At 47.4% G+C, this 60,948-nt stretch overlaps 1 protein-coding gene across 1 annotated transcript; it reads right to left on the reverse strand.

The window, feature by feature from the left end:
- Positions 1-33,422: 33,422 nt before the first annotated feature.
- LOC147124165 (uncharacterized) lies at positions 33,423-57,282 on the reverse strand. Its single transcript, XM_086002899.1, has 4 exons — positions 57,114-57,282; positions 44,060-44,085; positions 43,850-43,971; positions 33,423-33,803 (listed from the first exon to the last, which is right to left on the reverse strand). The coding sequence occupies exons 1-4, from the start codon at positions 57,280-57,282 to the stop codon at positions 33,758-33,760; spliced, it is 363 nt and encodes a 120-aa protein (XP_085859025.1). The 3' UTR covers positions 33,423-33,757.
- Positions 57,283-60,948: the final 3,666 nt, after the last annotated feature.

The following is a 60,948-nucleotide window of genomic DNA, read 5'->3' on the forward strand; positions in this document are numbered from 1 at the left end:
CAGCTGCAAATGCAGGTCAATACCTTACGGGATCAGCTAAAGAGGATACTGGGGGAGGGTAATGAGATTGAGGGACAGGAATTACGAGAAGATTATACATTTTGGATATGATATCCTGCCATTACCTGAGCATTTGACAAAACTGGTAAAGGAAGTGGAGTTTTTCCAAAAACATTACTACACTCTCCAGCAGGAAAACAGAGAAATGCAAGAGGAAATCAGGGAAATGACCACCCCCACCTTGGTGGGACATTGGGTTTAATATTGAAATTCCTTCCTGAATCCGAATTGCCTCACATGTATTGATAATTGCATAATGAATTATGGTGTTATATCTGTTCAAGTTATCGTGTAAAACGAAACGACGGGTAAAAAGGGAAAAACGGGAAAGACTGTATAAAGGGGATTTGGGATTATTATAGAATCAAATGTATAGAATGTGTAAAAAAAACGTGAGATTTGGCTGGGACTGACAATGCACCCTCCACGGCAGAAGAATGGAAGGAAGTAATATCTCTAATGTAAGAGATATTAAAGGGGGGAGATGTAGGATCTGTTCCTCCCCCACAATGGTAAAAATTGACTATGAAATATAAAAACCCAGAACTGTACAGCTCGCAAAAAGAGATGGGCAATAAAGGGTTAATTCAAACATTGCAGACGAACCATCAAGAGACTGGATATCAATGATCACAGACAATCTAAAATACGAATGCTTCTGAACAAGAACATTCGCACATACATTTACCTTAAGGGGTTATATTGTTAAAGAAGACCATGGCTCCAGAATAACTAGTATTGGTGCAGGCCTAGACAATGGGCCGGGCCTTGAACCATTTGAACATGAATGCTAACGGAAACCAACAACTAGCATATGCAGTCACCTTGGGAAGGTTGCATTGTCAGAAAGGTATCTCTAATCAATGGACAATATAAGGGACAATTAGCCATCAAGAGTTCTCTGCTAGAGACATTCACACATTTTGAAAAGGCCATCGTATGCTCAGGAGGGGGCTAGGATATGTGTTTCAAGATACTGCAGGTTGGTTTTGGTTTAAAGTAAGAGGCACTTTGAAGAGAGTGGTGTGCGAAGCCAATGGAAGAACAGCGAACAGAAAGATTCGGGCCTACAATCAACTCCAAGAGACAGCCGATCGGGAGTAGTGATTGTATGTTTCAGTCAAATCATAGAGGGGGCTTTTGTGATTGAGTCTGAGTAAGTTTGTAAGTTTCAGTCAGATCACAATAAGGGTTTTGTGATTGAGTCTGAGTAAGTTTGTAAGTTTCAGTCAGATCACAATAAGGGTTTTGTGATTGAGTCTGGGTAACTTTATATGTAACAGTCAAATAACGGACGGGTTTAACTGTGTCATATTGTGTCAATGCAAATGACCCTTGCGTAGGGGTTTGTATTTCGGGGTTGTTAGCGTGATATAAATAGTAGGGATTTATACTGGGAAGGTAATTGTGTGTGTGTGTTCAATAAACGAACGAATCAAAGGTTGAGACAAAGCCCTGTGCCGTGTGTATTTTGTTCTTATAAATCCTGACGTCCAAGTACTGTGTGCAATGGGGGACCAGTATCGGAGAAAACCCCCTTACAGGTGTGAGAAATGAGGAAGGCACAAGGGTGGAATTGCGGTGATGGGAGGGCGGGAAAGCATGAGGTGCATGCCAGAAGGGGTATAACGTATGAGGATGCCAGCATCTTGTATCCTTTCAGCCCCGACGCTGGCCAAGAGCTCAGCCATGCTCCTACCAAGAATGGCCAGCGTCGTCTCCTCCAAGGATGTGAGGTCATAGAGTTATACAGCACAGAAAGAGGCCCTTCAGCCCATCATGTCCGTGCCGGCCATCAATCCCTGTTTATTCTAATCCCATTTTCCAGCACTTGGTCCGTAGCCTTGTATGCTATGGTGTTTCAAGTGCTCAACTAAATGCTTCTTGAATGTTGTGAGGGTTCCTGCCTCTACCACCCTTTCAGGCAGTGAGTTCCAGATTCCAACCACTCTGGATGAAAAACTTTTTCCTCAAATCCCCTCTAAACCTCCTGCTCCTTATCTTGAAACTATGCCCCCTGGTTATTGAACGCTATACTAAGGGGAAAAGTTCCTTTATACCTACCCTATCTATGCGCCTCATAATTTTGTACACCTCAATCAGGTCTCCCCTCAGCCTTCTCTGCTCCAAGGAAAACAACCCCAGCCTGTCCAGTCTCTCCTCATAGCTGAAGCGCTCCAGTCCAGGTAACATCCTGGTGAATCTCCTCTGCACCCTCTCCAATGCAATCACATCCTTCCTATAGTATGGCGACCAGAACTGCACACAGTATTCCAGCTGTGGCCTAACTAGCATTTTGTACAGCTCCATCATAACCTCCCTGCTCTTATATTCTATGCCTCGGCTAATGAAGGCAAGTATCCCATATGCCTTTTTAACCACCTTATCTACCTGTCCTATTGACTTTAGGGATCTATGTACATGCACACCAAGGTCCCTCTGATCCTCTGTCCTTCCTAGGGTCCAACCATTCATAGTGTATTCCCTTGCCTTGTTAGTCCTCCTAAAATGCATCACCTCACACTTTTCAGGGTTAAATTCCATTTGCCACTGTTCTGCCCATCTGATGAACCCGTCTATATCGTCCTATAGCCTGAGGCTACCCTCCTCCCTATTTACCACTCCACCAATTTTCGTGTCATCTGCGAACTTACTGATCATACCTCCTACATTCATATCTAAATCATTAATGTACACCACAAACAGCAAGGGACCCAGCACCTATCCCTGCGGTACACCACTGGACACAGGCTTCCAGTCACAAAAACAACCTTCGACCATCACCCTCTGCTTCCTGCCACTAAGCCAATTTTGGATTCCATGTGTAAATTGCCCTGGATCCCATGGGCTCTTACCTTCTTGCCCAGTCTCCCATGCGGGACTTTGTCAAAAGCCTTACTGAAGTCCATTTGGACTACATCAACTGCACTACCCTCATCCACACACCTAGTCAACCCCTCGAAAAATTCAATCAAATTGGTTAGACATGATCTCCCCCTGACAAAGCCATGCTGACTATCCCTGATTAATCCTTGCCTCTCCAAGTGGAGACTATTTCTGTCCCTCAGAATTTTTTCCAATAATTTCCCTACCACTGATGGCCTGTAATTCCTTGGTTTATCCCTACTACCCTTCTTGAATAATGGTACTACATTAGCTGTCCTCCAGTCCTCTGGCATCTCCCCTGTGGCCAAAGAGGTTCCGAAAATTTGTGTCAGAGCCCCTGCAATCTCCTCCCTTGCCTCGCACATCTCGTCTGGGCCTGGGAATTTATCCACTATTAAGCCCGCTAAAACTACCAATACCTCCTCCCGCTCAGTACTAATTTGTTCAAGTGTATCACAATCCCCTTGCCTGATTTCTATGCCTACATCGTCCTTCTCCATAGTGAAAACAGATGCAAAATATTCATTTAAAACCTCACCTATATCTTCCGGCTCTACACAAAGATTGCCACTTTGGTCCCTAATGGGCCCTACTCTTTCCCTGGTTATCCTCTTGCCCTTAATATACTTATAAAATACCTTGGGATTTTCCTTTATTTTGCCCGCCAGTGTTTTTTCATGCCCCCTCTTCGCTCTCCTAATTTCTTTTTTAAGTACCCCCTGCACTTTCTATACTCCTCTAGGGCTTCCACTGTTTTAAGTCCTTTGTATCTGCCAAAAGCCTCCCTTTTTTTCCTAATCTATTCTTGTATATCCCTTGACATCCAGGGTTCCCTGGACTTGTTGGCCCCACCCTTGACCTTTACGGGAACATGTTGGTGCTGTACTCTCTCTAGTTGCTTTCTGAATGACTCCCACTGCTCTGATGCGGATTTTCCTACAAGTGTCTGATCCCAGTCCACTTTGGCCAGATACTGCCTTATCATATTAAAATCGGCCTTCCCCCAATTTAGAACCTTTATTTCTGATCCATCTATGTCCTTTTCCATGACTACATTAAATCTCACCGAATTATGGTCACTGTCTCCAAAATGCTCTCCTATTGACACTTCTACCACTTGCCCGGCTACATTCCCTAGAATTAGGTCCAGTACCGCCCCCTCTCTTGTAGGACTTTCTACATGCTGGCTCAAAAAGCTCTCCCGAATGCACTTGAAGAATTCCGCACCCTCTAAGCCTTTCACACTCTGACTATCCCAGTTAATATTGGGGCAGTTGAAATCCCCTACTATTATTACCCTATTATTTCTACACTTCTCTGAGATTTGCCTACGTATCTGTTCCTCTATCTCCCCCTGACTGTTTGGGGGCCTATAGTACACTCCCAGCAAAGTGCTTGCCACCTTTTTGTTTTTAAGTTCTACCCATATGGCCTCATTAGAGGAACCTGCTAAGATATCATCCCTCCTTACTGCCGTAATTGACTCCTTGATTAACATTAATGTGGAGATGCCGGTGTTGGACTGGGGTAGACAAATGTAGGTTATAGTCCAACAACTTTATTTGAAATCACAAGCTTTTGGAGCGCTGCTTCTTCGTCGGGTGAAGTGAAGAGAAGCATACAGGCACAGCATATATAGTCAGAGAAAACTGCCAGATGATTACAGGTAATCTTTCTAACTGCCCTTTATCACACCTCGGCAGAGAGATACAGACACAGACATCAAGTTTCTACAGAGATGCAAGAAAGCAGACAAGATCCCGAAAGGACTACAGATCACGAACCCACTCAAGTCGACCTACAACACAAACTACGCTGAGAGACTCTGCCGTCGTACCTCTCGCACACTCCTCAACCATCTCGTACACCAGCTCTACAGCAGACACCGCAACCTTGAAACCAAGATAGAGTCCATGTTCTCAGCTTGTGCTCAGGACACAGCAGACCAGCTATGAGACACCGCCAAGCAGAAAAGGCAACGGAACTACACTGCCTACATGCACACCAAGAACAGGAAACTTGAGAAACTCGGCATCACCACCAGCAGCAACCAAGCCTCCCCCAGTACCATGGTTGGAACCACAGGGAAGTCCATCATCAACTGGTCCAACCACACCCTTCAACCAGATGAATTCAAAGTTCTCAGCCGAGGGCTCAATTTCTGCCCCACCACCAAAATGGACCCCATCGGCCTCGCGGCAGACACAGAGGAATTCATCAGGAGAATGAGGCTCTGGGAATTCTTCCACAAATCCCAAGATGTCAGCAGCAAACCCAATGAGACAATCAATGATCTGGAACAGCAGACAGAGGGATCCGCGGTGCAGCAACCGAAGAAGAAGGAGTCAAATTGGACCCCTCCGGAGGGCTGCTGCCCTAAGCTTGACATGTATGCTCAAGCTGTCAGGAGATGCATCAACGCCAGATTCATCAGCCGCACTCACAAGACAGTCCAGAATGTCACCCGAGCACAACGCAACGCCATTCACGCTCTCAAGACCAACCGCAACATTATTATCAAACCAGCAGACAAAGGAGGAGCCATCGTCATACAGAACAGAATGGACAATTGCAAAGAAGCATACCGACAACTGGACAACCAGGAACACTACAGACAGTTACCCGCAGATCCGACCAAAGAACACACCCGCCAACTCAACAGACTGATCAAGACCTTAGATCCAGACCTTCAGGGCATCCTACGCGCCCTCATTCCACGTACTCCCCGCATGGGAGTCTTCTACTGCCTCCCAAAGATACACAAAGCCAACACACCCAGACGTCCTATCGTATCAGGCAATGGAACCTTGTGTGAGAACCTCTCTGGATACATCGAGGGCATCCTGAAACCCATCGTACAGGGAACCCCCAGCTTCTGTTGCGACACTACAGACTTCTTACAGAAACTCAGCACCCACGGACCAGTTGAATCAGGAACACTCCTCGCCACGATGGCCGTCTTGGCACTCTACACCAGTATCCCCCACGATGACGGCATCGCTGCGACAGCCTCAGTACTCAACACCAACAACAGCCAATCTCCAGACGCCATCCTACAACTCATCCGCTTCATCCTTGACCACAATGTCTTCACCTTCGACAACCAGTTCTTTACCCAAACACACGGAACAGCCATGGGGACCAAATTTGCACCCCAATACGCCAACATCTTCATGCACAAGTTCGAGCAAGACTTCTTCGCTGCACAGGACCTCCAACCAACGCCATACACCAGATACATTGACGACATTTTCTTCCTATGGACCCACGGCGAAGAATCACTGAAAAGACTACACCATGACATCAACAACTTCCATTCCACCATCAAACTCACCATGGACTACTCCTCAGAATCAGTTTCATTCTTGGACATACGAATCTCCATCAAAGACGGACACCTCAGCACTTCACTCTACCGCAAGCCCACGGACAACCTCATGATGCTCCACTTCTCCAGCTTCCACCCTAACCACGTTAAAGAAGCCAACCCCTATGGACAAGCCCTGCGAATACAGAGGATCTGCTCAGACGAGGAGGAACGCGATGGACACCTACAGACGGTGAAAGACGCCCTCGTAAGAACAGGATGTTGTGTATGTACCTTTAAGGGAATAACTGGTCTCAGACTGCAGTACCGGCAGTGACCAACCCTGTATAAAAGGCCCTAGCAGGCTTCTGTAGTTTCAGTTTCCAGGTTGTCTCCATTCAGTAAAGACTTGTTATAATCAACTCCTGCAGTCCGTGTCTCAATTATACACGGACATAATACTGGCGACGAGTAATAAACGAACTTACCTGCAACTCGGCAGCACCTCAGACGACGTTATTGAAGGTCAAAGCCAGAAAAAAATTAAAAAAAATAAATAATCCAAAGAAACTCGAGAAACGGGCGTCGACCGTGGGCAACCGCCCTCCAAATCATCGAATTGAAAAGTGCAGGAGAGACTGTCGAGAGCCAGGCTTGGTCTCCAGTCTGTGGTTTTCCAGCTAGTCGGGCTGGTGGCAGGTAGTGCACTGATCCTTCCTGGGCTGTGGCAGGCTAGAGCTCAATCGGGTGGCTCTGCAACGGGGCCGGGCAGCGAGTCGGGAAGCAAAGAGAGAGAGAGAGGGTGGAGCACACAGGGCGCAGCCGGGCAGCGTGCGGACCTAAGAAGAGAGGGAAGTGTCCCAGAGGGTCCGCTCCACGGCGGGAACGGTTCTTCAATTAACGGAGCAAATATTGAAGCGCGATAGAAAAATAAAAATACCGCGGAGAGCGGCGTTGGCAGCAGCGATCGGGGAGGCGCGAAGACCATAGGGCGTCGCCATTACAGGATAGTAAAATAAATATAATCGCCAGCAACAGCGTTGGCAGCAGCGGCAGCGGCAGGAAAGCGCGGGAGGCGCCATCTTAACTCGGCGGGGAAGAAGGAAAAGCGCGGGAGGCGCCATTTTGATCCATCGGGGATGAAAGCAAAGCGCGGGAGGCGCCATCTTAGATTTTCAAGATGCCAAAGACTGGCGATATCACTGCCTTCGATAATGCAACAGAAGACTGGACCACGTATGTGGAATGAGTCGAGGTATATTGCGAGGCAAACGAAATAGCCGATGAGAAAAAGGCATTGGTATTGCTAAATTTAATGGGCGCAAGAACGTACGGCCTATTGCGGGACCTGATTACTCCAGCCAAACCGAAGGCGAAGAGTTTTAATGAAATTGTTGCTATCCTACAGGAACACCTAAATCCTACACCGCTGCTGATAGCAGAAAGATTTAAAATCCACAGGAGAAATCAGCATAAAAAGGAGAGCAATGCTGATTACCTTACGGAACTACGCAAGCTATCAAAGCACTGCCAGTTCGGAGCAGGACTGACAGATACCTTACGGGACAAATTTGTCTGTGGACTCCTGAGTGAAGGAACCCAGAAGAGGTTACTCTCAGAGAAAGAGCTGACGCTAGATAAGGCTTTCAGCGTGGCAGTATCGTACGAAGCAGCAGCAAGGGGAGCTGCGGAAATACAACAAAAGCCACAGGAATACGGCACCCACGAAATGACACGGGGATTTGCAAAATGTTATCACTGCGGCAGAACAAACCATGACCAGAAGGACTGCTGGTCCAAGGACAAAATATGCAGGCAATGCGGAAAGGTGGGACACATTGCACGAGTTTGCAGGTCTGGGAAGAAGACCAATGACAACAAAAAGGCTACTAAGGAACCATACAGGAAAGTACAAAAGATGACGGACAGTAGTTCCGAAGACCAGATGAGCGATAGTGAATCCCGGAACAAGAGACTAAGCTGTCTCAAACTTCACAACGTAATCGCAAAGAGGATCACCGAACCAGTTGGGTCACCCACACGATAGCAGGGTCCCAAGTCAAAAATGGAATTGGATACAGGATCAGCTCTAACCGTCATGAATCGACGAGACTATGAGCGGCTATTCTCACACATACCCTTGAGAGAGACATCCATTGTCTTGAGGACGTATACAGGGCAAAAAGTATACCCCAGAGGAAAAATAAGGGTGCCTGTCGAATACAACGGCAAGAAAATACGGAAATTGTATCTCTACATTCTGCAAGATGGCGGACCACTGTTATTGGGATGTGAATGGATCAGAAAGATAAGTTTAGACTGGCACTCCATTCAGGCACTGACGGTGGCTGGTAAAAAGGATGACGACGTCACTCCTGGACGATTGTCGACAATCTTAGCTGACGCCAAAGAGGTATTTCAACAAGAACTGGGCACTCTTAAAGGCATAACCGCCTCGATAAAAATAGAGGAGAATGCAATTCCCAAGTTTTTCAAAGCAAGACCGGTACCATATGCAATTCCCCCAGCCGTCGAGGCAGAGCTGGAGAATCTGGAGAATGCAGGCGTGTTATCTAAGGTAGACTGGAGCGAGTGGGCGACACCCATCGTTCCTGTCATGAAGAAAATGTTAAACAATAAGTCTGAGGAGCCAAGGAATGTTCGCATCTGTGGGGACTTCAAGGTGACGGTGAACCCAATCCTTCACCCAGTACAATATCCTCTTCCAAGGATAGATGATATCTTCGCCTCACTATCTGGAGGGATGCGTTTTACAAAAATTGACCTAGCACAAGCATATTTGCAGATGGAGGTTGAAGAATCCTCTAGGAAGTATCTCCCGATAAACACTCAAAAAGGTCTTTACCAGTATAATCGACTGGTATTCGGAGTAGCATCAGCTCCGGCGATATGGCAAAGAGCGATGGAACAAGTCCTGCAAGGGATTCCGGGGACTCAGTGTTACTTGGACGACATCCTAGTGACAGTTGAAGATGACAGTGAACACCTTGCCAACCTAGAGCAGGTGCTCACTAGACTACGTGAACATGGGCTACGAGCCAGTCGCCCTAAGTGGAAGTTTTTTAAGAAACAGATATCATATTGTGGCCACGTGATTGATGAAGAGGGGTTGCATAAGTCCCTTGACAAAATTGAAGCGGTAGTTAAGGCTCCAGCGCCTGAAAATGTGTCGCAACTGAGGTCATTCCTCGGATTGATGAATTACTACCATAAGTTTTTGCCGAATTTGTCCACAATTCTGCATCCACTGAACGCCCTACTCCGAACGGGAGTAGCATGGAAATGGAGCGATGAATGTAAGCGGGCCTTTCAGAAGAGTAAGGACCTAATCACTTCAAGAGAAGTATTGGCTCACTACAACCCATCACTACCGATAAGACTGGCGTGTGATGCGTCTCCCTACGGTGTTGGGGCGGTACTGTCACATAAATTCCTTGATGGTTCAGAGAGGCCGATAGCTTTTGTGTCACGCTCGTCAACTTCAGCCGAGCGTAACTACGCCCAGATTGACACAGAGGCCCTCAGCCTGGTGTGGGGGGTGAAGAAGTTCAATCACTACCTGCACGGTCAGAAATTTACTCTACTAACTGATCATCAACCTCTCGTCTCCATTTTCAACCCTCAGAAGGGCGTACCGATAATGACGGCACAACGGCTACAGAGGTGGTCCCTTTTCCTAGGGGCACACCAATATGACATCGAGTACAAAGGAACTAAACAGCATGGGAATGCTGATGGATTGTCGCACCTACCGTTGCCGATGGTGGAAGAAGAACTGGCAGTGGATCCAGTGGAGTTATTCCACTCGACTATAGTCGAATGTCTCCCTGTGACGAATGCAAACATAGAAAAGGAAACACGAAATGACCCGACACTCTCCTGGATCTATGATTTAACGGCGAAGGGATGGCCAGCACATGGCGAACCACTGCTGCCAGCATTCTCGCTGAGAAGAGAACAGCTGTCAGTGTGCAGAGGAACCTTGATGTGTGGATCCAGAGTAGTAATTCCACCCAAATTGAAGGATAGAGTGCTCAATGAGCTTCATGAGGGTCATCTGGGAGGGGTAAAAATGAAGAACTTAGCCAGAGCGTTTGTGTGGTGGCTGGGAATCGATAGAGAAATCGAAGAGATGACCAAGAGCTGTACAGGATGCCAGAAGGTCCAAAACACCCCACCACAAGCCCCGCTATATCCATGGGAGTGGCCCTCATCTTCATGGCAAAGGGTGCACATTGATTTTGCTGGTCCCTTTATGGACTCGATGTTTTTAATTGCGGTGGGTGCACATTCAAAGTGGCCAGAGGTAATAAAAATGTCCTCAACCACCACAGAAAAAACTATCAGTCTTACGAACCATATTCGCCAGGAATGGGCTGCCTGAACAGATTTGCTCTGACAATGGACCACAGTTTGTGTCTGAAGAGTTCCGGAGGTTCTTAAAGAACAATGGTGTTAAGCATTACACATCCGCCCCATATCATCCAGCCACTAATGGATTGGCCGAGAGGTTTGTTCAAACATTCAAGAAGGCTATCAAGGCAATGTGTAATGAAGATATACCCCTACAACACAAGGTGGATAACTTCTTGTTTGCCTATCGGAATGCGACACATGCGGTAACCAACCAAACTCCAGCCATGATGTTCTTCAATCGAAGACTACGATGCCACTTGGATTTGGTTAAGCCAAGCGTCAGAAGAGATGTGGAGAACAGGCAGTTTCAGAATATGAATGAAAGGCCGACCAGGAGTTTTAAGATAGGTCAACCAGTTTTGGCCCGGGACTACCGCACAGAGAAATGGCAGCCAGGAACGATCTGTACACGGCAAGGACCTCTAATGTATACCGTGGACGTTGGAGAGAGCATTGTAAGACGCCATGCTGACCAGATTCTAGAGTCACTGGAAAACGTCAACTCCACACCACGATCTGATATACCTGGCAATGAAACCGAAGTACCAATTGCATCTACCGCGGAATCGGTGATATTGGAAGCAGACGAACCAAACAACGACATTGATCCCGACGCAACCTTGCCAGAAGAACCTGATATCCCAAAGAGGCATTATCCAGACAGAATCAGGAAGCCTCCTCAAAGACTGAACTTATAATTGCTTAACTTCAACCAATGTATCTAGCAACCGTAATTGTAATTGTAATTAATTATTATTTAGTTGTTAAATGAATGTTATGTACTGTTTATCTGAAAGGGGAGGAATTGTTGTGTATGTACCTTTAAGGGAATAACTGGTCTCAGGCTGCAGTACCGGCAGTGACCACCCCTGTATAAAAGGCCCTAGCAGGCTTCTGTAGTTTCAGTTTCCAGGTTGTCTCCATTCAGTAAAGACTTGTTATAATCAACTCCTGCAGTCCGTGTCTCAATTATACACGGACATAATACAGGATATGACGCGCGACTCGACGCTCCACTCGTTGATTGACAGTTCCGACGGGCCACAGCGAAAAATCGCATAGACCTCCTCAGAAGACAAACACGGGATGCAACCAACAGAGTACCTTTCATCGTCCAGTACTTCCCCGGAGCGGAGTAACGACGCCATGTTCTCCGCAGCCTTCAACATGTCATCGACGACGACGAACACCTCGCTAAGGCCATCCCCACGCCTCCACTACTCACCTTCAAACAGCTGCCTAACCTCAAACAGACCATCGTTCGGAGCAAATTACACAGCTTTCAGGAGAACAGCGACCACGCCACCACACAACCCTGCCACAGCAACCTCTGCAAGACATGCCAGATCATCAACACAGATACCATCGTCACACGTGAGGACACCACCCACCAGGTACATGGTACATACTCATGTGACTCGGCCAACGTTGTCTACCTCATACGTTGCAGGAAAGAATGCCCCGGAGCATGGTACATCGGCGAGACCATGCAGACACTGCGACAACGGATGAACGGACACCGCGCAACAATCGCCAGGCAGGAGTGTTCCCTCCCAGTCGGGGAACACTTCAGCAGTCAAGGACATTCAGCCTCCGATCTTCGGGTAAGCATTCTCGAAGGCGGCCTTCGAGACACACGACAACGCAAAATCGTCGAGCAGAAACTGATAGCCAAGTTCCACACTCATGAGGATGGCCTCAACCGGGATCTTAGGTTCATGTCACGCTACATGTAACCCCACCTGATGTAGAGTCATCCAGACTCGAGTCGTCGTTGGCTTGTTCTCTCTGCACAGATGCGGCCGGACCTGCTGTGATTTCCAGCAAAGTTTTTTGTTTTTTCTCTGTTTTTCATACAGACCCCAGCATCTGCAACATTTGACCCCTTGTGACCCCACCTCATTGTTCTTTGATGTAATGTTTTCCTGACTGACCTGTTTGGACACCATTCACACCTTTGATTGCTGTGATTATCTCTCTGCCGAGGTGTGCTAAAGGGCAGTTAGAAAGATTACCTGTAATCATCTGGCAGTTTTCTCTGACTATATATGCTGTGCCTGTATGCTTCTCTTCACTTCACCTGACGAAGGAGCAGCGCTCCGAAAGCTTGTGATTTCAAATAAAGCTGTTGGACTATAACCTGGTGTTGTGTGACTTCCCACATTTGATTAATATTGCGACACCTCCTCCTCCTTTGCACCCCCCTCTGTCTCGCCTGAAGATTCTATACCCCAGAATATTGAGCTGCCAGTCCTGCCCCTCCCTCAACCATGTCTCTGTGATAGCAACAATATCATACTCCCATGTGTTCATCAACACCTTCAATTCATCTGCCTTACTCGCAAGACTCCTTGCATTAAAATAAATGCCATCCAGCCATGCCATACTCCCTTGTGCCATTACATATTTGCTCTGCCTTCTAGACTGACTTGTTTTTTCCTCTATATTTGGCTGTGCATCACCCCCTACTATAGCTCCACTCCATATCCCATCCCCCTGCCGAGTTAGTTTAAACCCCCCCCCCGCCGTCACCCCAACAGCACCAGCAAACCTCCCCGCAAGGATATTGGTCCCGTTCCGGTTCAGGTGCAACCCGTCCGACTTGTACAGGTCCCACCTTCCCCAGATGCAGACCCAGTGATCCAGGAAACTAAAGCCCTCCCTCCTGCACCAACTCTTTAGCCACGCATTCATCTGCTCTATCATCAGCACGGTGGCATAGTGGTTAGCACTGTTGCCTCACAGCGCCAGGGACCCGGGTTCGAATCCAGCCTCGGGTGACTGTCTGTGTGGAGTTTGCACATTCTCCCCGTGTTTGCGTGGGTTTCCACCGGGTGCTCCGGTTTCCTCCCACAGTCCAAAGATGTGTGGGTTAGGTTGATTGGCTATGATAAATTCACCATTAGTGTTAGGGGGATTAAATACGTGGGGTTACGGGGATCGGGTGGGATATGTGTTGGTGTAGGGGTTACGGGGATCAGGTGGGATATGTGTCGGTGCAGGCTCGATGGGCCGAAATGGCCTCTATCTGCATTGTGGGGTTTCTGTGATTCTGTGATCCTCCTATTCCTATACTCACTAGCACATGGCACCGGGAGTAATCCAGAGATTACAACCTTTGAGGTCCTGCTTTTTAATCTGCTACCTAGCTCCTTAAATTCTTATTGCAGGACCTCATCCCTCTTTCTACCCATGTCATTGGTACCAATGTGAACCACGACCTCAGATTATTCGCCCTCCCCCTTCAGAATACCCTGCAGCCGTTCAATGACATCCTTGACCCTGGCACCAGGGAGGCAATATACCGTCCTGGAGTCACATCTGCGGCCACAGAAATGCCTGTCTGCGCCCCTCACTATTAAGTCTCCTATCACTGTTGCCATAGAGTCATAGGGCAGGATTTTCATTGGGCCGTGGAGGCGGGATTGGAGGCGTGTGGGGGGTTAAAATTGCAAAAACTGGCGGGCGGGCCCAACTCCGCCTCCATCCCACCTCCAAGCAATTTTCATTCATTCGTGTCTAATTGTCCCGTTTCCGTCCCGCCTCCAAGAGGCGGGATAGGCCATTAAGGCACTTAACAAGCACTAAATTGCCTCTATAATGCCATTTTGAAAGGCCTTTGCGATTTTAACCCTTTTCCCACATGAAACACGCCTGTTCTGAAACACGACGGTGAAACCTGGTGGGAGCACAATTGGATTGCTGACTATCAGCTGCAGCTCAACCATTAAAGAGGAGATTTGATCAGCCATCATTTGCAGGTGGCAGGACTTTGTCGTCTCAGGTCTGGGGGATCTTTTAGAAGGCATAACCACAGCTGTGGAAGTTTGGAGCCTGACACCCATCTCCAGTGTGACCTCCTGGGAAACCCATCTCGCCACCTTAACTGAGTGCTTCCTCAACTGAGGCATATACCAGAAGCATGGGAGCCATTTATTTCCTTCCCTTCTGGACATTAGATGAAGACAAAGACTAGCCGCGGCACCAGCAGAACCATGAACAGCAGCAGCACCAACAGCAGCAGCACCAACAGCAGCAGCAACAACAGGAGCGCCAAGCTGCTGCTCACCCACCTGAAGCTGCACAGGCCAGAAGGTGCCAGCGCATGGGAGCCCGTTGGTGCAGGAGATACCTCCCAAACAGGGTCTACAGACATAGGGTCAGCTACCTCAACATGTCTGAGCAGCAGTGCCAAAGGCGGCTCCGACTTTCGCGAGAGGTAGTGGGTGACATCTGAGCACTGCTGCAACAAGACCTGCAGGCCAGAGGACCAGGTGGACACCCCTTACCATTGGCCGTCAAAGTCACCACCGCACTCAACTATTTTGCCTCAGGCTCATTCCAGTGATCAGCAGCAGACATCAGCAGCATCTCCCAGGTGGCCGCACACACTTGTATCACGCAGATAACCAATGCCATCTTTGCCATTGCGCACAATCACATCCATTTCACCAAGGATCAAGCAAGTGTCACGGCGCGTGCGGTTGGATTAGCTAATCTGGCAGGCTTTCCAAGGGTGCAGGATGTCGTTGACTGCACACATGTGGCCCTTAAGGCACCCCATCGCAATCCAGGTACTTTTGTCAGCCGCAAGGGCTTCCACTCCCTTAACGTTCAGCTGGTGTGTGACCACAAGAAGGAAATTTTGCAGGTTTGTGCCAAGTACCCTGGCAGTTGCCATGACTCCTTCATACTGCGCCAGTCGAGTGTGCCTCCGCTCTTCAGTCTGCCAGACCAACGTAACGGATGGCTACTTGGAGACAAGGGCTATCCCCTGAAGACATGGCTAATGATGCCGTTGAGGAGCCCATCCAATGAAGCTGAGGAGAGCTACAACTCCAGCCACATGCCCACCAGAGCTATAATCGAGCAAACCATCGGTTTGCTGAAGATGCGCTTCAGATGCCTGGATAGATCAGGTGGAGCCCTGCAGTACTCAGAAGCCAGGGTCTCCAGAATTGTCGTGGTTTGCTGTGCACTTCACAACATGGCACAGCGTTGTGGCTTGCAGATTCCTGAGGACCAAGTGGCTCATCACATATCCTCCTCAGATGAGGAGGAGGAGGAGGAGGAGGAGAGCGAAAATGAACATCTTACAGAGACCCATCAACCAGCGGCACCAGTACGTGAGAACATTGCTGCCCGGGATGCAAGGAACGCATTCATCTTGGCCAGATTTGCTTAGCCTAGCCAATCAAGCACTTTTGCCTCGCAGCTTCTTACCTGAGCATCGACAATGGCCAAGAACCAACGGATTCCTAGCAATTTGACCACCATACTGACAATTGCAAGTAATCCTAAGCCCTCAATGTGAAAGTCCCATTCGCGAAATGACACATGCCACAACTACAGCAGTAGCCATCAGATATTTTATTTACATTATTCATCTGATGGCTTTTTCACAGAAAACATCAAATTTCACCCAAGTGACTACCCTTGTGACTATTTGTGCAGTATCTTCCGCTTATGCATGCTCCTACGTGGTGCTTCCCCTGTGGCCTCAGCAGATGTGGAGTCCCTTTGCTCACTTTCCTGCTGCTCCTGTCTCGCCACCTTTGGCGGGCGTCCTCTGGGGTTGCGAACCTGTGAGGGCTCGGCAACAGTCTGCTGCTCCTGCGGCTGTGCAGGGGTGGAGACACTGATCTCAGTTAGGTGTGGACTCTGGTGGGGCTCTGACCAAGGGCTCTGCAGTGGCATGGAAGTGTGAGTACTTGGAGAGGAGCCCCCACTTCCTTGATGTCTGCCACCAACTTCCCTCTCATGGGTCAGGTCCCCCTCAGCGCTTGCAATTGCCTTGAGAGCTCCTTGCTGCACATCAGGGGGGCCATGGGGACCCGTATCTGCACTGGCAGTCCTACTCAGAAGGACTTCCATGAAGGTCTGGTTTCTCTGTTCAATAGATGACCATCGCTCCTCCAGAGATGTCATTCTATTCTGAACACTCACCATGTTTTCTGCACTCTGGCGACTTATCACCTCCATGGAGGTTGCCATCCTTTCCATGGTGATGCGTTCATGCGCCAATGACTCCACAAAGGCTCTGCTCATGTTTGCTATGGACTCCTCCATTTGCTCCACACTCGCAGCAACAAATGAAGACAAAACCTGCCAGAGACTTCTGCATCTGTTCCTGGAGTTCCTGCACCACTGATCTTATGCATGGACCCAGAGGCAGAGGGTCGACATGCAGCTGAGCCGAGCTGGCAGAGTCCTGTGCCCTCCGACTAGGACTCTCCACTGCTGTCCCTGTCTCCACAATCTGCTGATGCTCACTTGTGAGCTGTGATACACCAGGTGACAGCACTACTGTATGTCCCGAAGGTCCCACTGAGGTGTGAGTGTCTATGCTGGTGCTGGGTGTCCTGAATTCTGCTGACGCTGCGCCCTCAGAGGTTGCAGCTTCCTCTGAGGAGTCTTGAGGCTCATGCTGTTCCTCCTGGCTAGTGGGGATGGTGTTAGATCCATGTGTTAATGGAGACACGGAATGCAGGAGTTGATTTAACAAGTGTTTACTGAACAAAGTCTGGAGGTGAACTAACAACACAAGACGCTACACAGGCTTATATACCCGAGTGGTCACTACTGGTACTACAGTATACAGGGGCTTCAAAAACATAGTTCCTCTTAAAGGTACATACACTACAATTCCTCCCCTTTTAGATAAATAGTACATAACATTTTAAGTAATCATTAAATAACATTTTTACAAGAACAATAATATAAACATTTGCTGAAGTTAATCAATTACAAATTCAGTCTCTCTGGAGGCTTCCTGACTCGGTCCGGATAACGCCTCGGTGGTGTAGTAGGTTCTTTTGGCAAGGTCGATTCGGCTTCAATGCCAGTGTCGGGTTCATCTGGTTCCAGTATCACCGGATCGGAGGTAGATACTATGGGTATCTCTGCTTCATCACTAGGCGTATAGAGTTGTGGTGTAGGTTGTCCTTTTTCGGATGACTCTATGATCTGGTCAGCATGGCGCCTTATTATGCTTTCTCCAATGTCCACGGTATACATCAGCGGTCCTAGTCGTGTGCAAATAGTTCCAGGCTGTCATTTCTCGGTACAGTAGTCCCGGGCCAAAACTGGTTGACCTATCTGGAAGGTTCTAGTTGGCCTTTCATTCATGCTTTGAAATTGCCGGTTCTCTACGTCCCTTCTGACATTTGGCTTGACCAAATCCAGCTGGCATCTTAGGCTTCTATTGAAAAACATCATGGCGGGGGTTTGGTTTGTAACCACATGTGTTGCATTCCTGTATGCAAACAAGAAGTTATCTACCTTATGTTGTAGATTTATGTCTTCATTACCCATGGCCTTTATGGCCTTCTTGAAGGTCTGGACAAACCTTTCAGCCAATCCATTGGTGGCGGGATGGTATGGGGCGGACGTGTAGTGCTTAACCCCATTGTTTTTTAAGAACTTCCTGAATTCTTCGGATACAAATTGCGGTCTATTATCAGAACAGATCTATTCAGGCAGCCCATTCCTGGCGAATATGGTCCTTAATACTGTGATGGTTTTTCCCGTGGTGGTGGAGGACATCTTTATTACCTCCGGCCACTTGGTGTGTGCATCCAACGCGATTAAGAACATTGAGTCCATAAATGGACCAGCAAAGTCGATATGTACCCTTTGCCATGGAGATGGGGGCCACTCCCATGGATGTAGAGGAGCCTGTGGTGGGGCGTTTTGGACCTTCTGGCATCCTAGACAGCTCTTGGTCATTTCTTCGATGTCTCCATCGATACCTGGCCACCACACAAACGCTCTGGCTAAGTTCTTCATTTTCACTCCACCCAGATGCCCCTCGTGAAGCTCCTTTAGCACTCTATCCTTGAGTTTGGGTGGAATCGCCACTCTGGATCCACACATCCAGGTTCCTCGGCACACTGACAGCTGTTCTCTTCTTTGCGAGAAGGCTGGCAACAGTGGTTTGCCATGTGCTGGCCATCCCTTCACCGTTAAATCGTAGACTCGTGAGAGAGTCGGGTCATTTCGCGTTTCCTTTTCAATGGTAGAATTTGTCACCGGTAGACATTCCACTATGGTCGCGTGAAACATCTCCACTGGGTTCACTGTAGGCGCCTCTTCCACCGTTGGCAACGGTAGGTGCGATAACCCGTCAGCATTCCCATGCTGTTTTGTTCCTTTGTATTCTATGTCATATTGGTGTGCCCCTAGGGAAAGGGACCACCTCTGTAGCCTTTGCGCTGTCATAATGGGAACGCCCTTTTTAGAGTTGAATATGGAGACGAGGGGTTGATGGTCAGTCAACAAGGTAAATTTTTGTCCATGTAGGTAATGGTTGAATTTCTTCACCCCCCACACCAGGCTGAGTGCCTCCCTGTCGATCTGGGCATAGTTACGCTCAGCTGAGTTCAATGAGCGTGACGCAAAAGCTATCGGCCACTCCGAGCCATCAGGGAATCTATGCGATAATACCGCTCCCACGCTGTAAGGGGATGCATCACACGCCAGTCTGATTGGCAGTGATGGGTTGTAATGAGCCAACACTTCCCTGGACGTGATCAAGCCTTTGCATTTATGGAAGGCACGTTTACAGTCTTCGCTCCATTTCCAAACGACTCCCGTTTGTAGCAGTGCTTTAAGCGGGTGCAGAACCGTCGACAAGTTTGGTAAAAATTTATGATAGTAATTTACTAATCCCAGGAACGACCTTAATTGTGAGACATTTTCAGGTGCTGGGGCCTTTACGACCGCTTCAATTTTTTGAGCTGACTTATGCAACCCTTCTTCGTTAATGACATGGCCACAATATGATATTTGTTTCTGGAAAAATTCGCACTTGGGGCGATTTGCTCGTAGGCCCCGTTCTCTCAGCCTCGTGAGCACCTGCTCCAAGTTGGCAAGGTGCTCGTTGTCGTTTTCTCCTGTTACAAGGGTGTCGTCTAGGTAGTATTGAGTCCCCGGAATCCCTTGCAGGACTTGCTCCATAGCTCTTTGCCAGATAGCCGGAGCTGATGCCACTCCGAAAACCAGTCGATTGTACTGGTACAGGCCTTTGTGTGTGTTTATCGTGAGATACTTTTTAGAGGCCTCCTCAACCTCCATCTGTAGATATGCCTGTGCTAAGTCAATTTTGGTGAAACGTTTCCCTCCGGATAATGAGGCAAAAATATCTTCTATCCTCGGAAGAGGATACTGTACCGTGTGAACAACCGGGTTTACAGTCACCTTGAAGTCCCCACAGATGCGAACTTTTCTCTGTTCTTCAGATTCATCGTTATTCAACGTTTTCTTCATGACCGGGACGATGGGTGTTGCCCACTCGCTCCAATCTACCTTGGATAACATGCCTGCTTTTTCCAAATTCTCCAGCTCTGCCTCGACGGCTGGACGAATTGCGTATGGCACCGGCCTTGCCTTAAAAAACTTGGGAATTGCCGCATCTTCCACTTTTATTGAGGCGGTGGCGCCTTTCAGGGTTCCTAGTTCCTGTTGAAACACTTCTTTGGCTTTAGCCAAGATTTCTTTTAATCGTCCAGGTATGACGTCATCATCGTTTTTTTTCTTACTGGTCACCGTCAGTGCCTGAATGGAGTGCCAGTCTAAACGTATCTTTCTGATCCATTCACGTCCCAACAACGGTGGACCACCATCTTGCAGAACGTATAAATACAACTTCTGTATTTCCTTGCCGTTGTATACAACAGGCACCCTTATTTTCCCTCTGGGGTATACTTTCTGCCCCGTATATGTCTTCAAGACAATGGATGCGTCTTTCATAGGTATATGCGGAAATAGCCGCTCGTAATCCCATCGACTCATGACGGTCAGAGCTGATCCTGTATCTAGCTCCATTTTGACTGGGGACCCCGCTATCGTGAGGGTAACCCAAATGGTCTGGTAATCTTCTTTGGCAATTACATTATGTAATTTGAGACAGCTTAATCTCTTGTTTCCGGAGTCGCTATCGCTCTTCTGGTCTTCGGAGCTACTGTCTGTCATCATTTGTACCTTACTGTACTTTTCCTTATTGACCTTTTTACTGTCAGCGGATTTCTTTCCAGATCTGCATACACGTGCAATGTGTCCCATCTTTCCGCATTGCCTGCATGCTTTGTCCTTGAACCAGCAGTCCCTCTGGTCATGGGTGGATCTGCCGCAGCGATAACATCTCTCGAAACCCCGTGTCATTTCATGGGTGCCGAAGTCCTGTGGCTTTTGCTGTATCTCTGCAGCTCCTCTTGCTGCTGCTTCGTATGATACAGCCACACTGAAAGCCTTGTCCAGTGTTAAATCTTTCTCAGAAAGTAGTCTTTTCTGTGTTCCTTCGCTTAGGAGACCGCAGACGAATTTGTCTCATAGAGAATCTGCCAGTCCTGCCCCGAATTGGCAGTGCTTTGACAGCTTTCGTAATTTGGTGAGGTAATCAGCGTTACTTTCATTCTTGCGCTGATTCCTCCTGAAGAATTTGAATTGTTCCGCTATCAGCAGCGGTGTTGGGTTTAAGTGCTCCTGTAAGGTATCAACAATCTCATTAAACTTCTTGTCCATCGGTTTGGCTGGAGTGATCAAGTTTTGTAACAGCCCGTATGTCCTTGCGCCCATCAGATTTAGAAGTACCGATGCCTTTTTATCATCCGCTACTTCATTCGCCTTGCAATATACCTGCACTCTTTCCACATATGTGGTCCAATCTTCGATATCACTATCGAAAGCAGTAATATTGCCAGTCTTCGGCATCTTGAAAATCTAAAATGGTGCTTCCCGCGCTTTTCCTCCGTCCCCGATGGATCAAAATGGCACCTCCCGTGCTTTTCTTTCTTCCCCGCCGAGTTAAGATGGCGCCTCCCGCGCTTTCCCGCTGCTGCCGCTGCTGCCAACGCTGTTCTCCACGGTTCCCGTTGCGACCTGCAGCTTTTCGCGGTATTTCTATTTTTTTTTTATATATCGCTTCAATAGTTTCTCCGTTACTTGGAGAACTGTTCCCGTCGTGGAGCGGACCCTCTGGGACTTTCTCCTCCCTCTGCTCGGTCCGAACGCCGACCTGCTTTGCAGCACCGGACGCGCCCTGAGTGCTCCACCCTCTCTCTCTCTTTGCTTCTGCTTCCCGACTCGCTGCCCGGCCCCGTTGCAGAGCCACCCGATCGAGCTATAGCCCGCCGCAGCCCAGGAAGGATCAGTGCACTACCTGCCACCAGCCCGTTTAGCTGGTGAAACCACAGTTTTTTTTTTCTTGCTTCTGGCTTCGACCTTCGTCTGAGGAATCGATCCCCTTGAGGTGCTGCCGAATTGCAGGTAAGTTCGTTTCTAACTCGTCGCCATTGTTAGATCCGTGTGTTAATGGAGACACAGAATGCAGGAGTTGATTTAACAAGTGTTTACTGAACAGAGTCTGGAGGTGAACTAAAAACACAAGACGCTACACAGGCTTATATACCCGAGTGGTCACTACTGGTACTACAGTATACAGGGGCTTCAAAAACATAGTTCCTCTTAAAGGTACATACACTACAGACGGGTGCTTGCGATGGTCCTGTGGGGGAGTAAAGGAAAGAGTCAGAGATGTGATGCCAAGGTTACATGCACATTGCATATTGCAGATGATCATAAGTCCATTGGTTAGAGCTTCAGAATCATTATCAGCGACTCATGCAATGTCAATGAGAGAGATGGAAAACTATTCTGTCACCAGCTTGCTGTGATGCACCCTCTGTCCGTCCACCACTTGCGCATCTTCCTCCACTCCTACGATTTCCAGGACCGCCTCCTCCCAGGGGGTGAGGTGGGCTACTGAGGGTGGCCCTCCTCCTGTCCTCACTCTTTCTCGCTTATTGTGAGCTCTCTTTTCCTGCAATTAGGGAGACAAGTGGAGGTTGAGTGAGAATGAAGGAGTGAGTGTAGAGATTCCATAGCATAGATACTTAGAAGGAGACAAAGATGGAGTGAGGTGGCAAGACCAAGGGCCCTCCCTGTGTGCTGTCAGTTGTGTTAAAAGCATCACAGTGATAGGGAGTGTGAGGGCTGCATAGTCGAATAGTTAGGTGAATGTGACCATTGAGAGAGAGGGAATGGGTAAGGGTGCATGGATGTCAGTGTCAAGTGGGATGTGGAGGAAGAGATTGCTAAAGCTGAGTGCTGGTGAGGAAAGGCAATGGGGATCAGATTGAGGGTGATGGGAAATTCATACTCACTTTTCCAGTGCGCAGAAACTCATGAAATCTTTTCCTGCACTGAATCCAGGTTCTGCAGGTTACTGATAATGAGTTGACCTCCTCTGCCACCTGGACCCACACAGCCTTGGTTTGCTGGGGAGGCTTCTTCCTCCCTGAAGAAGGGAAGAGCACCTCTTTATGAGCTCTTGTTCCCTCAACTAAAGCCTGCAGGGCAACGTCATCAAACCTGGGAGCAGATCTAGGTCTCTCGCTGGTCATTCTGCCTCCAGGTCCCTGTAACATGAAAGGCCAAAAGACTGGCAGTCTGCAGAAGAAGCAAGGCTTGTTGCAGACCTTAAATGCAGCAGCAGTGATGATGTCATTGGAGGCGACTTTCAGACTGGAAAAACTCATTTGCCATGGGTTCCCATACGTTGGAACTCAATTGGCCAATTAAGTTAAAATCGCATCAATCTCCCACATCGATTTAGATTCAGGTGGATAACACGAAATGCGGATTACACAACTCCAGCCCACCCCTGAATTAAAATCCAGCCCATAGTCATAGGGGGGGATTTTAACTCAGGAGCGGGATGGTGTCGTGTTATCCAAATTCCGTGTTTCCCACATGAATCTAAATGGATGTGGGAGATTGATGCAATTTTAACTTGAGTGGCCAATTGATTTCCAACGTGTGGGAAGCCTTTGCAAATGGGTTTTTCATGACTGAAAGTTCCCTCCAATGATGTCATCATTGCTGCTGCATTTAAGGTTCACAGCAAGCCTTGCTTCTTCTGCAGACTGCCAAGCTTCTTGACTGTGCAGTGTGAGGGAGCTGCAGCAAAAATGATCAGCGGGAGGGCCAGATCAGCTCCTCGCTTTGACGAGGTGGCACTGCAGTCATTAGTCGATGGGGCTAGGGCCAACAGGGAGGTGCTCTTCCCTTCATCAGGGAGGAAGAACCCTCCCACTCAGACCAAAGCAGTGTGCAATCAGGTGGCTGAGGAGGTCAACTCCTTGGGAGTCATCCGCAGAACCTGGATACAGTGCAGGAAAAGATTTCATGAGCTTCTGCGCACTGGAAAAGTGAGTATGAATTTCCCATCACCCTCAGTCTGATCCCCATTGCCTTTCCTCACCAGCACTCAGCTTTAGCAATCTCTTCCTCCACCTCCCACTTGACACTGACATCCATGCACGTTTACGCATTCCCTCTCTCTCTATGCTCACATTCACATAACTATTCGACTATGCAGCCCTCACACTCCCTATCACTCTGATGCTATGAACACAACTGACAACACGCGGGGAGGGCCCTTGGTCTTGCAACCTCACTCCATCTTTGTCTCCTTCTAAGTATGTATGCTATGCAATCTCTACACTCACTCCTTCATTCTCACTCAACCTCCACTTGTCTCCCTCATTGCAGGAAAAGAGAGCTCACAACAGAAGAGAGCGAGCCAGGACAGGAGGAGGGACAGCCTCAATAGCCCACCTGACCCCCTGGGAGGAGGCCGTCCTGGAAATTATAGGCATTGAGGATGATTCGCGCGTGGGGGACGGACAGACGTGTGTAACACAGCAAGCTGGTGACAGAAAAGTTTCCCATCTCTCTCTTTAACATTGCATGAGTCATTGATAATGATTGTGAAGCTGTAACAGATGGACTTATGAGTATCTGCAAAAAGCTATGTGCATGTAGCCTGTGCATCACATCTCTGACTCTTTCCTTTACTCCCCCACAGGACCATCACAAGCATCCGTCCCCCCTAGCCAGGAAGAAGAGGCTGAGTAGCCAGACTCCTCAGAGGAAGCTGCAACCTCTAAGGGAGCAGCGTCACCAGAAATCTACACACATAGAAACATAGAAACATAGAAGATAGGAGCAGGAGTAGGCCATTCGGCCCCTTGAGCCTGCTCCGCCATTCAATGAGATCATGGCTGATCATCCAAATTCAGTACCCGGTCCCTGATTTCTCCCCATACCCCTTGATCCCTTTAGCCTTAAGAAATATATCCAACTCCTTCTTGAATATATTTAATGAATTGGCCTCTACTGCCTTCTGTGGTAGAGAATTCCACAGGTTCACCACTCTCTGGGTGAAGAAATTCCTCCTCATTTCTGTCCTAAATGGCTTACCCCTTATCCGTAGACTGTGACCCCTGATTCTGGACTCCCCGACCATCGGGAACATCCTTCCTGCATCTAGTCTGTCCAGTCCTGTCAGAATTTTATAAGTTTCAATGAGATCCTCTCTCATTCTTCTAAACTCCAGCGAGTATAAGCCCAATCGACCAAATCTCTCTTCATACGTCATTCCTGCCATCCCAGGTATCAGCCTGGTGAATCTTCGCTGAACTCCTTCCATGGCAAGAACATCCTTCCTCAGATAAGGTGACCAAAACTGCACAGAATACTCAAGATGTGGTCTCACCAAGGCCCTGTACAACTGCAGCAAGACATCCTTGTTCCTGTACTCAAACCCAGCACCAGCGCAGACACTCACACCTCGGTGGGACCTTCGGGACATAGAGTAACATAGAAACATAGAAGATAGGAGCAGGAGTAGGCCATTCGGCCCCTCGAGCCTGCTCCGCCATTCAATGCGATCATGGCTGATCATCTAAATTCAGTATCCGGTCCCTGCTTTCTCCCCAATACCTCTTGATCCCTTTAGCCTTAAGAACTATATCCAACTCCTTCTTGAATATATTTAATGAATATTGTAGTGTTGTCACCTGATGTATCACAGCTCACAAGTGAGCATCAGCAGATTGTGGAGACAGGGACAGCAATGGAGAGTCCTAGACGGAGGGTGCAGGGCTCTGCCAGCTTGGCTCAGCAGCATGTCGACCCCCAGCCTCTGGGTCCATCCATGAGATCAGCGGTGATGGAACTCCATGAACAGACGCAGGAGTCTCTGAGAGGTTTTGTCTCTAGGGTCGCTGTGAGTGTGGAGCGAATGGAGGAGTCCATAGAGACCATGACCAGAGCCTTTGTGGAGTCATTGGTGCATGAACGCATCACCACGGAAAGGATAACAACCTCCGTGGAAAAGATGGCTACCTCCGTGGTAAGGATGGCTACCGTAGAGGAGAGGATGGCTACCGTAGAGGAGAGGATGGCTACGGCCATGGAGGAGCTAAGTCGCCAGGGTCTTGAAAACATGGTCATTGTTCAGAATAGACTGACATCTCTGGAGGAGCGATGGTCAGCTATTGAGCAGAGAAATCAGACCTTCATGGAAGTCCTCTGGATTAGGACTGCCAGTGCAGAAATGGGTCCTCAGGGCCCCCCTGAAGAGCTGCAAGGTGCTGTCAAGCCACTTGCTAGCTCTGAAGTGGGGCTGACCCATAAGAGGGATGTTGGTGGCAGAGAAGAAGGAATGGGGGCTCCTCTCCAAGCGCTCACACGACCATGCCACTGCAGAGCCCTCGGTCAGAGCCCCACCAGAGTCCTCACCCAACTGAGATCAGCGTCTCAGCCCCTGCACAGCCGCAGGAGCAGCAGACTATTGGCGAGCCCTCACAGGCTCGCAACCCCAGAGGACACCCGCCAAAGGTGTCGAAGCAGGATCAGCATGAAAGTGAGCAAGGGGCCTCCACATCTGCTGAAGCCACAGGGGAAGCACCACGTAGGAGCACGTGTAAGAGAAAGAGAAAGCACAAGTAGTCACAAGGGTAGACCCTTGGGTGTTCTGTTGTGTTTACTTGTGAAATGTCATCCTTGACTGAATGTTATAAAATGACTTGATGGCAAACTGTTGAAGTTGTATGCTGTGTCATTTCGCAAATGGATTTCCATATTGAGGGCTCAGGGCGACTTGGACTTGTCAGTATGGTGGTCAGATTGATAGGAAGCCGTAGGTTCTTGTCCATTGTCGATGGTGTGGTAAGAAGTTGCGAGCTAAATGTGTTTGATTGGGCAGCTTAAGCAAATCTGGCCAAGATCAGTGTGTCCCTTGCATCCCGGGCAGCAATGTGCTCGCATGCTGCTGCCGCTGGTTGATGCACCTCCGCAAGCTCTTCGTTCTCACTCTCCTCCTCCTCCTCCTCATCCTCATCCTCATCTGAGGAGGCTATGCGATGAGCCACTTGTACCTCAGGCAACTGCAAACCACGATGCTGTGCCATGTTATGAAGTGCACAGCAGACGACGGCAATTCTGGAGACCCTGGCTGCTGAGTACTGCAGGACTCCACCTGATCTATCCAGGCATCTGAATCACATCTTCAGCAAGCCGATGGTTTGCTCGATAATGGATCTAGTGAAAATGTGGCTGGAGTTGTAGCGCTCTTCAGCTTTGTTGGATGGCCTCCTCAATGGTGTCATTAGCCACATCTTCAGGGGATAGCCCCTGTCTCCAAGTAGCCGTCCGCAAAGTTGTTCTGACTGACTGAAGAGCGGAGGAACACTAGACTGCCGCAGGATGAAGGAGTCATGGCAACTGCCAGGGTACTTGGCGCAAACATGCAAAATTTCCTTCTTGTGGTCACACACCAGCTGCACGTTGAGGGAGTGGAAGTCCTTGCGGTTGACAAAAATACCTGGATTGTGATGGGGTGCCTTAAGGGCTACATGTGTGCAGTCTACGACGCCCTGCACACTTGGAATGCCTGCCAGATTAGCAAATCCAACCACACGCGCAGTTACACTTGCTTGATCCTTGGAGAAGTTGATGTAATTGAGCACATTGGCAAAGAGGGCATCGGTTACATGCGTCCAGGGCCCCAAGCACCCCTTTCAGGTGAAACAGCGATTTACTTGTACTTCTTGCAATTTAGTATACTGTATTCGCTGCTCACGATGCGGTCTCCTCTACATTGGGGAGGACCAAACGCAGATTGGGTGACCGCTTTGTAGAACACCTCTGTTCAGTTCGTATGGGGGACCCCGAGCTTCCGGTTGCCTGTCACTTTAATTCACTGCTCCACTCCCAATCAGACCTCACCATCCTCAGCCTCTTGCATTGTTCCATGGAAGCTCAGTGTAAGCTCGAGGAACAGCACCTCATCTTTCGATTAGGCACTTTACAGCCCTCCGGACTCAACATAGAATTCAACAATTTCAAATCATAACATATATATATATTTTTTATGCACACTTTTGTACTGTTCTCTCCCACAGGGCATCTGTCTTCCATTCTGCCAGCACAATTTACACTTCATCTAGAGCCATCCTTTGTTTCTTAACCTGTACCATTACCATCCCCTTTTGCCTTGAATATCTCTTAATGTCTCTCAATGTCTCTTAATCTCTCCTGCCTTCTGGCCTATCACAGGCCTTCCCTTTTGTTCTTTCATCCCCTCCCCCATTTCCCAGCCACTACACTTGCTTAAAAATCTGTTCCATTTCCTGCTTTTTTCCAGCAGATGCTGCCTGACCTGCTGAGTATTTCCAGCATTTTCTGTTTTTATTTCAGATTTTCAGCATCTGCAGTATTTTCTTTTTGTATTTGAGTTCGCGAGTTTGATACAGAAGTATTATGTGAGACAATTCTAAAAATATATAGATTTATTAAAGAACTGACATATAATTTACAGTTGGTGAGTCAATTGCAACGTTAACAGTTCGAAAAAGAGAATGCTTTACAATTCTATTAGCAGAGAACCTACTCTCAAATCTTAACTTCGCTACAGTTCTACAGTTCGTAGTTTATTCAGGATATCCACCAAAATCAAATACAGTACCTTGATCGCCGAGGTGCAAAGAGTTGGAGACTTACAGAGCTAGCCCTGAAGCCAAGAATCGCTTTGCCCCTTCAAGCGAGTCTATTAACCCATTTGAGAGTTCAATATTTATACCCTTTTTCCAGTGGTATTGCCTTTAAGGTTTTCTGCTGATGTAAGATAATTATCTCTAGTCATTTTTCTGCTGACCCCTGCAGTTCTTAGTCACCTCAGCTGGTAGCAGTACAGAACTATGGCCTAGAAATTGGGTATAGCCCCGCTTGAGGCGTTAGAACTGGCGATGCGCAAAGTTTATAGCCAGACGAAACTTATCGCCGCCTGGCGCGATATTGGGTTGCATCGCCCCCAAAGGGGATTGAGGCGCTAAATCAGCCATTGCACGGTGCTCTTAAGGCGCAAAAGGTCAGGCGCTACTCAATATCGATGCGGACGAGCGCAGCGCAGGTGAACTCAATTACGGGAAAGCACGAGACCTACAGGCGCCGGCCGGCTCTTAAAGGGGCGGGTCAGTCAGACTGAGCTTAAACACCCAACGCCCTGTAGGCCTCAGATTCGGCACATGCCCTTGTCTGGCGTTAGAAACTTGTGCATTATGGAGAAGGTTAGGCAGAGAGCAGAGCGCTTCAGCACTAAGGCTCTGGACCACTTGGTGGCTGCAGTTGAACACCGTCGAGAGGTCCTGTATCCGGACAATGGCAAGAGGCCAAATCAGAAGGCTTATCGACGATCTTGGAGGGAGGTTGCTGTGAGGGTGAATTCCAGCAGCATGGCGACCAGGACCCCTGTTCAGTGCAGGAAGAAATTCAACGACCTCACACGGATCGTTAGGGTGAGTGATGGTTTACCAAACTTGTGCTTCCCTCCATCTGCAGCTGACTTTGGGCACCCTGCTGCAATGATGCGCCAATGGCCATCTGTCAGTATGCACCCATGGCCCTTTCTGGCCATACACATGGACAGATGTCTCAAGGCCTCATGTAAGGGCTCTTGCACCATGGGGGGCATGCGATGAGGTCTCAAGGCCTGATGTAAGGGCTCTTGCACCATGGGGGGCATGCGATGAGGTCTCAAGGCCTCATGTAACAGAACCTCCCCTTCTTTCCCCTGCAGTCCAAGATGGCACAGATTAGAAAGGAGCAGCGTCGAACCGGTGGCGGACCTGCACAAGTGGTCACTCTCACAGATCTGGAGGAGAGAGTGCACCAGATACTTAGAGGACGTCTGTCTGGTCCAGTGACCACTGCATCTGCCGACCCCATTACCGACAGCGAGGGTAAGACTCTCACCTTTTCCACCTGTTGCCTTCCACTTGGTCCCCCCGCCAGCAAGCATCCTCAGTGTGCAGCCATGTCAGAGCCTTGCCGCAATCTGGCATGCCTTTCAGCAAACCTGTCCTTTTGCTAAAGCCACTCTTCCACCTCCCACTTTCAGATGAAGCAGCACCAACTCGGGCTCAACGCGCTGAAGCTGCCAGTGCCAGTGCCACCGGAGGCAAGGACCAGGAGGAATCCGGACCAGCCATTGCAGAATCCGGGGAGCGGAGACATCTGCAGACTGGGGATAGTAGTCCCCTGGAGGGGAGGGGGGGTGGCTCTGAGGATGAACCAGTTGCCGGACCAAGCGGCATGGAGCAACGCAGGGGGGATAGGCAAGTTCGGCCACCGTCTCCCCGCAGGGCAAGGCAGGTCGTCATGACTGCTGCACAGAGTGCAGATGAGGTCCGTCACCCTCCAAACAAGCTCCCATTCCGATGCCAGTTGGTCAAAAGGCTTTTAGGTGTAGTGGTGCAAGTGCTTCGGACAGGGTTGAAGGTACCAAGTACTGTAAAGCTCAAATCCCAGAACTCCGCTCCACATTAGCTCGCCAACTCTCTCTAGCAGCGAGCGCAATGAGCAGGCCAAGTGGCAGAAGATTCTGCAGTAGAGCTGTCCCCTTTAAATAGCGCCCCCCTACTCCGAGAAGGGCCTATTAGCCCTCCCTCGAACTGTCACTAATAGCGCTGGGCGCTAAGGCTCCGGGCGCAACCCAATATGCGCTCAGGCGCTCCTAAAAGGCGTTGCACACTGAAATGACGTCATCAGCTGCTTGCGCGCGCGGGCGCGCGCAAACACTTAGCGCAGGCGCTAAATGTATAGTCAATATCTGAGTTGGTGCTATCTTCATAGCGTCCGCCCCAACATAGCGCTTCGCCCCAATTCTTGGTCTCTTTAGGCGCTCAGCGCCGGCGCTACCAACCCAATTTCTAGGCCTTTGTACCGGGTAACTATTGTCTTGTTCCCAAAGATTGAGACTTTCACGAGCCTTTAACCTTCTGTTTCAATAGGGTTATTGATTCAGTGTCAACAACTTATCCTATCTCAACAGCCAGAATGCTATCACAGCTTTTTCATCATTAGGTTTCTAGATTTCCAGACCCAGTTTGTCATGCTTTAATAAGCCCAGAATTCTTTCATAGAATGGTGTATTTTTCTGAATAGGTTGTGTTGCTTATTCCTTCACACTCCCATAGAAGGTCACTGGGTTGTGACCTTTCAGCTTTTCAGTAGGCATTGCAGCTATGAATGCCTTGTCTATGCTATGGAGCATCTTATTATTCCCGTTTCTATTAGCTCATACTGTCTCATAGAAACATAGAAACATAGAAGATAGGAGCAGGAGTAGGCCATTCGGCCCCTCGAGCCTGCTCCGCCATTCAATGTGATCATGGCTGATCATCCAAATTCAGTACCCTGCCCCTGCTTTCTCCCCATATCCTTTGATCCCCCTTAGCCTTAAGAAATATATCTAACTCCTTCTTTAATATATTTAATGAATTGGCCTCAACTGTCTTCTGTGGTAGAGAATTCCACAGGTTCACCACTCTCTGGGTGAAAAAATTCCTCCTCATCTCAGTCCTAATTGGCTTACTCCTTATCCTTAGACTGTGATCCCTGGTTCTGGAGTCCCCCGCCATCAGGAACAGCTTTCCTGCATCTAGTCTGTCTAATCCTGTTAGAATTTTCTAAGTTTCAATGAGATCCCCTCTTATTCTTCTAAACTCTGGCGAATATAAGCCCAATCGACTCAATCTCTCTTCATACATCATTCCTGCCATCCCAGGTATCAGTCTGGTGAATCTTCGCTGCACTCCCTCCATGGCAAGAACATCCTTCCTCAGCTAAGGTGACCAAAATTGCACACAATACTCAAGGTGTGGTCTCACCAAGGCCCTGTACAACTGCAGCAAGACATCCTTGCTCCTGTACTCAAAACCTCTCGCTATGTAGGCCAACATACCATTTGCCTTCTTAACTGCCTGCTGCACCTGCATGCTTACCTTCAGCGACTGGTGCACAAGGACACCCAGGTCTCATTGCACTTCCCCTTTTCCCAATCTATTGCCGTTCTGATAATAATCTGCCTTCCTGTTTTTGCCACCAAAGTGGATAACCTCGCATTTATCCACATTATACTGCATCTGCCATACATCTGCCCAATCACCCAACCTGTCCAAATCATACTGGAGTTTCTCTGCATCCTCCTCACAGCAAACATGCCCAGCCAGCTTTGTGTCATCTGCAAACTTGGAGATATTACATCTAGTTCCCTCGTCTAGATCATTAATATATATTGTGAATAACTGGGGTCCTAGCACCGATCCCTGCAGTACCCCACTAGTCACTGCCTGCCACTCGGAAAAAGACCCATTTATTCCAACTCTTTGCTTCCTGTCTGCCGACCAGTTTTCTATCCAAGTCAGTACCTTACCCCCAATCCCATGTGCTTTAACTTTGCACGCTAGTCTCTTATGCGGGGCCTTATCGAAAGCCTTCTGAAAGTCCAAATACACCACATCCACTGGTTTTCCCTTATCTATTCTACCAGTTACATCCTCAAAAAATTCCAGTAGATTAGTCAAGCATGATTTACCTTTTGTAAATCCATGCTGACTTTGTCCGATCCTGTCACTGTTTTCCAAGTGCTCTGCTATTACATCTTTTATAATGGACTCTAGCATTTCCCCCACTACCGATGTCAGGCGTATTACTGGTCTATAATTCCCCATTTTCTCTCTACCACCTTTTTTAAATAGTGGGGTTACATTAGCTATCCTCCAATCCATGGGAACTGTTCCAGAGGCTATAGAATTTTGGAAGATGACCAGCAATGCATCTATTATTTCTAGGGCCACTTCCTTAAGTACCCTAGGATGTAGATTATCAGGCCCTGGGGATTTATCGGCCTTCAATCCCGTCAATTTCCCCAACACCATTTCCCTACAAATACTGATTTCATTCAGTTCCTCCCTCTCATTAGATCCTATGTTCCCCGACATCTCTGGGAGTTTCTTTGTGTCCTCCTTTGTGAAGACAGAACCAAAATATGTATTTAATTGGTCTACCATTTCTTTGTTCCCCATAATAAAAATTCCCCTGATTCTGACTGCAAGTGACCTACGCTTGACTTCTCCAATCTTTTTCTCTTCACATATCTATAGAAGCTTTTACAGTCAGTTTTTTATGTTCCCTGCAAGCTTTCTCTCAGCACATAATCTAGAAATCAGTGCAGTACCTAGGGAGTGCTGCACTGTTGGAGGTGCCGTCTTTTGGAGTTGTTTCGGTAGATGTTAAGAAACCCCCAGCACTATTTGAAGAAGAGCTGGGAGTGCTGCCAGTGTCCTGACCAACATTTCGTCCTCAACACCACCAAAACCAGATAAACTAGTCACTCCGCTCATTTCCTGTTTGTGTGACCTTGCTGTGCATAAACGGTTGTTATCTTTGCCTACATAACAAAGGCTGTACTTCATTGTATATGAAACATTTTTTGAAGTTTCTGAAACAAATGGTAAGGCACTATACAAATGCAAATCTGTTCCTTCTCTTGCTCTTCCCGAGGAATCACAGACTGATAAGAAACAGCAAATTTTTGGATGTTTTATTTTGTAAAAACTGACATTGCATTCAAAGAGACTACAGGTCGAAGCAGGAAAAGTATCAATCACTTAACAATTAATGGTCCAAATATATATATATAAAAAATATTATGCAAAACTTTTTTTTAACAAAAGATTACAAAGGTTTTCATAGAACTGTTTGTACAAGATTTTTGGTTGAGCAACTTCACTGTTAGTAGCAGCAACAATTGGATAGTGTTATTAATTCTATGTTGAAGAGTAAATGGTTATCAATTGGATTGATCAAATGATCACGTCAGTTTGATTGACAGTAGTGATGTTTAGCTGGGAGCTTTTGCTAGTTGCCGTGAAGATGAATTCAACAATTTCCAAACTTCTGAATCATGATTTTCACCCTGGTGGCCCTAAAATGCAAAAAAGCATCGGGTATTCTGAGATCAAAGGCATTGGTGACAGAGCAGGTGGCTGCTTAGTTTTTAAGTTGTCACTAATCTACCTCGATCTAATCAGACAAACAACTCCAAAGATTAATTTTTACAACAGATGTCAAAATTTCATACAGTTATCACTTAAGGAATGTTGAGCACCATGGAGGCAGCCTAGGGTCCTATCTGTGAGGAGGATGCATGACTCACCATTCTTTAGAAGCAAGATAAATTACGTTACAGAGAGAGAAATAGTTACAATTAACATTGACAATGTAACAGATGGAATAGCTGGCTTGGCTGAAGGAGCTGAGAGCAAATTGGCAGCCCGAGCTCTTCATCCAGTCCCTCTTTCTGGTGACCTATGGACCATTATCTGGAGGATATAGATGAGAGGTTCAGGGGTATGTACAGAATGAATCGCAGTACATAGGTGAAAACGAACAAGTGGTGTTGGCTGCTCCAGACCAACTATCTGCTGGGCAGAGGTCCAGCCCATGACGTATTTATGCATGACAAGCACTAAGAAAATGTTTCACACTCCAGCACTGTCATAATAGAATCAGGCAAAAAATACTTAGCAAAGAATGTGAAGATTGTGGATGTTTAGTTAGTTATTTAGTTAGATTCTTCTGTGTCTAGTGGCACATGTGGCAACCCATTTCTTCAACAAGCTCTCTGTCCAGAATAAAATATTTGACTCCAATTGGATAATCATCTTGCCGTACATCTCCACAGTTGACGTTTATATTTGCCAGTCTGCAATAGACTTGTCTCTGCGTTGTTTCCATAACTAAAGGCATTTTTATATGGACAGGTCGTTAGCCTGACTCACAGTCCACTACCAGGAGGATGGGCTTTTAGTCTGGCTCCTACTTTTTGAACTGTCTGGCTTGGGTGGTCCGACCAGGAGTTATACTCTAGCCAGCATAGCTCTCAGGGTCAGAGGATCAAACAAGCCTTCCGCCCATGTGGTGTATGTAACCGTTCCACCTTTAAGAGAACTATTTTAAGAGATGCACTACTTTATCTTGACTGCTGTATACTGTAATACCGGTGGTGACCACACCGGTATATAAGTGCTGTGTAATGATTTATTGGGCAGTTCAGCCTGACCTCCGACTAGTAAAGACCTGTTGAATTTACTCTTGTGGTCTGTGTGCAGTGATTCTTATTAACAATAACTAGAACACAGACTTAACAGTGGCGACGATGACGATCTTACCCTGTGGCAGAGATATATCCAAGGCAGTTTAACGGGCGTCGAGAAGAGGCATCCGCCCTCATCATCCTGCTGAGAAAAGACTCGGGTCTGAAGAGCAAGCAAGAATCCTGACACGAAGCCTTCCATCAGCAACAGGCAGTGATCATCCCTTCTATCACGGTGGCGGGTAAGCCGATCAGCGACGAGCAGCAAGTCGGCCACGTTGGCTGTGAAGTAGGGGAGGGAAAAACGGAGGATATAATGGCGGAGAACTCGACCACGGCCGGGGAAAAGAGCCGGACAGAAGTCAGGGCCAGAGGCGCTGAGACTGGGGCAGCGTAAGGCACGGGAGCCGCGGTGAATGCAAACGCAGCCGGTGTAAAAGACCGGGCTGCAAGCGGGCTGGGAGACGCAACAGCGTCGAGAGAGAGCTCGACCGCGACCGGGGAAAAAGGCCGGGCAGCTACCGAGGCCACGAGGCGCGGGATAAAAAATTTTAAAAAACGCGGAGAACTCAGCCGCAGCCGGGGGAAAGGACCAGACTGCAAGAGGGGCTGGGAGGCACGATTTGAGAACCGCTGGGGAGGGCAAACGCAGCAATACGGCAATCACCATTACAGCCAGCGGGGGAGAAAGGCAAACGCGGGAAGCCGCCATTTTCATAGGCGGGGGAAGAAGACAAGCGCGGGAAACCGCCATTTTGAAAAAAAATAAATAAAAGAAAAATTTCTTTTTGTTTCTCAAGAAGATTGCGAGGATGCCTAAGCGTGGTAACATCAACGATTTTGATCCCGATGTTGAAGATTGGGCCACGTATGTAGAACGCATAGAGATTTATTGTAAGGCAAATAAAATATCAGATGAAGATAAAGCACTAACCTTACTAAACTCAATGGGTGCGAAGACATACGGGCTATTGAAGCATCTTCTATCACCAGCTAAACCGGCAGATCAGGCTTTCGCTAATATTGTTGCTGTCCTGAGAAATCATTTGAACCCCACACCGCTGATGTTAGCGGAACGATTTAAATTTTATGCGAGAACGCAACTGAAAGAGGAAAGCAACGTGGAGTATTTAATTGAACTGCGCAAGCTAGCGAAATACTGTCAGTTTGGGGAAAGACTGACAGAGGCACTGAGAGACAAATTCGTGTGTGGATTGTCGAAAGAAGGAACACAAAAGCGGCTGCTTGAAGAGAATGATCTTACACTTGATAAGGCTGTCACTATTGCAGCATCGCACGAAGCCGCAGCGAGAGGCACTGCGGAAATGCAGCTGAAGGCAGCGGTACTCAGCGTAGATCAAATGGCTTTGGGTACAGCGAAATGTTATCGTTGTGGAAAGACAACACACGATCAGAACCAATGCTGGTTTAAAAATCAGGAATGTAGAAAATGTGGCAAGCTTGGTCACATAGCTAAAGTATGCCGGTCAGGAAAGAAGACCAGCAACAAAAAGTCACCGCAGGAAAAGTGCAGAAAGGTACATAAGGTGGCTGAGAAGAGTTTGGATGAACAGAATTCGGATTCAGACTCCAACAGCAAGGAACTGGGTAGTCTGAGAATTCACAATGTGAGTAAGGAAGCTGACCTACAAACTATCTGGGTCACACTTCAGATAGCAGGAGTCCGTGAAGATGGAATTGGACACCGGATCGGCGTTGACGGTCATGAATAAGCAAGATTACAAAAGGTTATTCACATATATTCCCCTACGGGATACGGAGATAGTATTGCAGACATACACGGGGCAAAGAGTATACCCCATCGGAAAGATAAAAGTCAAGGTGGTACACAAGGGCAAAGAACACCAAGGAATGGACTTATATGTACTACCTGAGGGAGGTCCACCACTTCTGGGACGGGAGTGGATCAGGAAAATAAATATGGACTGGCACTCCCTAAAAGTAATAACGGTAGATTCCGGAAAAAAAGATGTCAAACCTGAACGATTGTCCAGAATATTGGATGAGGCTAAAGAGGTGTTCCAACAGGGACTGGGAACACTGAGAGGAATTACAGCAAAAATCAAGATTGCAGAGCATGCAAACCCAAAATTTTTCAAAGCCAGACCGGTACCTTATGCGATACGACCTGCTGTGGAAGCTGAGCTGGAAGGGCTGGAACATTCAGGAGTACTGTCTAAGGTGGACTGGAGTGAGTGGGCCACACCCATTCTTCCCGTCATGAAGCGTTCATCGAGTAACAAGCCAGGGGAACCGGGGAAGGTCCGCATCTGTGGAGACTTCAAGATCACGGTTAATTCGGTGCTTCACACGGTGCAATATCCGCTTCCGCGGATTGAGGATATCTTTGCTTCATTGTCTGGCGGGAAACACTTCACCAAGATAGACCTGGCGCAAGCGTACTTACAGATGGAAGTTGAGGAAGAGTCGCGCCAGTATCTCACAATCAACACGCACAGAGGCTTGTATCGATATAATAGACTGGTTTTTGGAGTGGCTTCGGCTCCAGCAATTTGGCAGAGGGCCATGGAGCAGGTATTACAGGGAATTCCAAGCACTCAATGTTACTTGGATGATATCCTGATTACAGGAGATGACGATGAGGAACACCTTGCAAATTTGAAACTGGTGCTCACCAGATTGAAGGAATATGGACTTCGAGTTAATCGCCAGAAATGTGAGTTCTTTCAGAAACGGATCTCGTACTGTGGTCATGTCTTTGACCAGGAGGGGCTGCACAAGTCACCTGACAAGATCGAAGCTGTTATGAAGGCTCCCGCTCCGGAAAATGTATCCCAGTTGAGGTCGTTCCTAGGGTTGATTAACTATTACCATAAGTTTCTGCCAAATCTATCCACGGTGCTGCACCCGCTGAACGCTCTTTTGCAGAAAGAAGTACCATGGAAGTGGAGCGAGGACTGTAAGAAGGCCTTTCGCAAAAGCAAGGCATTGATCACCTCAGAGGAAGTGTTGGCTCACTTCAACCCAACGCTACCTATTCGTTTAGCTTGTGATGCTTCTCCTTATGGTATTGGAGCAGTACTCTCACACAAGTTGCCAAATGGCTTGGAAAGGCCAGTCGCATTTGCATCCAGATCATTGACCTCCGCTGAGCGCAACTATGCTCAGATAGATAGGGAGGCTCTCAGCCTTGTGTGGGGAGTAAAGAAGTTTAATCATTACCTGCAGGGCCAGAAGTTTACACTGCTGACAGACCACCAGCCGTTGGTATCCATTTTTAACCCTAAGAAGGGTGTTTCGGTGATGACAGCACAGAGGCTCCAGAGATGGTCCCTTTTCCTAGGGGCACATCAATATCAGATAGAATTCAAAGGTACAAAGCAGCATGGTAATGCTGATGGGCTGTCGCGCCTGCCACTACCTACTGAGGAGGAGGCACCGACGGTTGACCCGGTGGAGTTATTTTACTCGACCATCATCGAATGTTTACCTGTCACCAATGCAAATATTGAAAGGGAGACTAGGAATGACCCGACACTGTCCCGGGTCTACGAATTGACAGTAAAGGGATGGCCAGCCCATGGTGATCCACTGTTACCGGCATTCTCAGCAAGACGAGAACAGCTGTCCATCTGTCAGGGAACATTGATGTATGGAACAAGGGTGATTATCCCTCCTAAGTTAAGAGAGAGAGTTCTAAAAGAACTACATGAAGGTCATCTGGGGGGAGTCAAGATGAAAAGCCTTGCTAGGGCTTATGTGTGGTGGCCGGGTATCGACCAACAGATAGAGGATCTGACGAAAAGCTGCTCAGGGTGCCAAAAAGTCCAAAATGCACCTCCAATTGCACCGCTGCATCCATGGGAATGGCCTTCAACCCCATGGCAACGTGTACATATTGACTTTGCTGGTCCATTCATGGATTCCATGTTTTTAATTGCGGTGGACGCACATTCTAAATGGCCAGAAGTGATTAAAATGACTACCACTACCTCAGAGAAGACGATCGCGGTGCTAAGAACGATATTTGCAAGAAATGGATTGCCAGAGCAAATATGTTCAGACAACGGACCACAGTTCATGTCAAAGGAATTCCAGAAATTCCTGAAGAAGAATGGGGTGAAACATTATACCTCTGCCCCATATCATCCAGCTACGAATGGGCTGGCCGAGAGGTTTGTACAGACGTTCAAAAAGGCAATAAAGGCCATGAGCGAAGATCAGATTCCACTGCAACACAAGGTGGACAATTTCCTACTGGCATATCGAAACGCCACCCATGCAACAACAAACCAAAGTCCTGCCATGATGTTCTATAACAGGAGGTTGCGGTCCAGGTTGGACTTGTTAAAACCAAATGTGCGGAGGGAAGTCGAAAACAAACAGTTCCAGCATATCAATAACAAGCCCACTCGGAGTTTTGAAATAGGACAACCGGTGTTAGCCAGGGACTATAAAAACGAGAAATGGCAATCTGGAACAATTCGGGCCAGACAAGGACCCCTGATGTACACGGTAGATGTTGGTGAAAATGTAATGCGACATCATGCTGACCAACTGGTGGGATCGAGAACAAGGGTCGAGCCCATGGTTACGACAGAGACAACCGTGGAGGAAGTTAGTGAACCTGAAGCATCTACCTCAGAAGTGAATATACCTGATGATGATGTCCTATCCATAGGGGATCAACTAGATGAGTCACCCCAGCAACGAGAACCAGAGACCCCTGAAAGGCGTTATCCGTCTCGGATCAGGAGGCCTCCTCAGAGACTGTATCTGTGAACTGTTTTTACATGAAGTTGTGTATATATGTTATTATGTTATGTTTAATGGGGAATATATACTGTTAAGCTAAAAAGGGAGGATTGTGGTGTATGTAACCGTTCCACCTTTAAGAGAACTATTTTAAGAGATGCACTACTTTATCTTGGCTGCTGTATACTGTAATACTGGTGGTGACCACACCGGTATATAAGTGCTGTGTAATGATTTATTGGGCAGTTCAGCCTGACCTCCGACTAGTAAAGACCTGTTGAATTTACTCTTGTGGTCTGTGTGCAGTGATTCTTATTAACAATAACTAGAACACACAGACTTAACAGCCCACATCAAGGTGCAGTCACTAGGGATGATGTGGATGTTTGGTATAATTAGAAAGTGCACAGCAACAATTCTTAGCTGGGCTTCACACAAGGATTATGCACTATATAAATATTTTCAATTTGGTACTCTTCTTCAGGGCCAAATAACATTTTGCTTGTTTGCTCCCATGACTTACTGATGTGGGGAACTGCATTGACATAGAATCATAGAATTTTTGCCACAGAAGGAGGCCATATGGCTTATTGTGGCTGTGGTAGCGTTAGCTATTCATCTGTAATCGCATTTCACATCTCTTTACCCATTCCCTTACTGGAAGTACCAGAGTTATTTTTCTTGTTTTATGCTATGTTAGAATGCTTTAAGATGATTTAAATGGTCAAGCTGTCCCAGCATCCTTTCGCTTAGGTTTTTAGTGTTATAGCAATAGTGGAGGGAAGGGAAAATCTTAATCTTGTCTCTATGTATGAACAACAGACAGATTGGAAACGCGAGGGAGTTCTGAAGCTATTGCCTGAATACTTTCAATATTTCTGTACTTATGGCATAAACAGACCCACACACGGTGCCCCTAAGCAATTGAAATGCAAGATCCCATTTGAGGAGGGTATCCTTGACAGCCGTGGGTGGGACAGTACAGAACTAGTGGTGGGTTGGTGAAGTCAGAGACCCCTCCTGACCTCATGGGTATTACCATAATCTCCATGTCATGTGACCTTGTCCTACTAGGGACTTTCACACAACTCAAATTGAGCTACATCACAGAGCGTCTTGCAATGAAGGTACTGCTTCAAGATCGTTAACTGCAGCAGCGTTTTGACACTGTTCTCTTGTTTTCTTAGGAAAGGAAGAAGACTCTAGACACAGCCAGTGATCATAAAGCATCTCACAGCACCATGTGCCACTATCACTACCTCTGCCACACACCTGCAGGATTATACACACTCTAAAGAATGTAGAAAGCAAGGTTAAGGAGGATGTATGGAGGGAGTCACAGTGCTCAGGTGAGTCAGAGCAAGTGGTGGTAGCTGCTTGAGGCTAGGTACCTGCTGGTTGGAGGTCTATCATGGCTCCTATCTCTGCCGTAGTTCCGAGGGATTCAAATCTGGCCAGATCTGCCTATGATCGAAGAACGCTGCCAAGCAAGATCTTCTACATGAGCTACTTGTGTCCTTGCAGACTACACTGCAAGGTCTGAGGAAGAGACAATGCCCAGATCTGCACAGAGAGATGAACGATCATCTGCACTGCGAGCTGCCCTAGTGTGTGTGGCACCTCTTATGGCATTTGCAGTGGATCTCTCAGTGGTACAGGTCACAGGCACAGTGAGAACTCTCCTGTTCACACTGCTGCTAAATAGACATTAGGCTCACCATCTTAACGATGCTGCCTTGGTCAGCTTCAACATACCAAGAGACAACCTTGAGACAGAAGTTTACAAGCTTCATAGCTGCCTGAAGTTCTGCTGTCAGTCAGATATTAAGGGAGTCCCCAACAGCAAGTAACTTACACGTAGTAGTCACGGATTAGGAAGTTGGCTCTCAAGCCAATGCCATGGTGATAATATGGGGGTGTCTGTATTATATTTATATGACTACAGACAGGGTAAATGTGATCTAAAATTGGCTTCAACCACGGGACAAAATTAATTGTTTCAGTGGCAATGATGACCATTCTGCATAATTAGCTGCAGAATCAGTCCCTGGCAAAGGCTGTCTATCATGAATGGATTTCATGTCAATATTGCTGCTTATAAATTAATTAAGACAAAAGCTGATTAATGGCCAGGAATGACTGTTTGAAATATTAATGGGAAGATTTTGGGGAAAAAATTTGTTCGGCTTGCGCCTCCCGTTAGCGCCTTAAAAGGGCGCTAATGGGCGCAAAGCAACTAGTGCCCGTGCACGGCGATGTTTGCGCCACTCACGAAATTGACTAGACATTTTGTGGCAGCACTAAACACTACCACCACGATCTCCTGCACCCGCAGATCGTGCTATCAGTCAAGCGTGCAGCGCCCCAGTAGCAGCCTGGACCGGATATTGAGTGGCGCCCCCTGTCTTACCGCCTGCCGCTAGCAACGACAGGTTGAGGGGAGCGTTTTGCAGTCGGGAAGGGACTGGGGGACCACTATTTAAAGGCGACCGCTTCCTGCCTTTTTTGTCAGTGAAATCTCTGCACCACGCATTCTGAGAGAGAGAGAGAGACTGCAGGAGATATTCAAAGCTGTGTTGAGGAGTTTTGGGTACTGAGCAGCACTTTGCAGGTTCCTTTTGATTTGATCTTCCTTGCATCAATTTAGAAGAGACTATGGGGTCTGCATTCTGAGCTCTTTTCCTGGGCCTCTCCATTGTTCTTTCCAGCAGATTTGATGTACAGGTCCCTCCAGGCCGAGATTCAAGACTGCAATGAGCAGGGTGTGGATGGAGAGCAAGATCGACCCTCCCCTTTAAGAACTGGCCGGCGCCAGTGTGTCTGTGTTCCATTGCTGACTGACATCACATGAGCTTCGCCAGTGCTCTGAGGTAGCGACTTGCTCCTCGGCCTTTGCACCTTAAGAGAGGTGTGTGGCACCTGATTTAGTGCTCCAATCACCTCCAGGGGCGATAGAAGCCAAGTTTGCAGTCGGAGGCGATAATTAGCACCAGGCGCTAAACTTTGCGCCCGGCCGATAATTGTGCCCCAAACGGGGCGATGCCGAATTTCTCCCCCTTTGACTTTGTGCGATTGTGTAAATGAAAATTAGGAGAGATGTAAAATGGAATGCTGATTTTCTATCACCCATTTTACATTATCATACAAAGTCAAAATCTACCCCAAAGTATGTGGAATAGGCAAGTTCAATTAAGAATGAACTTCTATTTATATAGCACCTCATCATATCCTGAGGACATCCCAAAGCACTTCACAGCCAATTAATTACTTTTGAAGAAAAAATACTGTTGTGTAGCTAAACACAGCACTCAATTGAATAAGTGATTAGTTCATCTATTTTTGTAATGGAGGAATTTTGACCAGGATTACTCGCCTTTCTTCATTAAATAATACTATGGGATTGTTTATCTCCACCTGAACAAGCAGACAGGGCCTCAATGGAAAGATGGCATGTCTAACTATGCAGTACCCCTTCAGTACTGCACTGAAGTGCCAGCATAACTTATGAGCTCAAGTCCATGTTGGAGCGGGTCAAGAAGAAGGCCCATAAACGCCAGCCCTGCCAGCGAAGCCCACATTCACAGAAAGCCTAATAAAAAAAATTATTGTCTCAACCAACACCAGTAGAAACAGATTATCTGGTCATTTTCTCATTGCTGTTGTGAGACCTTGCTACTCTGAAAATTGGCTGCTGTGTTTCCCTACATTACAACAGTGACTACACTTAATAAAGTACTTAATTGGCTGTGAAGTGCTTTGGGACATTCGGAGGATGTGCAAGGCATTATATAAAATGCAAGTTCTTTCTTTCCTATAAACATCTGAAACTTAGCAAACAAGTTGCATGCCAGTATCTGTGCTAGGAGCGCAGGCTTGCTGAGTGTGCCCCATATTGGGTGAAATACATCCTGGCAGTAGTGCAAAACAGGCGATAGTGCTTCGGCAGCCCGTTGTTACAATCCGCCCAATTTTCTTTTCCATCATTTTTGCACTGCTGCCCAAGACTAATTTCACCCCACATAGTGTTGTAGCCCTTTCTCTAACCTCTGACCGTGTCCAGCACTGGGCTAGGTGTGCAGCTGGATAAAATTCCCCCTCAGGTTTCTGCTTTTAAAAGAACATAAAAGATGTCATTTTACCAAATTGCGGCAGAGAGTCGACATTCGTTGCCATAGGTCACCCCGTTAGTTCCACAGACTGGTGCGTAGTTTTGATTGCATAGTGGGATCTTCTTGGGTATCTCTTTACAGTATGGCTGGATCTGAGGACAGAAACAATTGTAGCAGTTCAAAATCCCAGACTGGCAATACGAACATTCAGAAAAACGGTGTAAAATTTGCACATCTTACCTCCATGTGTAGTTCGCTCACTACAACTGGAAGAATCAAAATAACAAAAAAAAATTACTGCACAACAAAGATCACCGACTATCAGAAAAATGTGAAGTACATGCTGTCTTTAACTGTATCTCTAAAGTTTCACATTGTGCTAAGTCATTAAAACAAAACAAATATTTTACAAATTAGTGTGAGAGTTATTCTACCAGGAATTTAATCAAATAACACATTTCCGGTTAATTTCAGGTTTTGGAATTACCATTGTACAACGATCAGCAGCTGAACATTTAACTTGTCTGTATGAATTCCCTTGCTTGCTCTTTGAATGGAGACATTATCCCACTTATTCATTTAAGTGTTGCTCCTTAGCAACATCATATGAAAACATAGGGTCAGTTTCCACATTGTAAAGTCTGTGGGTTGTTTAGTTAATTAATACACAGACTCCAAGAGTAACTTAAAACAGGACTTTACTATTCGAAGGTCAGGGCGAATCTGCCCAATAAATCCTGACACAACACTTATATACTGGTGTGGTCACCGTCGGTATTACAGTATACAGAAGCCAAACAAAGTAGTGCCACACCTAAAATAGTTCCCTTAAAGGTGAACGGTTACATACAATAGTTCTCTTAAAGGTAGACGGGTACATACACTACAATCCTCCCTTTTTAGCTTACAACATACTTATTCCCCATTAAACATAACATATAATCAACTTCATGTAAAACAATTCACAGATATAGTCTCTGCGGGAAACAGTTCACAGATTCAGTCTCTGCGGGAACAGTTCACAGATTCAGTCTCTGGTCTTGACTCGGTCCGAACAACATCTCTGTGGTGTAGCCGGTTCACATTTCTAGCGTGACTCATCCAATAGTCTTTCCCTTGGCTTAACAGCTTGAACTTCCGTCCTGCTGAACCAGCAGTGCTGACTTTTACAAACAGCTGGACTGCCTTGGTAATTTTGCCTACTTTCCAACTGATTTGGCCCCCTTCGTAGGGCCCACGTGCATGATCTGATAGAAGTGATAATGATTTAGATGGTTATCGTCTTCTGCTTCGTCTTTTTCTTTTCTGCTTCTTGGAGACTCTCGGGGCTCCCTTATCCGCTGCCAGCTGTAGCGCCACCATCTCCCTATGTTCCTTAGACTTTAAGTGCTTCATCCTGATTTCTGCACTTTGGGAGTTTTCATCACAAGCTGGGCAGACCAAGTCATCGTAATATTCCGTGTCACTCAACAGGTCATGGTAATATTCGGTGTCGTCCTGAGCTAGTCTAGCGAGAGGGCCTGCTACTTCTTCCTTACCCAACTGGACGTTAGCCGACTGTTGTTCCCTCCCTAGACATCTTTCCTGAAGAGACTTCTTCATGGTTTATATTCATCCCGCTCTTCCTGGGTTTCCTGCCAATCCTTCACTAATGACCTCATTTGTGATTCCAATACTTCCCCTTCCATCGGGGATTGATTGATCGGGCTATTCAATCCTTCTACTGGAGCAGCTGTTTCAACATTCTGTAGTTCACATTGATGTGATTCAGCGTACTTTCGGCAGCCCCGTAAAATCTGTGTTGCAACCTCAACTATTCCCCAAACTTTTGAGAGCTCCGAACCCCTTCCCTTTGAAGATTGAAGCTCGTGTTCAAATGGTTCCCATTGCAGAGTCTTGTCTCTCAGCATATGAAGGAGTTGGCTGACCGTTAACTCTTCCACGGGGACCCTGTGGATCAGAGTCTTCTCCATTTCATCCACCTTTTCCTCCAATGCTTTCACCTTTTTTTTCTCTTGTACTTTGGCTTTAAGCGCTCGGAGAAGTTGCGCCTTGATGCTCTCTAGCTCATGTTCAGGGGCCATTCTTACAGTCTCTGTGTTTCTTACAGTTGCCTTTTCTTTCACTGAAAGAATTCCCAGTTGAATCTGTTCTTCAAGTTGTTGAACCTCGGTCATTGCCGCCTCATATTTGTCTTGGGTTTCCTTCAATATTTTTATGAGTTCTTGGACATCTTGACTTTCATGTTCTGCCATGTCTTTCACCTCTAATTTCTCATCTATGGATGGAACTTCTACCGATGAGTCTGTCTTGGCCTTGAGCTCATCAAGAATTTCCTGCAGCCTTTGGACTTCTTGCTCATGTTCAACCTTTAGTTGCTCATATGCTTCCACTGAAACTAGCTTTTCGGAGGTTGCCGAGTTAACCCCCTCCAGGATTGTAGCCTGGGCCTGTTCATACTGTTCCTTCAACTTCTCAAACTCTGCTTGTAAGGAGTCGTAGAGAAGAACTGGAATAAAATCCTGGCTTCCTGAAGATTCCTCTTCATTTGCTTCTTTCTGCAAATATTCTAACTCCTGAACATCATAAGGGAGATGTGATCGGTGATTGGTCACGATGGCTCTATGGTCGCTCTCTGCTTGAGCTAGCTGCTTCTGTTGTCTTTCCAGATTCTCCCATTCGGTGTCATAGAACTTTTTCATTGTTTTCATCTCTTGTACGAGACGGTAACTCAATTGTTCTAATTGTTGTCGTAATTTGAAATAAAGTTGAGTCCGAGCTCGGTGTTCTTCCGTCATGGATATGTCCTTAAACTGAACAGACTCAGAATTCTCTGTCAAACTATGTTGTCGTTGTTCGGTGGAGATCTGTTCTGAAACTTTGTTCTTCTCTGGAGCATAAGCCTTTCTGCATGCCTTCGTTTTTCCAACCTTAGTCGGCAAGTCCATTTTAGCCTTGTCTTTCACATTTGGGTTGGTCTTATCGTCATCCGATTCAGAATCTGAGCTGATTGTCTGCACCGAGTCCTCACTCGTTATGGCTTTTAGATAGTGCCATTCCATGTCTATTTTCTTGATCCACTCCCATCCTAGAAGTGGTGGTCCTCCCTCAGGTAGTACATATAAGTTCATTCTTGGGTGTTCTTTACCCCTATCTCTCACCTTGACTCTTATCTTTCCCATGGGGTATACTTTATGCCCCGTGTATGTCTGCAATACGAACTTGGTATCTCTTAAGGGTATATGTGAGAATAGCTGGTGGTAATCCCTTCGATTTATGACTGATAGAGCTGATCCAGTGTCCAACTCCATTTTCACTTGGACTCCAGCTATTTTTAGCATGACCCAGATAGTTTGTAGGTCAGCTTCCTTACTCACATTGTAAATTCTCAGACTACCCAGCTCCTGGCCGTTTGGGTCTGAGTCCGAATTCTGTTCGTCTGAACTCTTCTCAGCCACCTTGTGTACCTTGTTGTACTTTTCCTGTGATGGCTTCCTTTGGTTGTTGGTCCTTTGGTTGTTGGTCTTCTTCCCTGACCGGCATACCTTAGCTATGTGGCCCAGTTTGCCACATTTCCTACATTCCTGGTTCTTAAACCAGCATTGGTTCTGGTCGTGTGTTGTCTTCCCACAACGATAGCATTTTGTTGTTGTCGAGGTAATTTGATCCACACTGAGTGCCGCTGTCTTTAGCTGCATTTCCGCAGTTCCCTTCGCTGCGGCTTCGTGCGATGCTGCAATAAGGACAGCCCTGTCAAGTGCAAGGTCGTTCTCTTCGAGTAATCACTTTTGCGTTCCTTCCTTTGCCAATCCGCACACGAACTTGTCTCGCAATGCCTCTGTCAGATTCCCTCCAAACTGGCAGTATTTCGCTAGTCTGCGCAGTTCGACCAAGTATTCTGCGTTGCTTTCGTCTTTCCGTTGCGTTCTCGCATAGAATTTGAATTGTTCCGCCAACATCAACGGTGTGGGGTTCAAGTGATCCTTCAGAACAGCCACAATATCATCGAAAGTCTGATCCGCCGGTTTAGCCGGTGATAGTAGATGCTTCAAGAGCCCGTATGTCTTCGCGCCCATCGAGTTTAGCAAGGTTATAGCTTTGTCATCTTCTTCTATTTTATTGGCCTCACAATAGATCTCAATGCGTTCCACATACGTGGCCCAGTCTTCTACCTCGGAATTAAAATAATTGATGTTACCATGCTTAGGCATCTTCCTCTCTTCCTGATAAACCCCACGAATTATTTCTTTAAAATTTTTTTTTTTTTTTTCCAAGATGGCGGTTCCCGCGAAAATGGCGGTTTCCCGCGCTTATCTTCTCTCCCTGCCCACTTCAATGGCGGTTTCCCGCTTCTGTCTTCTTCCCCGCCTAATGGCGGCTTCCCGCGTTTCTTCCCTGGCGGGAGGGGTACACTTTCCCCACGGGCGACGGCCGCTGGCTTTCAGGTTCACAGCCTGCGCGTCGGCTTCAGTGCTTTCCCTTTTCTCGGCAGGGCAACCGGCGCTGGGTACACCCCGTTGACGGTGAACAGTTTCAGCCGCTGGGCTGGCTCTCGCTCAGTTCCCCTTGCTCGGGCTCTGTCTCTCTCCCGCTCGCTCGGCTCTACCGGCGCTGGGTACACCCCGTTGACGGAGAACAGTTTCAGCCGCTGGACTGGCTCTCGCTCAGTCTCCCTTGCTCGGGCTCTGTCTCTCTCCCACTTGCTCGGCTCTACCGGCGCTGGGTACACCCCGTTGACGGAGAACAGTTTCAGCCGCTGGACTGGCTCTCGCTCAGTCTCCCTTGGTCGGCTTTGCCTCTCCCGCTCGCTCGGCTCCCAATCGCGCCTCCCAGCCCTCTCGCAGTCCGGTGCTTCCCTCCCCGGCTGCGGCTGAGTTTATCTCTTCCCGCGCCTACATTCCCGGTCGCAGCGCTTCGTGGCTTCGGTCGCTGCCCGGCCTTTTTCGCCAGTCGCGGTCTAGCTGTCTCACGACGCCGTTGCGTCCCCCAGCCTGTCTGTACCGTGGCTTCCTTGCTCCACGCTGCCCCAGTCTCAGCGCCTCTGGACCCGACTTCTGTCCGGCTCCTTTTCCCCTCGGCCGTGGTCGAGTGCACCGCCCTTATCCTCCGGTTATTCTTTTTACTTTCCCTTACTCACAGTCACTGTGGCCGCCTTGCTTCTCATGCTGATCGGCTCACTCCTCACCGTGGCAGAAGGGACAGTCAGTGCCTGTTGCTGATGGAAGTCTTTGTCTCTAAATTCTTCCTCCTTTCTAGTTCTGCAGCCTCGAGTTTTCTCCCAGCAGAACGGCGAGGGCGGTTGCCTCTTCTCGACGCTCGTTAACTGCTTCGGAAGTATTGTTGCCGCAGGGTACGATCGGACTCGTCGCCACTGTAAAGTCTGTGGGTTGTTTAGTTAATTAATACACAGACTCCAAGAGTAACTTAAAACAGGACTTTACTATTCGAAGGTCAGGGCGAATCTGCCCAATAAATCCTGACACAACACTTATATACTGGTGTGGTCACCGTCGGTATTACAGTATACAGAAGCCAAACAAAGTAGTGCCACACCTAAAATAGTTCTCTTAAAGGTGAACGGTTACATACAATAGTTCTCTTAAAGGTAGACGGGTACATACACTACACACATGTATGAAGATGACACCCAAATCTACCTCACCTCCAGATAAACATTGAGAAAACGGAAGACATTATCTTCGGTTCTGGCTGCAAACTCCGTATCCTCGCCACTGATTCCATCCCCCTCCCTAACCACATCTCTGGCTGAACCGGACTGTTCACAACCGTGGCATTCTGTTCAACCCTGAGATGAGCTTCCAACTCCATAGATCCATCATCAGAAAGACCTACTTCAATCTCCAGACTCAAATACTCCAAAGCTCTCTTGGCCAGCCTACCATATTCCACCCATCCATAAACTTCAGCTCATCTAAAACAATGCTGCCTGTATCTTATCTCACACCAAGTCCCACTTACCCATCACCCCTGTCCTTGCCAACCTACATTGATCCCTAATCCCTCAATGCCTCAAACTTAAACTTCTCATCCTTCTGTTTAAGTCCCTTGACCCTCTTGATCCTGATCTCTGTAACTTCGTCCAGCACTTACAGTCCCTCCTGAAAATTCTGTTCCTCTGACTCTGGCCTCTTGAACATCCCCTCCTCCCTTTGCCCCATCCTTGGTAACCATGTCTTCAAGCACCTAGGCCCCACTCTCTGGAATACATTCACGAAATCCCTCCACTTATCCACTTCCCACTCTTCCTTTAAGACGCTCCTTAAACCCAGCTACTGGCCAAGTTTTGGTCACTTTCTGAATCTCTCAATCCTTCACAGCTTCCATTTTGCCTTATGTCTCTGTTAAACACATTGGGAAAAGTATCTACATACAAGTTGTTGTCTCAATTCTAATATCTGGCCTTCTGCAGCATCCTCAATTTTCTGTTCCTTTGCCAGGAATTTGCTCTGTTTCTGCTGGTTCCCACATTACTCTGGATTCTGCTCCACTGCTGCTGAATGACCTTTGCTCTGTTGCTTTCCACCTGCTTCCCATTGCCACTGACGACATTCATCCCTCCGCTGGTTTACTGGATCCGCTAGTTTGCACGACTAATCACCGAGACCACCACTCACCTTTGCTGGACCCCTGGATCAACCTATGCTGGCTCATGGTCAATTCTCCACACCTTCTTGGCTCCCCATTTTCTAAGAAAATACCTCTAGCAGTTCGGCCACTGATACTCTGCCGTAAAACAGCTCCTGGATTCACTTGCCCTACACACCTGTCACCAAACTTCAAATTCAGTTCAGCAGTGCTCCAACCTGACTCCATCCTATCTATGACAACTTCATCCCACCACAGGACCTCTGACTTTATAGACTTTCTCTTATTGTCTCTTCCCTGTTCTCCATTTACAACCAGGACTTATATATCCTAATCTTTTCAATGCCTATGCCGGCACTGTCTAAATGGCCCATCAAGTTACTCATCATCGCCTCCATACGAGCAGCAACTCCAACTGCCCCATTCTCTTCTCTCGTCAACCATCCCACACAATGCGCCCGCTGGGAGCTAATCTTGCCAACCTCCTTCCCAGCCCACTCACCCCTCCTATCGCTGACCCCGTGGACTCTGCCCCCGTGGACTCTGCCAGCAGATCAACAATCACCTCCCCTCTTCACACCTCCCTCCAGAATGTCCATTCACTTGCGAACAAAGCACTTGCCATCCATGACCTTATTGTGGATGATTGCATCGACATCATGCCTTGGTGGAAACTTGGCTCATGGGTGATGACACTTTGCCCCTTACTGAAGCCTCCCCGCCTGGCTATACCTTCCATCAGCTGTCTTGTCCAAACCACCATGGTGGTGGTGTGGCCCTTATCAACAAATCTTACCTTGGTCTCTCCCCCTACTCCTCTGGCATCTTCTCCTCCTTTGAGCACCTCCCCTTGTTCCACTTATCTCGCCTCTCCTTTAAAATCCTTGTTCTCGACTGTCCACCCAAGCTCCACCCCAAGTTTCACACCGAGATAGCCTCACTGCTTTCCTTCCTCAGCCTCTGCACCGAATGACTTCTCATTCTCAACTCACCTTGCCCTCTGTCCTCTGAGTTTATTACCCTCCTGTCCTCCCTTAACTTCTCCTTCCCTCTTGCACCCATATTCAGGATCACATCCTCGACCTTGTGGCCTCTCTATTCCCATCGTCTCGTAGACAAGGCCATCTCTGATCACCTCCTGATGTCCCTCTCCACTCACATCCTACTTCCTCCTTCCAACCCAATCCCCTCCTTCTGCAGCTGCCCCTTCTCTCACTTAAGTCACTCACTGGCACCTTCAAACTGCCAGCTGTCTAGCCTTTGGCCACTTTTTCACTACAATACTTCTGCAGCTTTTGATCTGCTCAATCACACCCTCAAGCTCTCCCTTTGATGTCTTAGTCCCCAATAAAACAGACTCTCTCTAACCCTAGTCATTCTCTCTGGTACGACCCCCACCTTCACTCCCTTAAATCCAAGGAGCGCAGACTTGAACCTATATGACGCACAACTGGTCTAGCCATTCATCGCCAGGTCTTGCTAGAACACATCAAGCACTATCGGGCCCTTCTCTACTCTGCCAAAACTGCTCACTACTCCACGATAATCATGGAATGCAAAGATAACCCCTGGATTCCTTTCTCCATGACCAACCATCTCCTTAGCCCCTCTCCCCTGCCCCCTCCAACCTCACCTCCAACAAGTGTAAGGAGCTCATGGACTTCTTTGTCACTAAGATTGAGACCATCCATTCAGCTGCCTCTGCTGCTTCCCTCCCTTCCCCTAGCCCACCAAGACAAGCTTGCCGCAAGGTTCCCCTGTGCCCTAGCACTGAACTCGCATCTTTCTCTAGTTTCTCTCCTTTCTCCCCTTATAGTCTCACCAAGCTCATTTTCTCCATGAGACCCAACTTCTGCTCTCTTGACCCTATTCCCACTAAACTGCTGACCACACTACTTCCCTTCCTGGCCCCATGCCAGCTGATATTGTAAATGGTTCTCTCTCCTCAGGTACTGTCCCATCCTTTTCAAACCTGCTATCAGAGCCCCCCCACCCCAACCTCAAAAAACTCACCCAAGATCCCTCTGTCCTTGCAAACTACCGCCCCAATTCCAACCTCCTCTCAAGTCCTTGAACATGTTCTCGCCTCCAAAATTAGTGTCCATTTTACTCGCAACTTTATGTTTAAACCTTTCCAATCAGGTTTCTGCCCTTGCCACAACACTGAAACAACCCTAATCAAAGTCAGAAATTACATCCTCATGTGGTGCCCTATCCCTCCTCATCCTTTTTGACCTCTCTGCAGCCTTTAACACGGTCGACCACGCTATCCTCCTCCAGTGCCTGTTGTTCAGCTGCGTGGGAGTGGCCTCACTTAATTCCATTATTACCTACCAGTCATAGCCAGAGAACCACCTGCAACGGCTTCTCTTTCTGCCTACCCGCTGTTACCTCTGGATTTCCCCCGAGGATCTATCCTTGGTCATTCTCCTATTTCTCATCTAGATGCTGCCCCTCAGCAGCATCATCGGAGAGTGCAGTACAGGGAGCTATAGGAAAGAATATAAGAACATAAGAAATGGGAGCAGGAGTAGGCCATTTGGCCCTTTGAGCCTGCTTCACCATTCAATAAGATCATGGCTAATATTCTATCTCATCTCCACTTTCCTGCACTATCCCCATATCCCTTGATTCCCTTAATATTCAAAAATCTATCGATCTCTGTCTTGAATATACTCAATGACTGAGCCTCCACAGCCCTCTGGGGTAGAGATTTCCAAAGATTCACCACCCTCTGAGTGAAGAAATTTCTCCTCATCTCAGTCCTAAATGGCCTGCCCCTTATTCTGAGACTGTGACCCCTAGTTCTAGACTCCACAGCCAGGCATCCTCCCTGCATCTACCCTGTCAAGCCCTGTAAGAATTTTATATGTTTCAATGAGATCACCTCTCATTCTTCTAAACTCTAGAGATTATAGGCCTAGTCTACTCAATCTGTCCTAATAGTACAATCCCCCCATCCCAGGAATCAGTCTGGTGAACCTTTGTTGCACTCCCTCTATGGCAAGTATATCCTTCCTTAGGTAAGGAGACCAAAACTGTACACAATACTCCAGGTGTGGTCTCACCAGGGCCCTATATAATTGCAGTATGGCATCTTTACTCTTATACTCAAATCCTCTTGTAATAAAGGCCAACATACCATTTGCTTTCCTAATTGCTTGCTGTACCTGCATGTTAACCTTCAGTGATTCGTGTACAAGGACACCCAGATCCCTCTGAACACCAACATTTCCCAATCTCTCACCATTTAAAAAATACTCTGCTTTTCTATTTTTCCTACCAAAGTGGATAACTTCACTTTTCTCCACATTATATTCCATCTGCCATGCTCTTGCCTACTCACTTAGCCTGTCTTGAAGCCTCCTTGCATTACCCCTTGAAGCCTCCTTGCATCCTCCTCACAACTTATATTCCCACCCAGCTTTGTATCATCAGCAAACTTGGATATATTACATTTGGGCCCCTCATCCAAATCATTGTGAATAGCTGAGGCCCAAGTACTGAACCTTGCGGTACCCCACTAGTTACAGCCTGCCAATCAAAAAATGACCTGTTTATTCCTACTCTCTGTTAGAGTGCAAAGGGTTATAGGAGAGAGTAACCCCCACTCCATAGAGTGTAGTACAAGGGGTTATAAGAGACTGTAACCCCTATTCCTGAGAGTAGTATAGGGGGGTATAGGAGAGAGTAACCCCATATTCCTGAAAATGTTATTCAGAGGCATTTAGCAGAGATTAATCCCCACTCCAGAGAGTGTAGTACAAGGGGTTAGAGAGGGAGTAACCCCACCCCAGAGCCCACCCCAGAGAGTGCAGTACAGGGGGGTATAGAAGGGAATAATCCCCACTCCAGAGCACGTAGTACAGGGGGTTATAGGAGACATTAATCCCCACTCCTGAGGCTATTCTATTTATATATCACCTGATCACATCTCATAGGCATCCCAAAACGCTTTGTATCCAATGAAGTACTTTATGAAATGCAGTCGCTATTGTTTTGTAGGCAAATGTGGGAGCAATTTAGCACACAGCAAGGTCTCACAGACAACACTGAGACGAATGGTGCCAGTGCCCCTTGAACAAACGGTTGCTATGCAAGATAAGGGCTCATGGGGTTGGGGGTAATATATTAGAATGGATAGAGGATTGGTTAACAGACAGAAAACAGAGAGTAGGGATAAACGGGTCATTTTCCAGTTGGCAGGCTATAACTAGTGGGGTGCCGCAAGGATCAGTGCTTGGGCCTAAGCTATTTACAATCTATACCAATGACTTCGGTGATGGGACTGAGTGCAATGTACCCAAGTTTGCTGACGATACAAAGCTAGGTGGGAAAGTAAGCTGTGAGGAGGACACAAAAAGCCTGCAAAGGGATATGGTCAGGATAAGTGACTGGGCAATAAGGTGGCAGATGGAGTATAATGTGGGGAAATGTGAGGTTATTCACTTTGGTAGGAAGAATAGAAAAACAGAATCTTTTTAAATGGTGAGAAACTATTAAATGTTGGTGTTCAGAGAGATTTAGGTGTCTTCGTAGAGGAAACACAGAAAGTTAGCGTGCAGGTACAGCACGCAATATTGAAGGCAAATGGCATGTTGGCCTTTATTGCAAGGGGGTTGGAGTACAAGAGTAAGGAAGTCTTGCTACAATTGTACAGAGCTTTGGTGAGACCACACCTGGAGTACTGTGCACAGTTTTGGTCTCCTTATCTGAGGAAGGATATACTTGCCTTAGAGGCGGTGCGACAAAGGTTCACTAGATTGATTCCTGGGATGAGAGGGTTGTCCTATGAGGGGAGATTGAATAGATTGGGCCTATAGTCTCTGGAGTTTAGAAGAATGAGCGGTGATCTCATTGAAACATAGAAGATTCTGAAGGGGATTGACAGGGTAGATGCTGAGAGGTTGTTTCCCCTGGCTGGAGTGTCTAGAACTAGGGGGCAGAGTCTCAGGATAAGGGTTCAGCCATTTAAAGCTGAGCTGAGGAGAAATTTCTTCACTCAGAGGGTTGTGAATCTTTGGAATTCTCTGCCCCAATGGGCTGTGGTTGCTGAATTGTTGTGTATATTCAAAGCTGAGATATATAGATTTTTGGACTCTAGGGGAATTGAGGGATATGGGGGATCGGGCGGGAAAGTGGAGTTGAGGTCGATGATCAGCCATGATCTTATTGAATGGCGGAGCAGGCTCGAAGAGCCGTAAGGCCGACTCCTGCTCCTAACTCTTATGTTCTTATGGATGACCAGTCAATCTGTGTAAGGAAGAATATTGGCCCTGCTCATCTTTGGAAAGTTCCATGGACTTTCCCAGTCTATCTGAAGCACTAGAACAGACAGGCAGGACTTTGGTTTAATGGCTGATCTGGAGAATGGCACCCCTGAGCCCTTCCTCAGTACTGCACTGAAGTATTAGTGTGGATTTGGACTCAAGTCTTGGAGTGGGGCAAATCAGAAAATAAAATGATAACCCAAAAAAACTAATGATGAGAGAAATGGAAGTCCATGACTGTAAACAGTGATATTAAGAGGAACTTACCCACGGCGCAGAGTAAGAACAGGGAGAGAAGAGCAAAAGCTGAGAATGGTTTCATTCTCGTACAGCAGAAGCGCTGGGTTAAAAGTGTGCAGTCGTCGTCTTGTATTGACACTTGTCTCTCAGTGTTACACCACACATGATGGAGCTGGTTTATATAAAGGGAAGGCTGCTCAGTGACTCACTGAGCAATGTGAAACACACAGGAGGTAAATACGGACTGAGGATGGCTGAGTGTGTGAGGCAACAGTTAACAGTAATAAACTGGAACAAGTGCTACAGTGTTAAACAATGTACAGGCCCAGGCACAGCCTGAACCTACAAGGGTGCAATCACTTGAAGGCCACCCAGAGTTGCCATCCTTTCACTGGAGTACACAGCGAGCTCTTTGTCTCATCGCACTCCTCCCTAAAGCTGAATGTAACAAATAATGGCAACTAGTCGTGTCCTTGTGTATAAAGTGTCAGTGAAGCACTCCCACCTCCCCACAGCACCGTGTACTCTGGGGAAAAGGGCAACAGTTTTGGAACTGGAGCCGGAACTGTCCTGTGTTGCTGTAAGGGTCTTTTAGTGCTGACTGTATATAAACTGCGGGTAGTTACTGCACTCTCAGGAGAACAATGTCACATTCAAACATGGGAATTTAACTCACCCAACCGTAAGTTTGATTTATCACACAAGAGTAACGACTATATTGGACAGACATGCCAACTGTCATGAGAGATGCGATTTCTGAGTGAAATGAAGCCTCACTCATGATCTCGCGATCCAACACCGAAATCTCGCGATTTTTTTTCGAAACTTGCCGTAACACATTTTTCATTGGTTCCAGCACCCAGCAGCACACCAACTCGATTGTCCATCAAAGCAGCATGACGCAGTGATGCTGGGCAAGAGTTGAACAGCATGGCAACACGCGGCAGCGCCACTCAGCTATTGGTTCACTCAGTTGTCTGTCACAATGTCCACAGGAGGCCGGGGGCTGAGCGGATCAAAGCCGCGCTGTTACTGGTTGGCGCTTCTAGCATCAGCTTCAATGGTCCATCACGTTCCGGGTGGGTGGATCCCCAGTGGCAGCGCTGCAATTGGTTGAGGCAGCAGTGGCTCACATAGCGGGAAGCTCCGACTGGTTAAGGCAACTGTCCGTTACAGACCGGCCGCTCGGATTGGCCGCAATGCCTCCTCAGAGGGTGGCACGCTGAAAGGTGAGCGGATCCTCAGGGCCGGTGAGCCCTGCTGCTTGTGATTCGTCATGGAGTTCTGCAACGGCGGCGACTTGAACCAGTGCTTCCTCTCCAGGAGGCCAGACTCGGCCGTCAACATCAACTCAAATCTATAAAACTCTCATTTTGATGAACTGCAATATAATGTAAATGTGAATCATTTCAGGCAAATCCAAAGATTTTCGCTCCAACAGTGTCACACGAAGAACTGTTAAATGAACGCAATATTTGGCAAATACAAAACAAAGTGTTCAGTTGCTTTTACATTATCAATATTTGGAAATAGAAGCAGGAAACGCAAAAAAAATGCAGCGGTATTCTGTATTTAAAAAATTTGGACTGAGATGAGGACAAATAGAGTCATAGAGTCATAGAGTTATACAGCGCGGATAGAGGCCCTTCGGCCCATCGTGTCCGCGCCGGCCATCAAGCCCTGTCTAATCAAATCCCATATTCCAGCATTTGGTCCGTAGCCTTGTATGCTACGGCATTTCAAGTGCTCATCCAAATGCTTCTTGAATGTTGTGAGGGTTCCAGCCTCCACAACCCTTTCAGGCAGTGAGTTCCAAACTCCAACCACCCTCTGGGTGAAAAAGTTCTTTCTCAAATCCCCTCTAAACCTCCCGCCCTTTACCTTGAATCTATGCCCCCTAGTTATTGACCCCTCTACTAAGGGAAAAAGCTCCTTAGTATCCATCCTATCTATGCCCCTCATAATTTTGTACACCTCAATCATGTCCCCCCTCAGCCTCCTCTGCTCCAAGGAAAACAAACCCAATCTGCCCAGTCTCTCTTCATAGCTGAAGCGCTCCAGCCCTGGTAGCATCCTGGTGAATCTCCTCTGCACCCTCTCCAAAGCTATCACATCCTTCCTGTAGTGTGGCGACCAGAACTGCACACACTATTCCAGCTGTGGCCTAACCAGTGTTTTATACAGCTCCATCATAACCTCCTTGCTCTTATATTCTATGCCTCGGCTAATGAAGGCAAGTATCCCATATGCCTTTTTTACCACCTTATCCACCTGTTCCGCCGCCTTCAGGGATCTGTGTACTTGCACACCCAGATCCCTCTGACCCTCCGTCTTGCCTAGGGTCTTTCCATTCATTGTGTATTCCCTTGCCTTGTTAGTCCCCCCAAAGTGCATCACCTCGCACTTTTCCGGGTTAAATTCCATTTGCCACTGTTCCGCCCATCTGACCAACCCATCTATATCGTCCTGCAGACTGAGACTACCCTCCTCGCTATTTACCACCCTACCAATTTTTGTATCATCCGCGAACTTACTGATCATACCTTTTACATTCATATCCAAGTCATTAATGTAGACCACAAACAGCAAGGGACCCAGCACCGATCCCTGTGGTACCCCACTGGCCACAGGCTTCCAGTCACAAAAACAACCTTCGACCATCACCCTCTGCCTTCTGCCACTAAGCCAGTTTTGTATCCAACGTGCCAAGGCACCCTGGATTCCATGGGCTCTTACCTTCTTGACCAGTCTCCTGTGCGGGACTTTATCGAAGGCCTTACTGAAATCCATGTATACCACATCCACTGCGTTACCCTCATCCACACATCTAGTCACCCCCTCAAAAAATTCAATCAAATTAGTCAGACATGATCTTCCCTTGACAAAGCCATGTTGACTATCCCTGATTAATCCTTGCCTCTCCAAGTGGAGACTAATTTTGTCCCTCAGAATTTTTCCAATAATTTTCCCACCACTGATGTTAGGCTCACTGGCCTGTAGTTCCCCGGTTTTTCCCTACTCCCCTTCTTGAATAATGGAACTACATTAGCGGTTCTCCAGTCCTCTGGCACATCCCCTGTGGCCAGAGAGGTTCTGAATATGTGTGTTAGAGCCCCCGCAATCTCTTCCTTTGCCTCACACAGCAGCCTGGGATACATTTCGTCCGGGCCTGGGGATTTATCCATTTTTAGGCCTGCTAAAACCGCCAATACCTCCTCCCTCTCGATGTTAATATGTTCGAGCATATCACAGTCCCCCCGCCCTATTTCTATGTCTACATCGTCCCTCTCCATAGTGAAAACAGATGCAAAAAATTCATTTAGAACCCCTCCTACATCTTCCGGCTCCACACACAGATTTCCACTTTTGTCCCTAATGGGCCCTATTTTTTCCCTAGTTATCCTCTTACCCTTAATACACTTATAAAACATCTTAGGATTTTCCTTTATTTTGCTCGCCAGTGTTATTTCATGGCCCCTCCTTGATCTCCTAATTTCTTTTTTAAGTATCCCCCTGCACTTTTTGTACTCCTCTAGGGCTTCCTCCGTCTTTAGCCTTTTGTATCTGCCAAAAGCCCACCTTTTTTTTTTAATCCATTCTCGTATATCCCCTGACATCCAAGGTTCCCTGTGGTTTTTGGAACCACCCTTGACCTTTACGGGAACATGTTGCCATTGTATGATCTCAATCTCCCTTCTGAAAGCCTCCCATTGCTCCGATGCGGATTTTCCTACAAGTAGCTGAACCCAGTCCATTTTGGCCAGATCCTGCCTTATCCTATTAAAATCGGCCTTCCCCCAATTTAGAACCTTTATTTCCGGCCCATCCTTGCCCTTTTCCATGACCACCTTAAATCTCACCATATTATGGTCACTGTCACCAAAGTGCTCACCTACTAGCACTTCTTCCACTTGGCCGGCCACATTCCCTAGAATTAGGTCCAGTACCGCCCCCTCTCTTGTAGGACCTTCTACATGCTGGCTCAAAAGGCTCTCCTGGATGCACTTTAAGAATTCTACACCCTCTGTGCCTTTCACACTCTGACTATCCCAGTTAATATTGGGGAAGTTGAAATCCCCCATTACTATTACCCTATTATTTGCACATTTCTCTGAGATTTGCCTACATATCTGTTCCTCTATCTCCCCCTGACTGTTTGGAGGCCTATAGTACACTCCCAGCAAAGTGCTTGCCCCCTTCTTGTTTTTAAGCTCCACCCATATGGAGCTGAATGTCTTCACTCAGAGGATTGTGAATCTTTGGAATAAAGACAGAAAACCTTGGAAATACTCAGCAGGTCAGGCAACATCTGTGGAGAGAGAAACAAAGTTAACGTTTCAAGTCGATGACCTTTCATCAGAACTGGAACCTTTTCTAGTTCTGACAAAAGGTTATCGACCTGAAACATTAACTCTGTTTCTCTCTCCACAGATGCTGTCTGACCTGCTGAGTATTTGCAGCATTTTCTGTTTTTATTTCAGATTTCCAGCATCTACAGTACTTTGCTTTTATATTTGTGAATCTTTGGAATTCTCTACCCCAAAGGGCTGTGGATGCTCAGTTGTTGAGTATATTCAAGGCTGAGATCGCTAGGTTTTTTGGACTCTAAGGGAATCAAGGGACCTGAGGATAGTGCGGGAAAGTGGAGTTGAGGTGGAAGATCAGCCATGATCTTATTGATTGGCGGAGCAGGCTCGAGGGGTCATATGGCCTGCTCCTGCTCCTATTTCTTATGTTCTTATGTCAGTAATCGGTTAGTGATGGCCGAGTGTGCTTCCTGTCTGGGAGCTAAGGTCATGAAATGCGTTTCTTGTCTGGGAGCAAAGATTGGTGAGAGGTCAGGAAAAAAGTAGCAACTTATGATATTTATACCAAATCTCTTGATTTTTAAGAGTTTGTCTCTTGATTTATGAGATGGTGGGGTTGGTATTACTGATTTGACGATGGTGAATGTGCAGTGACAGGAAGCGAAGGAAAACGGCGCACAATGCAAAACCTGCTGGAAAGCTGTGT

The sequence above is a fragment of the Somniosus microcephalus genome, chromosome 1 (genome assembly GCF_052327205.1).
Source record: "Somniosus microcephalus isolate GS21.2 chromosome 1, FLI_Smic_1.0, whole genome shotgun sequence".
Taxonomy (NCBI): domain Eukaryota; kingdom Metazoa; phylum Chordata; class Chondrichthyes; order Squaliformes; family Somniosidae; genus Somniosus; species Somniosus microcephalus.

Coding starts and splice junctions, on each gene's coding strand:
- LOC147124165 (XM_086002899.1), bottom strand. CDS start 57,282: ATGTTGACGGCCGAGTCTGGCCTCCTGGAGAGGAAGCACTGGTTCAAG. Junction 44,086..57,113: donor GCGGCCAATCCGAGCGGCCG/GTCTGTAACGGA, acceptor TGATTCTTCCAG/TTGTAGTGAGCGAACTACAC. Junction 33,804..43,849: donor CGACTCTCTGCCGCAATTTG/GTAAAATGACAT, acceptor TTTGCATTTTAG/GGCCACCAGGGTGAAAATCA.